This window comes from Rhinoderma darwinii, chromosome 1 (genome assembly GCF_050947455.1).
Source record: "Rhinoderma darwinii isolate aRhiDar2 chromosome 1, aRhiDar2.hap1, whole genome shotgun sequence".
Lineage (NCBI taxonomy): Eukaryota > Metazoa > Chordata > Amphibia > Anura > Rhinodermatidae > Rhinoderma > Rhinoderma darwinii.
The window spans coordinates 310,361,037-310,433,125 of NC_134687.1; the positions used below are offsets into that span (position 1 = coordinate 310,361,037).

At 41.6% G+C, this 72,089-nt stretch overlaps 1 protein-coding gene across 1 annotated transcript; it reads left to right on the forward strand.

The window, feature by feature from the left end:
* Positions 1–21,055: 21,055 nt before the first annotated feature.
* Positions 21,056–47,565, forward strand: LOC142741927 (trypsin inhibitor ClTI-1-like). The gene is made up of 4 exons (XM_075851251.1): positions 21,056–21,164; positions 25,892–25,929; positions 42,072–42,184; positions 44,333–47,565. Exons 1-4 carry the CDS (start codon positions 21,116–21,118, stop codon positions 44,376–44,378), a joined length of 246 nt encoding a protein of 81 aa, XP_075707366.1. The 5' UTR covers positions 21,056–21,115; the 3' UTR covers positions 44,379–47,565.
* The last annotated feature ends 24,524 nt before the right edge of the window (positions 47,566–72,089 follow it).

Consider the following 72,089-nt stretch of genomic DNA (forward strand, 5'->3'; position numbering starts at 1 on the left):
GGGCCTAATACGCTACCTGTCAGTGTGAAATTGATAGGTATAATACCCTGCAATACATAAGTATTGCAGGGTAATATACCAACGATCGGACGGTTGAACCTTAAAGTCCCTAGTAAGACTAAAAATTTTTTTTACAAAAATAAAAAAAGTTAAAGCTTGAAGTAAAAAAATAAAAAATCGCCCTTTTTACCTTATCAAGTCCTTTTTATTATTAGAAAAAATAAATAAACTATACATAATTTGGTATCGCCGCGTCTGTAACGGCCTGAACTATAAAAATATTATGTAATTTTATCCTGCGCCGTGAGCCCCGTTAAAAAAAAAAAAATAGAAAAGAATACCAGAATAGCTATTTTAGTCACTTCACCTCCCAAAAAAATTGAATAAAAAGGGATCAAAAAGTCGTATGTACCCATAAAAACTACAGTTCCTTCTGCAAAAAATAAGCACTCACACAGCTTTCTTCATGGAAAAATAAAAAAGGTATGGCTCTTAGAATATTGCAACACAAAAATGAAATTATTTTTTAATATAAGTGATTTTATTGTGCAAACACCGTAAAACAAAAAAAAAAATATATACATACCCCAAACTGGTACCTGTAAAAAAAAAAAAACAGATTGTCCCGCAAAAAACAAGCCCTTACACCGCTCCGTTGCTAAAAAAAAAAAAAAAGTTATGGCTCTCAGAATATGGTGACACAAAATGTGCAGTGTGGTCCAAAAGGGGGATAAAATTGTTGAACCATTTATCAGTGCGACACTGGCCACACATCTATGAATTAGTTATCCCATTATTATACCCTCTTATTATACCCTGATGTACCCCTCACAGCTTGCCTATGCCCCCACATAATAAAGTGAAATACCAGCAAAATCCCAAACAGTACAACAACCAAGTAAAATCTGCTCTCCAAAATGCGCTCCCTCCCGTCTGAGCGCTACAGCGTGCCCAAACAGCAGTTTACGTCCACGTATATGGCATTCCCATACCTGGGGAAACCCACTTAACCATTTATGGGGTATTTGTCTTCAGTGGCATAAGCTGGGTATAACATATTGTGCACTAAAATGTCATATGGGTGGAAAATCCACTGCGTGTTACTTTCTAGTAAAATAGTATTGGCTCAAAATACTCACTGCACCCTTTTAATAAGTGCATTTTAGGTGTATACTTTCCAAAATAGGGGTCACTTCTTAGGGCTTTGTTTTACTATTTGACCTCAGAGCCCTGCAATTGTGGGTCAATGCTGTAAAAAGTCACCAATTAGATGTCAAATGCGCATGGTGCTCCTCAATTCTGAGCCCTGTCATATGTCCAGGCAAGTGATAAATGCCTTGAGGGTTGTAGTTTCCAAAATGGGGTCAGTTTTCTGGGTATTCCACTGGACTCTGGTACCTCAGGGGCTTTGCAAATGCGACATGGCGCCCAAACCAGCAAAATCTGCACTCCAAAAGCCAAATGGCTCTCCTTCCCTTATGAGCTCTGCTGTGTGCCCAAACAGCAGGTTAGGGCCCCACATGGGGTATTGCCGTACTTGAGGGAAATTGAGTAACAAATTGTGTGGTGTATTTTCTCCTACCACCCCTTGTAAAAATCAAAAATTGGGAGCTAAAACAACGTAGTTTTGGAAAAAAAAAATTTTTTCATTTTCACTACTTCATAGATTTTATTAGAAGTAGGGGTCAAAATGCTCACTTCCTCCCTAAATGAATGCTCTGAGGGGGTCACTTTTATAGAGTCCCTTTTCAGGGGTTTCTACTGTACTGGTACCTCAGGGGCACTGCAAATGCGAATTGGCACCCAAAAACCAATCCAGCAAAATCTGCATGCCAAACAGCGCTCCTGCCGTTCTGAGCCCTGCCGTGTTTCCAAACAGCTGGTTATGAGCACATATGGGGTATTGCCGTACTCTGAAGAAATTGCTTTAGGAATTCCAATACATTTTGCTAAAAAACTGTGGGGTCTAAATGCTCTCTATACTCCTAGTTCGATTTCTTAAGGCGTGTAGTTTGCCCAATGGAGTCACTTTTGGGGAGTTTCCGCTGTTTTGGTCCCTCAGGGCTTTGCAAATGCAAAACAGCACCTAAATTCCATTCTAGCAAAATTTGAGCACCAAAAGCGAAACGACCATCCTTCCCTTCTGAGCCCTGGCGAGTGACCAAACAGCAGTTTATGACCACATATGGGGTATTATTGTACTCGGGAGAAATTGCTTTACAAATATTGAGGTACTTTTTCTCCTTTTATTCTTTGTAAAAAATCAGCTAAAACGACTTTCTGTGGGGTTAAAATGCTCACTGCACCCTAAGGGAGGATTTACACGAGCGTGTGCGTTTTGCGCGCACAAAAAATGCGGCGTTGTGCACGCGCATAAGGCACTTAACAGCTCCGTGTGTCATCATATGATGCGCGGCTGCGTGATTTTTGCGCAGCCACCATCATTATGACACTCTGTATGTTTGTAAATCACTTTTGACTGCTGTTGCGTGAATCACGCGCGTCCCACGGAAGTGCTTCCGTGTGGTGCGCGTGATTTTCACGCACCTATTGACTTCAATGGGTGCGTGATGCGCGAGAAACGCAGAAATATAGGACATGTCGTGAGTTTTACGCAGCGGACACCCACTGCGTAAACATCACGGACTGTCTGCACGGCCCCATAGACTAATATAGGTCCATGCAAGGCGCGTGAAAATTTATGGCCACAAGTAAGGCATTACCATACCCGGGAGAACCCGTTTAACAATTTATGGGGTAAGATTCTCTAGGGGCACAACATCTTGTGCGGTGAATGGGCAGATCAGTGGCGAAATTGCAATTTTCACTTTGCACAATCCACTGCGTATTCATTTCTGAAAAACACCTGTGGAGTCTAAATTCTCACTACACCCCTTGATGCCTTTAGGGGTGTAGTTTCTAAAACGGGGTCACTTTTGTTTGGTACATCAGGGTTTTGCAAATGCAACATGGCGTCCGCAAACCATTCCAGAAAAATCTACTCTCAAAGATAAATACCACTCCTTTTCTTCTGAATGCTCCCATATACGTAAACAGCTGATTATAACCACATATGGGGTGTTACCGTACTCGGGAGAAATTACTTTACAAATGTTGGGGTGCTTTTTCTTCTCTTTTCCTTGTAAAAATGAAAAATGTGTATCTAAAACTACATCTTGTTGGAAAAAAAAATTATTTTTCATTAATTCTAATTCAGCAAAAAACCTTTGGGATAAATTTTCACTATACCCCTAGATGATTCCTCAGAGGGTGCAGTTTCCCAAATGGAGTCAATTTTGGGGTGTTTCCACTGTACTAGTACTACAGGGGCTCAGCAAATGTGACATGGCGCCCAGAAACCATTCCAAAATCCAAATGGTGCTAGTTCCATTCTGAGCCGTACCGTGTGTCCAAACAGATGTTTGTGACCACATGTGGGGTATTGTTTTACTCGGGAGAAGTTGCTTTACAAATTTTGCGTTTTTTTTTTTTTATCCTTCAGTCCTTGTGGAAATGAAAAAAAAATACCTAAACCTACATTTTCTTTGAAAAAATGTAGATTTTCATTTTTACGGCCTACTTCCAATAAGATCTGTAAGACACCTGTGGGGTCAAACTGCTCACTGTACCCCTAGATAATTTCCTCATGGGGTGTAGTTTCCAAAATGGGGTCACTTGTTGGGGGTTTCCACTGTTTTGGTCCCTCAGGGGCTTTGCAAATGTGACATGGCCTCCGCAAACCATTCCTGCTAAATTTGAGCTCCAAGAGCCAAATGGCGCTCTTTCCCTTCTAAGCCCTGCCGTGTGTCCAAACAACCGTTTATTACCACATGTGGGGTATTGTTTTACTCGGGAGAAATTGCTCTACAAATGTTGTGGTGCTTTTTCTACTTCTAGTTCTTTTGGAAATGAAAAAAAATTTGCTAAACCTACATTTTATTTGAAAAAAATGTAGATTTTCATTTTCATGGCCTAGTTCCAAAAATTTTTGCAAAAAAACTGCCCGGTCAAAATGCTTGCTACACCCCTAGATAAATTCCTCGAGGGGTGTAGTTTCCCAAATGGGGTCACTTTTGGGGGGCGGGGGGGGGGGGGGGGTTTCCACTGTTTTAGTTCCACAAGACCTGTTCAAAGCTGACATGGTGCCTAAAATATATTCTAATAAAAAGGAGGCCCAAAATCCACCAGGTGCTCCTTTGCTTCTGAGGCCGGTGCTTCAGTCCAGTAGCACACTAAAGCCACATGTGGGATATTTCCTAAAACTGCAGAACCTGGGCAATAAATATTGAGTTGCATTTCTTGGGTAAAACATTCTGTGGTACAAAAAAAATGGATTCAAAATTAATTTCTGGAAAAAAAAGAATGAACTTTGTAAATTTCACCTCTACATTCCTGCGCAATGTCTAAAGGGTTAAGAAACTTTCTAAATGCTGTTTTTGAATACTTTGAGGGGTGCAGTTTTTAAAATGGGGTGACTTATTGGGGGTTTCTAATGTCTAAGGACCTCAAAGCCACTTCACAACTGAACTGGCCCCTGTAAAAATAGCATTTTGAAATTTTCTTGAAAATGTGAGAAATTGCTGCTAAAGTTCTAAGCCTTGTAACGTCCTAGAAAAATAAAATGATGTTCAAAAAACGATGCCACTCTAAAGTAGACAAATGGGGGATGTTAGTTAGCAACATTTTTGTGTGGTATAACTGCCTGTCTTACAAGCAGATACAGTTAAATTGAGAAAAATGCAAATTTTTCGCTAAATTTTGGTGTTTTTCACAATTAAATACTGAATGTATCGGGCAAATTTTGCCAGTAACATAAAGTCCAATGTGTCACGAGAAAACAATCTCAGAATCACTTGGATAGGTATTAGCATTCCGGAGTTATTACCACATAAAGTGAAACATGTCAGATTTGAAAAATGAGGCTCTGTCAGGAAGGTCAAAAGCGGCCAAAGTGGGAAGGGGTTAAGAAGGACGTTCCACATTATTAAGCAGGCCACAGGTTTCAAGCAATATGGGAAAGAAAAAGGATCTCTCTGCTGCCGAAAAGCGTGAAATAGTGCAATACCTTGGACAAAGTATGAAAACATTGGATATTTCAAGAAAACTTAAGCGTGATCATCATACTGTGAAAAGATTTGTGGCTGATTCAGAGCACAGACGGGGTCGTTCAGATAAAGGCATAATGGGGAAGGTTTCTGCCAGACAAATTAATAGGATTAGGAGAGCAGCTTCTAAAATGCCATTGCAAAGCAGCAAACAGTTATTTGAAGCCGCTGGTGCCTCTGGATTCCCGCGAACCTCAAGGTGTAGGATCCTCCAGAGGTTTGCAAGTGTGCATAAAGCTATTATTCGGCCACCCCTAAACAATGCTCACAAGCAGAAACGGTTGCAGTGGGCTCAGAAATACATGAAGACTAATTTTCAAACCGTGTTGTTTACTGATGAGTGCCGTGCAACCCTGGATGGTCCAGATGGATGGAGTAGTGGATGGTTGGTGAATGGCCACTATGTCCCAACAAGGCTGCGACGTCAGCAAGGAGGTGGCGGAGTCATGTTTTAGGCTGGAATTATGGTGAGAGAGCTGGTAGACCCCTTTAGGGTCCCTGATGGTGTGAAAATGACCTCTGCAAAGTACGTAGAGTTTGACTGACCACTTTCTTCCGTGGTACAAAAAGAACCGTGCCACCCGTAGCAAAATAATTTTCATGCATGACAATGCACCATCTCATGCTGCAAAGAATACCTCTGTGTCATTGGCTGCTATGGGCATAAAAGGAGAGAAACTCATGGTGTGGCCCCCATGTTCCCCTGACCTCAACCCTATTGAGAATCTTTGTAGCATCCTCAAGCAAAATATCTATGCGAGTGGGAGGCAGTTCACATCAAAACAGAAGCTCTGGGAGGCTATTCTGACATCCTGCAAAGATATTCAAGCAGAAACTGTCCAAATACTCACAAATTCGATGGATGCAAGAATTGTGAAGGTGATATCAAAGAAGGGGGTCCTATGTTAACATGTAACTTGGCCTGTTAAGTTTTTTTTGATTGAAAGAGCTTTTGATTTCTGTAAATATGACCTCCTGATTCTGCAAATTCAACAAATTACCATTTTAGTTCTCTTTACAACCTTTAAAATGTTTTGATCTCTGTTGTGCATAATAATTTGAAACAGTGCATTTTGAGTTTTTTTACTTCTAAAAAAAAATCTGTTATCATTAGGAGATTTGTTCAATAAAATTTGCATTATACTCCAACGGTTGATGGCTTGAAGATTATACTAACTATTTAGGAAAATCAGCGAAAAATAACATTTGCATAATAATTTGGAATGCGGTGTATAAAGGGCTATCCTAGTGTAGCAAAATTTATTTGGTTTGCGTCAGTTTATGTTTTGTTGTTCTGTGGTAAGTACTTGTCAGCTCTCCTGATGGATTTAAAAAAAAATAATTTGGTACTTAATATTTGTATTCTGCACGAAATAACAATTCTGGTGCATCTTCTCATAGAATTCTGCATTGTGCCATTCCACTGTTATTCCTCCTCCTAAATAAATTAACAACTAAGCGTTTACCTTTCCATTTCCCTTTGTCAACAAGGTGTGTGCCCAGTGGCGGATTACCAAAGGGGCCGATGGGGAAACCAACCTGGGCCCAGGGCTCCGCCGTTATTGAAATGCATCAAACAACCGCGGAGCAGGGAGACATTGGCTCCCTGCCCCAAAGTTTTCTCTCGCAGACCACAACCTGGTTTAGGCCTGCAGCCTATGGGAAACCGCTGATGATCACGCCCGGTCGCTGAACTCACAGAAGGCATGAAGTCATTAGGTGAGTATAATGGTTTTTCAGTGGCGCAAAGGGGGCTCTATTAATGGCGGGAAGATCAAAGGACTGAATGGGGGCATAAAGGGGCATTATTATTGAGCGCGGCATAAAAGAGGTTTTAGTAGAGTGGGGGCATAAAAGTGCGCATTACTAAGTGGGGACATAATAGGGCATAATTACTGATTGGGGCATTAAATGCGGTATTAGTACTGTGCGGGGGCAGTAAAAGTGGCTCAATCACTGGTTGTTTATAAAGGGGATACTATTACATTTTGGGGGGAACTAAAAGTAGCACTTTGTGGGGCCTTAACGGGGCACAAAGGTGAGGTGGTCACTATTGCTATGTGGGGTTCCAAAGGTGGCATTATTAGTGTGGCGCACTATGGATGGATAGAGGTTGGAAATAGGTAGCGAGTGTTCTACAAAAGCGAGGAGCCAAAGGTGTCTGTGTCATTCTGCATAGACGAGTCGTGGTCGGGAGAAGTAGTCATAGCGGTCTTGGCCAGATGAAAAAAAATGTGAACGATTCCAATCTGAGAAGACGTCATCTGAGAGTCATTGGTTTGCAGACCGCCTGTGTATAACTGGTATCTACCACTATATGGTCATATTATGGTGGTAATATTGGTCTATGTATAGTGTATTTTGTTCAGTAACAGTATGGTGGAATTAGTCAGTCACGATGTAGTGGTAATATGCGGTCATGGTGTGGCTGTATTATTTGGCCCTTGTATAGTATTATTATTGGTAATGTTGGTCTTGGTATAGTGGGTTTTGTTAAGTAACAATATGATGGTAATATGTATAATGATAATATTTGGCCCTTGTGTAGTGGTATCATTGCTAATATTGGCCTTGGTATACTGGGTTTTATTCAGTAACAGTATAGTGATATTTTCTCCTTGTATAGTAATATATTTTGCTAATCGGAAGACTGCATTATTTAGAGGTATGCTATCATAGATAGATTAGTGCTTTCAAAGAGGCAAATTATGTATAGGCCCAATGGCACTGATTTTCATTATAAAGTATATCCAGGGACCGTGTACTGCTGAGGCTCTGTATCGAAGCCTGTCATGTGTAATAAATGTTGTTGTTGTTGTTGTTTTTCTGGGGGGGAGGGGGTAAAATAAATATTCTATAAGAACAAAAGGATCTGCCATATTAAAATTCAACATACCCGACCCTTTTTTCTATAAATATCTGGCTCCGGGGATGAGCCATGCATTGACTACCGTAACTTGAATAAGGTCACTGTAAGGAACCAGTATCCCCTTCCTTTGATTCCTGATCTCTTTAATCAGGTTCAGGGGGCCCAATGGTTCTCTAAGTTTGATCTACGGGGGGCTTATAACCTTATCCGCATCAAAGAGGGGGATGAGTGGAAGACTGCGTTTAACACGCCCGAAGGTCATTTCGAATACCTCGTCATGCCCTTTGGGTTGTGTAATGCTCCCGCGGTCTTCCAGAATTTCATAAATGAGATTTTAAGAGACTACCTGGGGGTATTTCTTGTAGTGTACCTTGATGACATACTTGTGTTTTCCAAGGACTGGTCCTCTCACATTGAGCATGTCAGGAAGGTGCTCCAGGTCCTTCGAGAAAACAAACTGTTTGCGAAGACCGAAAAATGTGTGTTTGGGGTGCAGGAGATACCATTTTTGGGCCAAATCCTCACTCCTCATGAATTCCGCATGGACCCTGCCAAGGTCCAGGCTGTGGCGGAATGGGTCCAACCTGCCTCCCTGAAGGCGTTACAGTGCTTCCTGGGGTTCGCTAATTATTACAGGAGGTTTATTGCTAACTTCTCGGTCATCGCTAAGCCTCTTACGGATCTCACTCGCAAAGGTGCTGATCTCCTCCACTGGCCTCCTGAGGCTGTCCAGGCTTTTGAGGTCCTTAAGAAGTGCTTTATCTCGGCCCCGGTGCTGGTTCAGCCCAACCAAATGGAGCCATTTATCGTGGAGGTTGACGCGTCCAAGGTGGGAGTGGGGGCTGTCTTGTCCCAGGGTACCAGGTCCCTCACCCATCTCCGTCCCTGTGCCTACTTCTCCAGGAAGTTTTCACCCACTGAGAGTAACTATGATATTGGCAACCGCAAACTCTTAGCCATTAAATGGGCATTTGAAGAGTGGCGCCACTTCCTGGAGGGGGCTAGGCACCAGGTAACGGTCCTTACCGACCACAAGAATCTGGTTTTCCTAGAATCTGCCCGGAGGCTAAACCCGAGACAAGCTCGTTGGGCGTTATTTTTTACCAGATTCAACTTTGTGGTTACCTATAGGGCTGGGTCTAAAAATGTTAAGAAAGAAAAAAAATATATATATATTTTCCAAAACATACCAGGCACTCTTTGGGATAAGAATAATTTTGTATTTATTTTTCTATTAAATTCCATATAAAAATATATTTTAAAGGTTTTTCATATATATATATATATATATATATATATATATATATATATATATATATATATATATATATATATATATATATATATATATATATATATATATATATATATATATATCTTTCCTCTTTTTTCCATAATAGAAATTTTTTTTAAAGGAAAGGGTTTGAGCAAACACATTTGTTTCAAACTAGATGTACATAATTTAAAAATGTCTCCTGGCCAGGATACCAACACAGACTTTTATAACCTTCCATTAATTTATCCCCCTCTAAACATAATGACATGTCATGGTGAAGTATCTAAGTAATATAAATTCTATACACGAGCCTTTCATCAGACCCATATAGGTCGCTAGCTATAAGAAACGGTTCTTAAGATTTTTTGTTCAGACACCGCTGGTCTCAGTTCACACTTGCATTTTTTTCTTCTTTTAGAAATTTGATACGAAACTAACAAGAACAGTTCCTCTTATATGATAGCAATGCAAATATAGGTAAAGAGTTGAATACTCATCTTCATGTTGATCTCGCAACTCAGGATGGACTGGAAATTCCCTCCTTTCCACTGTGTTCCTCCTCCTGGAACAATTGTAGGGTTAAGGCAGATTTTAGAAATACACCAATCGGGTTTTTCACCCCTTCGATCTCATCAATGGCAGGTCACAGTTCCCACATGGGAGATTCTCCTTATATCCACTCCATCCACGGTCAATGCTTATGTTGAGTAGCTTAGATCTTCCTATACTCTGGGGCAGCCGAGATTTCACACAAAGGTGAACAAATTTTAGCGATGGAGCACACTCCTACATTGAAGAGTCGGTATCGTGCTATGCTGGTATCCACGTTGATTTTTTCTGGCAACGCTGGAGACTGCAAGACGAGGCAAGGTTGACGTCACTACCTGCCAGGTGTAGACTAATTGATCAGCTGACGCGTTTCATCCCGGACCGGGATTTCCTCAGAGGTATTTCGTGAGTTCAGTAAAGTCTGGCACCTTTTATAGTGACGAATTTAAAGGGAACTGGACCCATATGTAAGGATATCTCATTAAGTACTCATTCTAATCCAATGATTCAAATCCAAAACATCCAGTTATACACATTTTTTCTATATTTATAGATTCCCCTCTGTATTTCATCAGACATTTCTATCGGGAGATATGCATATATATATATAAGTACTAAGATATATACACACAGTACATTACATATAAATTCCTATTTTTTTTAAATAAGAAAAATTCATTTATCCCTAACAAACCCATTAGTGATCAGCAGTGTCTAGAAGAAAGAAGAAAAAAGAAAATTAAAAAAAAATATAAATAAAAATAATAATAAAAATAAATAAAATATAAAAAAATAATAAATAAAATAAAAATAAATAAGTCAAAAATCCAAAGTGTTAAATAAATTCATGTTAATTATAAGAGATCCATGATGCATTTCAGATGGTATAACACTAGTCTCACGCTAATCCTATCAAAGGACTATCCATAAGTCTTGAGGACATAATGCACCTGTTCATTATAGGAGTGTGACAGTGTCGCACAGATTTTTATCTACCAAGACACCAAGTAATATATCCTCTGTCCCTGGGTGACAGGTAGCAGGTCCAACCCGGAAGATATTTCCGGAGGGACCGAGTCCCCATCCCCCAGGGACAGAGAACACCCATCGGGCCTATCAATTTATCCCGAGGGAAAAGGTATTTATAAAGGGAAATCAGTTCGGTGGTTGGTGCGTGGAAAAATCATGGGACGCTGGTATACAGCCGGCCCATAAAGATCCACGCAGCCCCCACCGAAGTGATAAATATGTTAAGGCTGATGCACTGTCACGTAGCTTCATGGCCAGCCCTCCTTCGGAGGAAGATCCTGCTTGTATTTTGCCTCCAGGTATAATCATTTCCGCTATTGATTCTGATTTAGTCTCTGAAATTGCGGCTGATCAAGGTTCAGCTCCCAGGAGCCTTCCTGAGAACAAGCTGTTTGTTCCCCTGCAATTCCGGCTAAGGGTACTTAGGGAAAATCATGACTCATTGCCAGAAACTACTGGTGGCCTGGGTTGCTTAAAGACGTTAAGGCCTACGTCGCCGCTTGTGAGGTTTGTGCTAAGTCCAAGACTCCTAGGTCCCGACCAGCGGGCTTACTATGTTCTTTGCCCATTCCCCAGAGACCTTGGACCCATATCTCCATGGATTTTATCACCGATTTGCCTCCATCTCAAGGCAAGTCGGTGGTGTGGGTTGTAGTAGACCGCTTCAGTAAGATGTGCCACTTTGTGCCCCTCAAGAAACTACCCAATGCTAAGACGTTAGCTACCTTGTTTGTCAAACACATCCTGCGTCTCCATGGGGTTCCTGTCAATATTGTTTCTGACAGAGGGGTACAATTTGTTTCATTGTTTTGGAGAGCCTTCTGTAAAAAGTTGGAGATTGAGCTGTCCTTCTCCTCGGCTTTCCATCCTGAAACTAATGGCCAAACGGAGAGGACTAATCAGTCTCTAGAACAATATTTAAGGTGTTTTATCTCTGACTGTCAACATGATTGGGTCTCATTCATTCCCCTCGCCGAATTTTCCCTTAATAACCGGGTCAGTAACTCGTCAGGGGTCTCCCCCCTTTTTCTGTAATTTTGGGTTTAATACACGGTTCTCCTCCGTTTCACCTGGTAGTTCCAACAATCCCGAGGTAGATGTCGTTCATCAGGAACTATGCACAGTCTGGGCCCAGGTTCAGAAGAACCTAGAGGCGTCCCAGAGCATACAAAAGACTCAGGCAGATAGAAGACGTTCTGCTAACCCCTTGTTTGTGGTCGGGGATCTGGTGTGGCTATCTTCTAAAAATTTGCGCCTTAAAGTCCCGTCTAAGAAGTTTGCCCCCGGTTTATAGGGCCGTACAAGGTCATTGAAGTCCTTAACCCTGTCTCCTTCCGACTGGAGTTGCCCCCGTCTTTTCGAGTGCACGACGTCTTTCATGCCTCCCTCCTTAAACGCTGCTCCCCGTCATTGGCTCCCTCGAGGAAACCTCTGGTCCCTGTTCTCACCCCTGAGGTGGTAGAATTCGAGATGGCCAAGATTGTGGACAGCAGGATGGTCCAAGGCTCCTTCCAGTACCTGGTCCATTGGAGAGGATACGGGCCTGAGGAGAGAACTTGGGTACCCGACCGGGATGTTCACGCTGGGCTATTGCTCAGGAGGTTCCACCTTTTGTTTCCCCAATAAACCAGGTCCACCTAGAAAGGGTCCGGTGGCCCCTCATTAAAGGGGGGGTACTGTAAAGGATTTGCCAGACACAGCTTCTGTGTCAATGCCCATGGGCAATCAGTCTGCACCTGCTCCTATGTCTGTGAGACTGACTCCATCTTCCACCACTCAGGAGGGCAGGCTTAGGAGTGGGAGAGCCTATCACAGCCTGGCCAGATGGAGCTAGTTCCCGCCCACTGTCTATTTATACCTGCCTTTCCTGTTCCTCCTTTGCCTGTGATTCTTCTATGCTTGTTTCCTGGCTTGCTGCAGCTGCTTGTACTACTCATCCTCTGCTTGTTATTGACCTTGGCTTTCTGACCACTCTCCTGCTCAGCGTTTTGTACCTCGCTCTCTCCTGGTTTGACTCGGCTCATTCACTACTCTTGTTGCTCACGGTGTCTCCGTGGGCAGCTGCCCCATTTCCCTAGCTTCTGTGTACCCTTGTCTGTTTTGTCTGTCTTCCACTTACTGAGCGTAGGGACCGTCGCCCAGTTGTACCCCGTCGCTTAGGACGGGTCGTTGCAAGTAGGCAGGGACTGAGTGGCGGGTAAATTAGGGCTCACGTGTCTGTCTCCCTACCCTGTCATTACAACTACCTCTTTTGGCAAAATCTACGATACATGCCTTTTACTTCTGCGGGTGACACACTGTGTAGGGGCCCACTAAGACTCTATTGCCCAAGAGCCTACATAAACCTGGAACGGGTCCTGCCTGGGATGTAGATATAGACTTATATTCTTAAATCATTATAATGTATGTACTACCAAGGAAATTTATAGCAAACCCAGAGGTACTCATTTTTCACCTAATATGTCTTTTTTTGCTTGCTTTCACACAACAGGAAGAGCTACTGGGCGGTTAACCGTGCATTTCAGATCATGGTAAGCTTTGTGAAGCAGATGAAAAAAAAAAAAGCCAGCAGTGCACAAGGCCTTGTAATACGATAGATGCATTTGTTAGCGGTTTTGTGAATTTTCGTTTTCTGTTACGCAACTAAAATTAATATTGTCACCTCATCCTTGTAATGCTGGACACAGCATTAAAGTGTACCTAACTTTTCAGATGACTTTTCAGATTAAAGTGTAATATGTGTGTACATGAGGAATAACACTATTTCTGGCCATTACATGACTGGTATTCTGCATTATTTAGCAGTTTTCCCCTTTGCATGCTTCATCTCAAATTCTCAGTTATCTTCTATAAACAGCACATATACAAGAGGATAATCCTGCTCCCTTATCTCCATCTATTACACATATATAAAATAAAATCCCTCTGCCCCTGCTCCCCCTCCATAGATTTATATGGGCAGCGTGTCTGTGTCTCATCGCTGCTCCTTATCCCTCCTCCTATCCCCTCCCCTCTCCATAGACTTCTATGGGCAACCAGTAAAGTCACCCCCCCACTTCCTGCAGTCAGTCTCCTCTGCTCTTTGCTATCAACTCCCCCTGTCATCCATTACCAGCCGTTGATGGGTTGCCACGGCAGCTGGGGGCCTAACTTGACTAATAGACTACCTGCAAGTTTTATATTGACAGGCAGTAATGCTTTGTTACGCTGAGTATACTAAAGCATTATATCAGCGATTTAGAAGATCGCATTGTGAAGTTCCTAGTGGGACTGAAAGAAAAATATTACATACCAGTTAAATAATGTTCATTAAAAAAATAAAAACAAAATTGCAGAGTAAAAATGAAGTAAAACCATTTCTTCCATAAAAAAATACTTTTAATTTGTAAAAGTGTAATAAAAATAAAAATACACATATATATGTTATCGCCCTGATCGTACCAACCTGAACAATAAAGAGAACACGTTATTTAAACTGTATGGTGAACGCCGTACAAAAAAAGGGCAGAATTGCTTTTTGTTTTTCCATTCCCTCCCCCCAAAAAATGTAATAATTAATCAATAAGTCTCATGTATCCCAAAACATTACCAATAAAAACTACACCTCGTCCCACAAAAAAATCCCAAATATGGCTACATCGACAGAAAAATACAAAGATGATGGCTCTTTGGGGCGATGCAATAACAAATCATTTTTGTTTAACCCCTTCCCGACATTTGACGTATCCATACGCCAAAGTTGGGTAGGGGAAGTATGGAACGGGCTCACGGAGTGAACCCGCTCCATACGATGCCGCTGTCGGCTGTTTGTTACAGCCGACACTTTAGAGTAACGAGCGACCACAGCATTTAAAGCGTTAGAAAGAGAAGGGGCGACCCCCTCTAACAGCTCATCGCGCCCCCTGCAACGTAATCGCGCGGGGAGGGGGAGGCGATGTTTGCTATGGCTGCATGGGGGCCTAATGAAGGCCCCCAGGTCCGCCATCTTTGTGCACCTATTAAGCCCTGCCTTGGGCAGGGCTTAATAGATGCCTGTCAGAATCACGATATACTGCAATGCATTAGTATTGCAGTATATCGTGCAAGCGATCTAACGATCGCTGGTTGAAGTCCCCTAGAGGGTCTAATAAAAAAAGTAAAAATTAGTTAGAGGCTCTGTCACCACATTATAAGTGCCCTATCTCCTACATATGGAGATTGGCGCTATAATGTAGATGACAGCAGTGCTTTTTATTTAAAAAAACGATCTGTTTTCACCACTTTATTAGCGATTTTAGATTTATGCTAATGAGTTGCTTAATGCCCGAGTGGGCGTGTTTTTACTTTAGATCAAGTGGGCGTTGTACAGAGTGTATGACGCTGACCAATCAGCGTCATGCACTTCTCTCCATTAATTTCGTCAGCGCATAGGGATCCTTTTAGATCACTATGTGCTGTCTTATACTAACACATTAACAATACTGAAGTGTTTAGACAGTGAATAGACATTCCACGGGATGTCTATTCACAATCTCTGCACTTTGTTACTGTTTCTGTGGTAGTTACAGCAGAGCAAGCGTAATCTCGCGAGATTACGCTGTAGATGACCGGTTACAACGAGATTACGCTTGCTCTGCTGTAACTACCAGCCCGCTGCCCCTCTTGTAAATAGTGCCACAACCCCCTTGTCAATAGCGCCACACTTCCCCCCCCCCCCCCCACCTTGTCAACAGCGCCACACTCCCCCCTTGTAGATAGTGCCACACACAGCCCACTGCCCCTCTTGTAAATAGCACCACACTCCCCTCCTTGTCAATAGCGCCACACTCCCCCTTGTAAATAGTGCCACCCCCCCAATTGTAAATAGCGCCACACTCCACCCCCCAACTGTAAATAGCGCCACATTCCACCCCCCCTTGTAGATAGTGCCACACACAACCCGCTGCCCCTCTTGTAAATAGTGTCACACCCCCCCTTGTCAATAGCGCCACACTCCCTCCCCCCCTTGTAAATAGCGCCACACTCCCCCCCCCCCCCTTGTAAATAGCGCCACACTCTCCCCCCTTGTAAATAGCGCCACACCGCCCCTTGTAAATAGCGCCACACTCCCACCCCCTTGTAAATAGCACCACCCCCCTCTTGTACTTAGCGCCACACTGTAAACAGAGTGAAGAGCGGTAGCCTACCGCTACTACTCTCCGCTCTGCCTGACGTGACTCACCGGAGGAGCCGAGGAGGACATTCAGTGCAGGCAGCGGCGGAGTTCCTTCTGACTAGAGTCGATGACAGCCCGGGAGTGGACCAGTCCAGTCACTTGACCTCATGTCACTGGCGTGAGGTCAGGTGACTGGACTGGTCCACTCCAGGGTCGTCACAGACCCCAGTCGGAACGCTGCCGCATGCACTCCTGGCTCTTTCTAACGCTGATTGCTGCTGCAGGTGTCTGACATACCGGAAGCCTATCAGCAGCGATCAGCTGCTCTGCGGCGCCCCCCTACTCTACCACCTAGTTGCGTCAAAAATTCTGTCAATGCCCCTGAACTTCAAAAGTTTAGCATTGCAGTAATGATGAATTTTAAAATGTTTGGGAAGGGTTGTAAGTTTTGTCAGGTCTTGAATCTCTTTGGCATTTTCAATGTTATGTATGTGTTCGCTTAATCTGGCCCTAAGTTCTCTCTTAGTGAGTCCAACATAGATCTTTTTACATGGAAAATGCGCATAATAGATTATTGCTGTGGAACGACTTTAAATATACAGAATTATTTTAAACACTTTATTACCCTCAGCATCTGGAAAGCCCCTTAATGATCGGCCTATTTTAAACCTTAACCCCTTCCCGCACCTTGACGTTAATGCACGTCAATGTGTGCAGTAACTTCGCGCACCTTGACGTGCAGTAACGCCAGTGCTTTGACAGTTAACCACCGGGCGGCGATACACCGCAACGGCGGTTAATTGTGCAGGGTGTCAGCCCTGCTCTCCCCGTTGCCGATCAGCGGCCTGTCGCCGCTGAAATCGACAATTAACCCCTTCGATACGGTGGTCGATTGCGATCACCACATTGAAGAGGTTTACAGCGGATCGGCAGCCCCCCACATGTATTTGCGGGGGCTGGCGATCCTTCTCACGGCAACCAGAGGACAGACAATGACCTCCGGGTTGCCATGTACGGAAGCCTCGGAGGATCAGCCTCCGGCCGGTCCTCCGATGCTTCCTGTCAGTGTGACTGTCACGTCACAATGACAGTTAGAACACATTACACTACGTGTGTAGTGTAATGTGTTCCAGCAGCGATCAGAGCTGCAAGTCTAAGTGTCCCCTAGTGGGACAAGTAAAAAAAGTTAAAAAAAGACATAAACAAAGAATGCTTTTTTCCTATAATAAGTTTTTTATTATAGGAAAAAAATTAACACGTTAAAAAAAGTACACATATTTAGTATCACCGCGTTCGTAACGACCCCATCTATAAAACTGTAGTATTATTTTTCCCGCACGGTGAACACCGCGAAAAAAATAAACGAAGAACAGTGCCCGAATCAAAATTTTTTGGTTACCAGCCCTCCCAAAATATACAATAAAAAGTGATCAAAAAGTCGCATGTACGCCAAAATGGTACCAATACAAACTACAACCCGTCCCTTACACCGCGTTTTTGACTGAAAAATAAAAACGTTATCGCTCTCAGAATATGGTGACACAAAAAATAATTTATTTTAGAAATAAGTGATTCTATTGCACAAACGCTGCAAAACATAAAAAAAGTATATACATATGGTATCGCCATAATCATACCGACCCGCAGTATAAAATATAATGGTAATTTATAGCCCAGGGTGAACGCCATAAAAAAAAAAGAATAAAAAACATTGTCAGAATTGATGGTTTTTGGTCACCTTGCTTGCCAAAAAATTGAATAAAACGTGATCAAAAACCCCAAATGTTGCCAAATGTTACCAATGAAAACTACAGATTGTCCCGCAAAGAATAAACCCTCACACAGCTCCGGTGGAGAAAAAATAAAACCGTTCTGGCTCTCAGGATATAGCGATGCAAAATGTGCAGAGTGTTCCAAAAGCGGATAAGATTGGGCGCCATTTATCAGTGCGACACCGGCCACATATCTGCGGATTATTATTTATTTACTGCATTATTATACCCTCTTATTATACCCTGATGTACCCCGCACAGATTACATATGCCCCCACATTATAAACTGAAACACCAGTAAAACCCCAAACAGAACTACTACCAAGCTACATCTGCGCCCCAAAAGCCAAATGGCGCTCCCTCCCTTCTGAGCCCTGCAGCATGCCTAAACACCAGTTTACGTCCATAGATATGGCATCGCCATACCCAGGAGAACCCGGTTAATATTTTATGAGGTATTTGTCTGTTTTATGAGGTACTGTTTTTTGGTCACCTTGGCTCTACCTAAAAATGTAATAAGTGCTAAAAAAGTTGTATGTACCAAAAAATGGTACCAATAAAAACGACCGCTCATCCCTCAATAAATAAGCCCTCATACCGCTCTATTGACTGAAAAATAAAAATGTTGTGGCTCTTGGAACGCGGGGAGGAAAAAACTAAAAAGGAAAAGAAAAAAATGGATCAGTCCAGAAAGGGTTAATTACTTTCTAATGAAAAACCATTTATGACCACACGTGGGGTATTGCCGTACTCGGGACAAATTGCTTTTACAAATGTTGGGCAGCTTTTACCCCCTTTATCCTTTGTGAAATTGAAAAAATGCAACATTTTAGTGGAAGAAATGTTGATATTCATTTTCACGGCCTAATTCTAATAAATCCTGCAAAAGACTTGTGGGGTCTAAATGCCCACTATATCCCTAGATAGATTCTTTAAGTGGTGTAATTTCCACTTTTGGGGGGTTTCCACTGTTTTGGCCTCTCAGGGGCTTTGCAAATGCGACATGGCACCCAAAAACCATTTCAGCTAAATTTGAGCTCCAAAAGACAAATAGCGCTCCTTCCCTTCTAAGCCCTGCTGTGGGTCCAAACAGCAGTTTATTACCACATATGGCATATTTCCGTAATCGGGAGAAATTGTTTTACAAATGTTGGGGTGCTTTTTCTCCTTTATTCCTTGTAAAAATTTAAAATGGCTACCTTTTTTCAGAAAAAAAAGTAGATTTTTACCTTTACAGAATAATTCCAATGAATTCAGCAAAACAACTGTCGGGTCAAAATGCTAACTTTACCCCTAGAAAAATTGAGTGTAGTTTGGGGTCACTTTCCAGGGGTTTCCACTATTTTGTTCCCTCCAGTGCATTTCAAACGTGACACGGCACTGAAAACGATTCCAGCAAAATCAGAATTTCAAAATCCAAATGGTGCTCCTTCCCTTCTGAGTCCTACTGTGGGTCCAAACAGCAGTTTATTACCACATATGGGGTATTGCTATAATCGGGAGAAATTGCTTTACATATGTTGGGGTGTTTTTTCTCTTTTATTCCTTGAAAAAATTTAACATTTCTACGTTTTTTCAGAAAAAAAGTAGATTTTAATCTTCACATACTAATTCAAATAAATTTACCCAAAAAACTGTGGGTTAAAAATGCTAACTATACCCCTAGATAAATTCCCTGAGGGGTGTAGTTTCCAAAATGAGGTCAGTTTTAGGGGGTCTTTATTGTTTTGGCCCCACAAGACCTCTTCCAACCTGACATGATACCTAAAATATATGCTAAAAAAAAAAAGGAGGCCCCAAAATCCGCTAGGTGCTCCTTTGCTTCTGAGGCCTGTATTTCAGTAAATTAGCGCACTAGGGCCACATGTGGGATATTTCTAAAAACTGCAGAATCTGGGCAATAAATAATAAGTTACATTTCTCGGGTAAAACCTTCTGTGGTATAGAAGAAAATATATTACAAATGAATTTTGTAAAAAAAAAAATTACATTTGTAACTTTCACCTCTACTTTGCTTTAATTCCTGTGAAACGCCTAAAGGGTTAAAACACTTTCTGAATGCTGTTTTGAATACTTTGAGGGGTGCAGTTTTCAAAATGGGGTGATTTATAGGGACTTTCTAATATATAAGGCCCTCAAAGCCACTTCAGTACTGAACTGGTCCTTATAAAAATCGCCTTTTGAAATTTTCTTGAAAATATGAGAAATCGCTGCTAAAGTTCTAAGTCTTGTAACGTCCTAGAAAAATAAAAGAATGTTCAAAAAACGATGCCAAACTAAAGTAGACATATGGGAAATGTTAACTAGTGACTATTTTGTGTGGTATTACTATCTGTTTTACAAGCAGATACATTTAAATTTAGAAAAATGCTAATTTTTGCAAATTTTCTTCAAATCTTGGTGTTTTTTACAAATAAGTATTGAATTTATCGACCAAATTTTTTCTCTAACATAAAGTACAATATGTCACGAGTAAACAATCTCAGAATCACTTGGATAGGCAAAATCATTCCGGAGTTATTACCACATAAAGGGACACATGTCAGATTTTAAAAATCGGCTTCGTCCTGAAGGCCAAAACCGGCTCAGTCCTGAAGGGGTTAATGACCAAGCAATTTTTTACGTTTTTCCATCGTCTCATTCCAAGAGCTATAACTTTTTAATTTTTGCGTCGACATAGCTGTATAAGGACTTGTTTTTTGCGGAAGAAGTTGTATTTTTTAATAGCACCATTTGGAGGTACATATTACTTATTGATTAACTTTTATTAACTTTTTTTTGGGGGGGATATAAAAGTCATATCTTCGTTTGAAAAGAGTCATATCTTCATTCCTCAAGCATTTCCAAGTTAACCCCACCTCCTTACTTTTGATTGACCGCTCCTCACCTCCCGCCAGCACACACAACATCCCGCACTTGCGCATCGATGTTCTGGTGTGTGCGCACAATGAGACACCGGATTATTACCATAAAAGGCGCAAAATGTTTGCAGACCATTATTTACGGTTGGAGGAGGAGTTTAGGAGAGGGGATAACGGCAATGAACTTTTGACAGCATCGGCCAGTGAGTGGTGAGTAGAGTTCAATAGGTGAAATGCTGGTGACAGGTTCCCTTTAAGGTAGCCTACCTAATACAGACATTTGAATTGCTATATTACATTTATCCTAATGACCTATTAAGGAAAGAACACTATTGCTTAGTGAACTGTTGGACGTTTTACAATGGCAGTGCATACTGTTGGAAAATGTTCTTATTTTGTGACATCACTGGTTTGGTCCAATGAAGCTGACAAAGGCAGGCACTGGGGAGTTCTATTCTGGAACACAGGGCTGTGCCCAGCTAACAGGTTGTAAACAGCTAGAAAGACAAGAGAAGAAACCATGAACATTGTGATCTCCTCCGTCTTGCTTCTTTGCGTACTAACAGCAGGTATTGTTCTCACCAATACAGATTAGAGAGACTATTTATTTGAATGATCGGGATCTTACATTATTTTAGGACTTTATTGCATGAAACTTATATGGCTCCCGATTATCTAGTTTACAGTCCTTAGAATTTTTTTGATAACCCAGTATAAATTTGGGAACCAGCCAGCATATGTATACTTTCACCAATGTATTGTATATGATTTACAGTAATTGACTTGTCTGCATGATGCATATAGTGATCTCACGTTTTATATATGTGTATATATATATATATATATATATATATATTTGTTTACACAGCATGGAGAAATATCATGTAATTGTCTTATGTAAATAATCACCAAGCAGAAATTACAGTCAAAGATTTCCCAACAATGTTATACTGTTTTATAAACTGTCCATGCCTTTATCCATTACTGGATGATAAAAAGAAATGTACCATATATTGTCTAGAGCACAACGGTTGATATCAAATATAATACATCTATGTTTTTTCTCCATCAAAGCTGCAAGTGTAAATTTTAAGATTATTTCCAGGATACAAAAACAGGGGTCTTCGTTTCTCCCAGAAATAGCACCAACTCTTGTCCATTGGCTGTTTTAGTATTGCATCTCATTCAAGACTGGACCCTTTTTTCCATTACCAGATATTCCCTTCACTTTGTCTTAAAGCAACGGTATAACGTCTGTAAATCTTTGCTTCTATATTACTGTATAGCATTTTCACAAATTCCCTACCATAGATGTATTACTTGAATTATGTCATTTCACAGCGGATATGATTGTGGTATAGGCTGTTTTACACACAGCATTTTTTGAAAAAACACAGCAGTTTATGTGGCAGTTTTCTGAGCCAAAGCCACAAGTGGCTTCAAATATATAGGAAGGACTTAGACCTTATGCACATGGCTGTACTTTTGCGGCCGCAATTTATCCACATTTTTGCGGATGAATTGCGGACCTATTCTTTTCTATGGCCCCATGCACACGACCGTGATTTACACGGATCAGTGCAGGGGGTGCAAATCCGGACCGCAACAACTCAGGGCATGTCATTTTGTTGTTGATCTGTGAGTCCTGATGACACACAGATGCACAAGGGTTCTTTGGGGACCGCAAAACCAATGCGGTCGTGTGCATGAGCCCTTACACTTATTTTTCCTGCTGCATCCACTTCTGGCTATGCTCAAAAAACGGAATCTAAAACTGCAATCGGTCAATAGCAACTGTGGCATATAAGCCATCAGAAACAGGGGGTGGCCCCCATCTGACAGCCTGCCGCCCCCCCCTGCGGCGTGATTGTGGGGTGCCGATGGTTGTCATGGCAGGCCAGGGGCCTAGTGAAGGCCCCCAGGTCTGCCTTCTTTCTACTCCTGTTAACGGGAGCCGGTAAGAATGACAATACATTGTGATACATTAGTATTTCAGTGTGTTGTACCAGATCAATGGTTCAAATCCCCTAGGAGGACTAAACAAAATTTTTTAAAAATACTTAAATAAAGTTTTCAGTAGTGTACAAAAAATATTAAAAGTTAAAAGAAAACCCCTTTTCCCATTTTTCCTCTAATGTAAAACAAATAAAAGAAACAAAATTGTTATCGCAGCATCCGTAAAAGTCAGAACTATTACGCTATAACATTATTTAACTCGCACGGTGAACGCTGTAAAATGGTAGAATTGCTGTTTTTTGGTTATTTTAGAGCTCAAATTTTTTTTCATAAAAAGTGATGAAGAAGTCTTGTGCACCAAAAAATTGTACAAATAAAAACAAAAGCCCGTCCCACAAAAATAAACCCTCACACCGCTCAATGGATGAAAAAATAAAAAAGTTATGGCTCTCAGAATGTGGTAACACAAAAACAAATATTTTTTGTAACAAATGGTTTGTTCTTTATAAAAGTGGTAAAACATAATAAAAACAACATAAATTTGGTATCACCGTAATCGTTTTCATCAGCAGAATAAAGTTGTTGTTTTTACCGCACGTTTTAAAAGACGTAAAAACTAAACACAAAAAAAACAATGGAGGAATCGCAGTTTTTTCCAATTCCACCCCACAAAGAAATTTTTTGTCAGTTTACCAGGACATTATATGGTACTTTAAATAGTGCAAATAGAAACTACAACTCCCCCCGCAAAAAATAAGCCCTCACACCGCTCTATTGATGGAAAAATAAAAAAGTTATGGCTCTTGGAAGGCGGGGAGTGAAAGACTAAAATTAAAAAAACGAACAATGGCTGTGGAGCAAAAAACAATATCAATTTGGTATTGCCGTAATAGTTTTGATCCGCAGAATAAAGTTGTTGTTTTTACCGCACGTTTCTAAGTTTTAAAAATTAAAACCCAAAAAAGCAATGGAGTAATCGCTGTTTTTTTTCCAATGCCACCCCACAAAGGTTTTTTTTTTTTCCGTTTCCCAGTACATTATATATTTACAAAAAGCTGTTAACAGCAGAGAAATTCCTTTAGATCCAACTGCCAATGAACAAATAAACAAATTTTATTGTGCTTCTAAGAGAAAAAAGACTGACTACACTGAATGGTTAAAATAAGTAACATCACCTCCGTTTAAGGTATGTAAGAGCTGTGCACATTTGACCATGTATATATGTATTGCATTCAATGGTGCTCGCGGCTGCAGACCAGCGAGTCAAACAACTGACACACATGAAGAGCAACGGAGGTATATATTAGATTAAAATGTGGAAGTATCAGATCCCCCCCTGACATGTTTCGCTGTGCTAGACAGCGTCTTCAGGGGCTTAATGGCGTCGCGCCGGGAAAACTGTGTCGTATTAAGCCGTGCCGAAAATCAGCTCAGCCAATCAGATGTCACTACTTGGCCAAGCCACTCATCATGCCTGATTGACACAGTGGCGGACAAATCAGTGAGCCCCGCCAGCGGCCAATCAAAGTGCACAACGGCTCTATCCAATGAGGCGTGAGGGAAGGAGACAACTCCCTCCCTTCCTTCCCTGATGGACGTAGAGAGCGTCCAATCAGAGAGGAGGCACAACAGGGCCGCGATAAGTGCCCGCCCCCCGCATACAATCGCACACATCCATGCCCCCTCACCGATAGCAACGATCAGATGCACAGAACAGTGCATCATGGAAGAGACACTGAATGAATTCAATCTGACAGTGTAGGGTTCAAAAAACCCCACCCCGTCCAGTAACATGTAAGTTGAAGAAGCCACTCCCATCCTCCCTGACGGACGCAGAAAGCGTCCAATCAGAGAGGGGGCACGACATGGTCATGACAGATGTCCGTTCCTCTCGCATGATCATATAATGCCCTGTCCCCTCATCGGTAATATCCGTCATGCATACACAGCAGTGCACCAAAGGATAAACCGCTGGGTGATTGTAACACAACAGCACAGGGTTCAGGGGGCCTGGTCGGCTCCACTCAGTGTTATGCAAAAAATAATAAAGGTAACTCCCATTTACCCGAATAGGCATAGGAGGCATCCAATCGGAGAAAAAGCACAACGGGGCTATGACATGAGTACGTCCCCCGTGTCAGATCACACATGACTATGTCCCTTTATTGACAGTGGCCCAAAGATGCACATAAATGTTACAGTACACACAATGGTGCATTAGGGGGTGAACTGCCATGCTACTATAGCCTGACTGTACAAAGTTCACTGAGTCACTATGTGAACCGAGCATTAATAGACAGAGCAATACAGTGCTAAATGATTTTCTTTTACTGGGATTTTTTTCTTTATTATTTAAAGGGAACCTTGTCAGCAAGCACATGCTCCCCCCATCTGTGGCAGGTCCCACAATCATGATGAGCTATTTTAACTCTAAACAGCAGCCGTGTTGTAGAAAAAAGGTAGCTGACAAGTCTCTTCCTATTTGTGTATATAGAGAGACATGTCACTCATAGTGAACATTTGTCCTCGCCACATATAAAAAAAATAATAATAGAAAGGAGCTCAGATGCTAGTGTTACTGGAGCCTTATGTTATGTTCACACAGGGTGTAAAAGCACACATCGTATCCGCCCTGTGCGCCGCAGGGAATTCCGGCCAAACAACCGCACCAAATTGTGGTGCAATGTCCACTACGGAAAACTGCATAGAAAAAAAAATGGATGCTTACCTCCTGACGCTCTGCAGCCCTGGGATTACGTTTCTTCCCATGTGACCGCTGAAGCCTGTGATTGGCTGCAGCGGTCATATGGGATGCAACGTCATCCTAGGAGGCAGGCCTGGATGAAGAAACACAGAATTCTGGGTAAGTATAAGATTTTTTTTAAAAATTCTGAGTTGCGTTTTTTGCGGCGGAATCGCTGCTTTTCCGCCACAAAAAGGCAACATCTGCTATTTGTTGTGGGTTTTACCTCCCCGTTGAATTCAATGGGGAAAACCCGCAACATATAAGCAGCGTTAACGCAAATACAATTGACATACTGACTAAAAAACCGCACCGCAGGTCAATTTGAGCGTTTTTTTCCGCTTAGCATTTATGCAGCGTCTGGATGAGATTTGTTCAAATCTCATTCACTTTGCTGCTGCTGTATTATGCTGCGGATCCACAGTATTTATGCTACGTGTGAACTGACCCTTAAAATATAGTTATGAAAGGATGTAGAAATCTTATTTTGCCCATAAAACTAAAATTTTAGGACATAAAACAATTGTTTCAAATATCTAACTCTTGACATATATTCTACATATGTTTGATAATGAAATATTACTAATTCTTTTACAGCACTGTGGCCAGTGCCAGAAGCAGAAGGTGCAAGTGTGGTAAGCATGATTTTACTGCTATCTTAAACATAGGCAAAAGAACCCCAATTTTTTTTTTAATCAGTTACAGATATTTTACAGCATCCCAATGCCTGTGGTCCATGAGACAGGCACATGGAGAAAAGTCTAAATATTAGGAAATTGCTTTTATATTCTTAATAGTATTGAAGCTACAAGACACAACAATGTCAGTTTCTGCAAGCTGCCCTTCTGGTCCGAGTACAAGAACAGCATTCTGCAGTTAGAGGACCATTAGGGCACTAAGGGTGGCCAGAAATCTGTAGTTGGCATGGGATATAGTTTGAATGGCAGTTCTTTTCCTATACCGCTGCTCACTTTTATTTACTATAATTTAAAAACAGAAAATTTAAAATATAAAATCTATCTAAAAGTTGGTGTACATTGAGGCAAGGGGTTTCCATGTAATACAGAATGTGCCAGGTCTGCCAGAGTGAGAGATGCTCAATATAGCAGCTCCTTGTTCTGGCTAATAGGGCACCCTCTACTAACTCTTGTGCCGTCTTCCCCCAACAATGAGATGATTTCAGTGAGTCCGTTATCGTAATATCCGAGTATACAGTTATCACCAGGGAAAGCCTTCTCTTACTTTGGAAAAGTGACCGTCAATTATTCATTTCCCTGGCAGTGTTGCCTATTGATCTCGCTACTTTGTCTTCTACTTTATTAACTCTATATGCCCTATTAGGACATATAGATGTGGGTTGTCCAAAGTAGACAGTCCATTTTAAGTGTAACCATGATGTTATGGAAATATCGAGAGCAGAGCATGGTATTCCACTCTGTGGATGGGATGGATCTTATGGCGTCATAGGATCTGTGCCTACAAGTTGAAGCAATCTAAATTCAGCCATGTTTGTTATGGGTTGGTGGCCAAGATGGCTTTCAACTGAATAGAATTTATTTTCCACAATTACCAAAAAAAAATCCCATATTTAAGGCTGAACTTACATTTCTTCTAACTGGAAGGAGTGAAATATTTAGACTTTAAAGGCTATGCCATGGTGATTATTGCCATATCTCTAGGTTTACAGATGAATATATAAACTGTGTGAGTTTGACTGCTGGGACAAATGTGTCACTAAGGTCTGATGAGAGCTGTACGGACTATTGCACTCCAGAGCACAGTGGCCCCTTTGTTTTCATGATCGCTGAGGATGCCAGTGCTTTGGTTCACATCAAGCACATATTGATGCAAGATGCAATCAATCCTGAATTTTATTTCATTCTTTGTAGTTATTTGTCAGTACTGTTTGTTATTTTTTGTATACTTATTGTTTGCCTTTATTGGAAAGTGTTACAGAATGTGTCTATTATGATCATTATTAATTATTATTATTAATATTATTATTATTATTAATTATTATTGTGTTTTAATTACACAGGATATTTAAAAGTTAAAAGTGATTTGTGTTTTTAAAAATAGTAACCAGCCCAATGTAGTTTAACCTGATGGTCTGGATCAAGTAGTTTTTTACATTAAAGCAAAGGTCATAAGTTTAATTAAACACAGAAAAACTGTGAAATGAGAATCTAAGAAAAATCCCTTTCACTCCTGTAGTACTGTACTCAATTGTGGATTCTGGTTTCCTTTGTTTAGGTAAGGTGCACCTCATTCCCACACTGTGCTCCCCTATTCTCTGACCCCTGCCGTTATTATGCTGCCGCTATCTGAGAGCACCATCTGCTTTCACATCTATTAGGTTGCAAGTGTACCGTCCTTCCAATTTGTAATCCCAGCTGAGGTGGCATTCTTCAGCCTTCTACCTTCAAACAAGAGTTTAGCAGCACGCATGGTTTGTTCTTGGCCGCCATTTAATACAGTGATCACAAATATAATGCCCTTTTATACCAAACTGTTACTAAAAGTTCTTACATAAATATATAAAGGAGAAAATCTAAAGCTTTTTTTTTTCACTGCAAAATTAAAATAAAAATGTATTGATATATATTTTAGACTATTTAACTGTCCTTCCCACAAGCAAATGTCCTTCCGCCTTATCCACTTTATTAACTGTTCATTTCCAGCATATCTACCACACACTAGGTTTGCAAATACTTTTCGAAAATTGCTTTGGCAGATTTTGAGATTTGTGGCGAACGCTGCATTCACCAAATCACATACAAAATCACATTCCCTGCTGGAGAATCAAAATACACAGCTGTATTTTTTTATCTGTATTTTTGATGCTATTGATATCTATGGGAGAAATATGGATTGAGTCAATGCAATTTAAAAAAGTCACCTGGATATTGGCTGCCTTAAAGGGGACCTGCAACAATTTATTAGACAACCGACAATTGCTATTGCCAATCACGAGTCCATACATTAAAGTACATAGAGTAGACCAGAAAGATACATTACTCTCCCGCCTCTATCAACAGTAGCGGTCTTGAGGTACCCACTCTGGCCACTGGGAAAGGAAAGCAAGGGAAAAGCTGGACTAACGAAATGTATAAAGAGGGGTGAGAGGAAAGATTATAAAACAAAAAACATAGGCACTTAGGTCAGGAAAGGTAAAAAAGTGTTAAGAAATCTTTAGACTATGTTCACACAGGGCCGGAGTTAGGGGGGGCAAACTGGGCATTTACCCAGGGCCCCTATTCTCTCAGGGAGCCCTGCCAACTATAGCAGCCATAGCGGTTGCTACGAAGCCCGCGGCATGAGGCGGCCTGTGCCGCCCGGTATATAAGATTTATGGGCTGGGCGGCACAGGCCCCCTCATGCCCGGTGGCAACACTTTCTAATGCAAACTCCTCTGTCAGAGAAAAGATTAAACTTTAGTAAGAATGGTAAATATAGCAGCATATACAGCACTTTTGCTCATTCAGAATGATGACCACTATAATTAGAACACGCCTCTTCATTTATAAATATTCGTTGGGGGGGCCACTGGGTGGGGGCCCACCCAGATATCTTTCACCCCCCCATGTGCTACACCCCTAGCTACGCCTCTGAGCAGGCACCTTGGTTTGTTTATGCAGTGCTGCTGGCGCCATATTGGATCCAACATTGGGACCGGAGGCTGTGAGGGCTGAAAGTAGCGGGATAGCGGTGGTTGAGGTGGAGGGACAGGAGTGTCCAGCTTCTTCCCCCTACGACCCATGTCAGAGCAGTGGGCAGGAGAGCAAATACCTGCTCCCGTTGGTCCGGGAGCAGAGAGACAAGCTACTTCACTGCGCCATGTGCAAGCCACGCCCCCAACTTTTATTTTATTAAGGCTAGGGCTACACGGCGATAAAGCATGTGTAATTATCCTATTAATATTATAACATTGTACCAAACTACGATATCGCATGAAGTGTAATTCTGTGATTTTTGCTGCCGTTATAATGAAGTTGCAATTAAATAATTTTCCCCATAGCAGTATATTAAAATTGTATGAACATTATGCGAGTGCTCACAAACAAGACAGACAGTTGAGTATCCCATATAAGCAGGGCCGATTCAAGCTTTTTTGCTGCCTGAGGCGAAAATTTAAATGGCGCTTCCTCCTTCCGGCCTGTTCTGCATCCCTAGCAGCATCACAAAAAAAATTAATAATCATACCACCCATCACCTCGCTGCAGAACATACCGTGACCACATTACTGATTAGAGGCAGAATAAATATTTACATTAAGTGACACACCAGTAACGTCTCAGATTCTAGTTGTTCTTTTTCTCTTTTCTTCTCCATCCAGTCCAGACCTCTATGATGACTTCTCCCGGCCACAGCCCATTTGAGCAGTTTTCCGCTTCGCTGTCTTGCTGTCTTCTCCCTTTAAACGAAGATAAAATTCTTATGATGCCGCACACTACGCCCCTAAATATAATAGCGCCATACACTGCACCTCTAATTATAATAGTATCATACACTGTGTCCTATACACACACACACACACACACACACACACACACACACACACAGTGCCCCCAGTAGATAGTGCTCCACATACAGCCCCCACCCCTTTAGATAGTGCTGTACAAATAGCCCCCTGTAGATAGTGCTCCTCATATAGAGCCCACATACATCCCTACCCCCTGTAGATAGTGCTGCAGATATAGTCCCCACATACAGCCCTACCCCCTGTAGATAGTGCTGCACATATAGCCCCCACATACAGCCCTACCCCCTATAGATATTGCTGCACATATAGCCTCCACATACAGCCCTACCCCCTTGTAGATAGTGCTGTATATATAGCCACCCACATACAGCCCTACCCCCCTGTAGATTGGGCTGCACATATAGCCCCCACATACAGCCCTACCCCCCTGTAGATAGTTTTGCACATATAGCCCCCCACACACAGCCCTACCCCCTGTTGATAGTGCTGCACATATAGCCCCCACATACAGCCCTACCCCCCTGTAGATAGTTTTGCACATATAGCCCCCCACACACAGCCCTACCCCCTGTAGATAGTGCTGCACATATAGCCCCTCACACTTTTAGAAAAAAAACAAAAACTTTACATACTCACCTAACCCGTTCCCATGACGTCTTTTTGCAATGCAGGTCTGCTGGGGCTGAATGATGTGGTGCTGAGTGGCAGGGCAAGTCATTCTGCCCGGCTAATCAGCGCCTTTCAAAGTTGCGCCGTTGAAAGGCGCTGCTTGGCAGGCTGCCTTGCCCTGTCATTCAACTACGTAAGCGGCGCGATGACGACATCGCGACGCTTACATCAGTGAAAGGTGCTGAATAGCAGGACACGGAATGTTCAGCGCTAATGCATGTAATTGTATCTGAGTCCTATAGACGCAGGTACAATTATAGTGCAGGAGGGGGTGGCGGCGACTGGTTTCAGTGGTGTCATTATAAATGCACATGTACTAAAATTCATATAGATTTATAAAAATAAAATCATACCACCCATAACCACCTATCACCTCGAAGCTCAAACGGGATTTGAGAATTATATTCATATGCATTGTGCTATCTTCGGTGCAGATTATCGGTGCGAAATCTAAATTTATAGTCCTTTATTGCTCTTGTTTTGAAATAAGCCATTCAGATAATAGTATGCTTAGAATAAAATACTAAATACTATACATATATTTTATGTTTTTCAACTAGTATGACCAATTAGAGTCAGATCATCTTTAGGCTTTATTCAGACGAACGTAAAATACGCGCGTGCAACGCGCGTGATTTTCACGTGCGTTGCCCGTAGCTATATTTGTCAATGGGGCCGTGCAGACATGGCAGCGTTTTTTGCGCAGCGTTGCTCCGTTGCCAAAAACTCACGACATGTCCGTTGATTCAGCGTTTTCAACGCATCACGCACCCATTGAAGTCAATGGGTGCGTGAAAACCACGCATGTCGCACGGAAGCACTTCCGTGCGAACTGCGTGTTTGCGCAACAGCTGTCAAAAGGATGAATGTAAACAGAAAAGCACCACGTGCTTTTCTGTTTCCGAACATCCAAACGGAGTGTCTTTGCGATTAGCGAACCCCGACAACCGAAGCTAACTTCACCGGGTTCGGCCAAACTCGTTTTGGCCGAACCCGGCAAAAAAAATTCCGATCCGCGACGTCGGGAGACATTCACTGTGCATGGTGCTGAAAGAGTTAAACTGTTTCAGCACCATGGACAGTGACTTGCGATCCCAAAATACATGAACCTGTAAAAAAAACCGAAGTTCTAACTTACCGATTACTCCTGTCTCCTTCCTGCAGTCCGACCTCCCGGGATGACACTTCAGTTCAAGTGACAGCTCCAGCCAATCACAGGCCAAGCACAGGCTGCAGCCAATCACAGGCTGCAGCGGTCACTTGGACTGCCGCGTCATCCAGGGAGGTGGGGCCCGATGTCAAGAGAGGCGCGTCACCAAGGACGCGTCACCAAGGCAACGGCCGGGAAGTTCTCGGTAAGTAGGAACTTTATCTTTTTTTTTACAGGTTTTTCGCTGTTGTGTTCGGCATTCACTGTCGAGGGTGCTGAAAGATTTAGCTCTTTCAGCACCTTGGACAGTGACGGGCGTCGACAAGCCTCATCTCTATGATGCCGGCTGCGCGAAAATCACGCAGCCGCGCATCAGACACGGATGACACACGCAGCTGTCAAATGGTTTTTGCGCGCGCAAAACGCCGCGTTGTTTGCGCGCGCAAAAACGCAACGCTCGTGTGAATCCAGCCTTATACAGTTTAAATTTGGGCACAAAATCGCAGTATAGCAGTTTCCCCAGCAGGTAGTACTAAAGAGCTTTCAATAAATGCTAGTTTCCGTTTAAACCACATTTTGCCCACACAGTTGAGGTATACAGTAGTTGTAATGAAAAACAAACGTACTTAAAAACAAAAGAAAAAAAAGATGCAAATATATTCCCTGTTCATAAGCTTAAAGCTCACTTTTTTCAAACCTAGCAAAATTTGTCATAGGTGTCTGAAAAAGTTCTGGAGGCTTTCAATTACGCTAGAAAACTGCAGTAATTGCATTGATAAATCTTTTTTTTTGGAAGAGTATAAAGGAAAAAAAATGCACTTAAAAATTGTACCAAATTTTTGACAAGACTAAAGGTTGAATACCCATGACTGTATGTGTGGACATATCACACATCCCAAAAAGGGACAAAATCAAACACCAAGTACACAAGTATGACTTGTAATAATGGCAATACTTTATTAAATATACATAAAAACATGTTGGCCATCAGGACCTAAAATAAGACATACAATTAAAATGCATGGATGTGGAGAACACAAGAGCTGTAACAAATAAATAATACTCAAGAGGCAAAGAAAAGCATAATAAACAATTCAAAGAACGACTTGCAAATAAAGAAGTTCAAAAACCACAATGTGGTACATGCACAGTGCCTGCATAATAGAGAAAGTAATGAGCCAAACAGAGTATATAGCGAGCAGAGCCCACCCACACTGGTATATGTGTGAGTGTTAAGATATGGTGACCAGGGGGTAACCGCAAATCAAATCCGGTCCCAGGACCTATACCAACCGGTATACTGCTTAATCAGCCTAAAAGTGGACACCACACCACGAGCCCCAACGCACGTTTCGCGGTAGCTTTCTCAAGGAGTACTTGTGTACTTGGTGTTTGATTTTGTCCCTTTTTGGGATGTGTGATATGTCCACACATTCAGTCATGGGTATTCATTCTTTGTTTTTCTTTTGATATGTGTGGACGTTTATCGTGAACGTTTGGTCTGTTACTATATAGGTATTCATCAAGACTAAAGGTTGGTTTGTTTTTCTGCTGTTCTGCGGTCACATATGCCCCTTTTATTTTAATTGAAGGGGGGTCAGAGCATGTTGTGGTTGTTTCACAGTATGATGTATATATGTATTTGTGTAGCCATACCACCCAACTTTCAAGCAGTGTCTAGAGGGACAACCAATGTGGCGCGCGTTTCGCACTGCGTAAAATGTTTCCCCTGTTAAGCACGATTCTAACACCGCCCAATCCCCGCCCATACACACCCAGTACAGCCCACACAGTATCATGCTCCCATAGTCCCTCCCCACAGTATAATGTCCCCATAGAACCCCCCACACAGTATAATGACCATATAGCTGCCCCCACACAGTATAATGCCTCATAGTGCCCCCACACAGTATCATGCTCCCATAGTGCCTCCCCACAGTATAATGCCCCATAGAACACCCCACACAGTATAATGACCATATAGCTGCCCCGACACAGTATAATGCCTCATAGTGCCCCCACACAGTATCATTCTCCCATAGTGCCTCCCCACAGTATAATGCCCCCATAGAATCCCCCATACAGTATAATGCACCTAAAAATGCCACCCCCCACAGTACAATACCCCCTAGGGCCTCCCACAGAGTATAATGCCAAATAGCTGCCTCCACACAGTATAATGCCCCCATAGCTGTCCCCATACAGTATAATGCCCGCAAAGATGCACCCATACAGTTTAATGCCCACACAGATGCCCCCATATGGTATAATACCCACACAGATTCCCCCATACAGTATAATGCCCCCAAAGCTGCCCCATACAGTATGTTACCTTAGATGCCAACATACAGTATAATGCCTTCTTAGCAGGTGCCCCCATACAGTATAATGTCCCCTTAGCAGGTACCCCCATCCAGTATAATGTCCCCTTAGCAGGTACCCCCATACAGTATAATACCCCCTTAGCAGGCGCCCCATTACAATATAATGCCCCCTTAGCGGGTGCCCCCCTGCAGTATAATGCCCCATAGTGCCTAATAAAAAATAGGAAAATAAATACTCCTCTGCTCTGTGCAATGAGTGTTTTGGCGCAGACAAGCACGATGACGTCCCTGCATTGCGCCTGTCTGTGCCAAGGGGCACACGGCAGCTTCACACAGTGAATGCTGAAACAAGGAGCAGACGGTTCCCTGCTTCAGCATTGGATTCAACGGTGTCTGCGTCCTGAGGACACAGATACAGTTGAGACTGGGACATACCACCGGCCGCCCAGGATCCGGGACTGTTCCACTGAATCCAGGACGGTTGGGAGGTATGGTGTAGCGTTTATTTTCCTCAATAGAGAAATTTGCAGCATAAGGCCTTATTCACACATTGAAGATTTGTTCTGTATTTTGCATCCGTATTTGTCAGCCAAAACCAGAAGTGGATCGTAAACACAGTGGAAATGTAATTTAAAGATTTATACTTTTTATGCATTACCTCCTTATTTTGGCTTCAAAATACAGATGCAAAAGACTGACCAAATCTGCAATATGTGAATGAGGCCAAAAAATGCAGCATAATAAACTGCATGCTAAAACCTTAACAGGGTTCTCCATAGAAGCCGTTCTAGGAAGATTTCCTAGTATTACCTCTTTGAATGGGGTTTCCACTTTGAACAAACCTTTTTTATCTGAAGGGTCCCTGACGATAAGCTGATCACAGGTTGTCCTTTTGCTGGTTGTCAATTTTCTTTAGGCCCCATGCACACGACCGTAAAAACGCCCGTAATTACGGGCCATAAATACATGTCCTATTTCAGCCTGTAATTACGGCACGGGCAGGCCCATAGAAGTCTGTGGGGCTCCAGTAATCACAGGTGGCTGCGCGTGTACACCCGTAATTACGGGAGCGTTGCTAGGCGACGTCAGGGGATTTAAATTTTTGAATAAAGAGAAGCAGAGAAAATGGCATCTGAGCGATCATGTGACACCATTTCCAGCCCCCTTTTTTTACGCGTCCGTAAATACGGGTGGAATACGGGTTAAAAATGTGTAACAACGGACCCGTATTTACGGCCAGTATTCACGGGAGGGAAAAAATACAGTCGTGTGCATGTTAAACGACACAAAAGGCAAAATGAAGCACTATACAGATCTGATTTAAATCAATGATCTGTTCATACACTGCACGGATATTCCATAGTGAGCGGCGCTGGTTTTCTAAACCAGACAACCTCTTCTCTAAATGAGGACCCAACTTCAAGCACTGATTGATGTGGGTCCAGTAGCTGAAAACCCTGACAATCTGCTGTTTTTGCAGGGAAAACCTCCAACAGGCCACAGCAGCCCAAAATGAGAGCCATTCCGCCAGACTGGGAGCAACTCTCTGCTCTTCCTAATAGAGGAGAATATAGTCTTATTTTGTGATCAGATTTACGCGCTGTAGATTTTTGTCTAGATTTATGTCACAGACCTTGCATCAAAAGTTCTAGCCAAAAATCCTACAAATGCAAGTAGATGTAGTTAATCTAAATGGGTAAACGCATGTGGATTTACACTGCAGATTTTATGTGTAGAGTGTGAACACGCCATAAAACAACAAATCAGTTTTTTTTTGTTAAAGTGGTTTTACAAGGGAAGATATTTTCCAATATTTAACCAGCTTTGCGAGCACCAATCGACACTACAGCTTGTCGATCAGCGCTCGTTTGCTCCATTCAGACAGAACAATGATTGGGAGCATGTGGACAAATGATCGTAGTAAGTGTAAGTTCACACGCAGCATAAATACTGCAGATTTTCCGCAACAGATTTCGTTGCGGAAAATCCACAGCATAACACAGTACCAGCAAAGTGAATGAGATTTAAACAAACCTGATTTGAACAAATCTCATTCATACGCTACGTAAATGATAAGTGGAAAAAAATCCGCAGCATGTCAATTATATTTGCTTAACCCCTTCAGGACCGAGCCTGTTTTGGCCTTGAGGACGAAGCCGATTTTCTCAAATCTGACGTGTTACCTTATGTAGTAATAACTTGGGAATGCTTTTACCTATCCAAGTGATTCTGAGATTGTTTTCTCGTGACATATTGTACTTTATGTTAGTAAAAAAATTTGGTCGATAAATGTAATATTTATGCGTGAAAAACACCAAAATTTTGAGAAAATTTGCAAAAATGTGCATTTTTCTAAAATTAAATGTATCTGCTTGTAAGACAGACAGTAATACCAAACAAAATAGTTACTATTTCATATATTCCATATGTTTACTTTATATTTGCATTGTTTTTTGAACCTTCTTTTATTTTTCTAGGACGTTGCAAGGCTTAGAACTTTAGTAGCAATTTTTAATATTTTCAAGAAAATTTCAAAAGCTTTGAGGGTCTTTTATATTAGAAAGACCCCATAACTCACCCCATTTTTAAAACTGCACCCCTCAAAGTATCTAAAACCGCATTCAGAAAGTGTTTTAACCCCATAGGTGTTTCTCAGGAATTAAGCAAAGTAGAGGTGAAATTTACAAATTTCATTTCTTCTTGCCAAAATTCATTTGTTATACAGTTTTTTCTGTAACACAGAAGGTTTTACACGAGAAATGCAACTCAATATATATTGCCCAGATTGTGCAGAAATATCCCACATGTGGCCCTAGTGTGCTTATGGACTGAAGAACCGGCCTCAGAAGCAAAGGAGCATTTTGGGGCCTCCTTTTTTTAAATATATTTTAGACACCATGTCAGGTTTGAAGAGGTCCTGTGGTGCCAAAACAGTAAAAAATAAATAAAAGTGACCCCATTTTGGAAACTACACCCCTCAATGAATTTATTTAGGGGTATAGTTAGCATTTTGACCCCACAGTTTTTATGCTAAATGTATTTGAATTAGTCTGTGAAGATCAAAATCTACTTTTTTTCTGAAAAAATATAGCCATTTTAAATTTTCACAAGGCATAAAGGAGAAATACCACCCCAACATTTGTAAATCAATTTCTCCCGATTACGGCAATACCCCAAAATGTGGTAATAAACTGCTGTTTGGACCCACAGCAGGGCTCAGAAGAGGATCGTCATTTGGATTTTGGAGCGCTGATTTTGCTGGATTCGTTTTCAGTGCCGTGTCACATTTGCAAAGAACTGGAGGGACCAAAACCGTGGAAACCATCCAAAAGTGACCCCATTTTGAAAACTACACCCCTTACTGAACTTATCTAGGGGTATAGTTAGCATTTTGACCCCACAGTTTTTATGCTAAATGTATTTGAATTAGTCTGTGAAGATGAGAATCTACTTTTTTTCTGAAAAAACGTAGAAATTTTTAATTTTTACAAGGAATAAAGAAGAAAAAACACCCCAGAATTTGTAAAGCAATTTCTCCCGATTAAGGAAATACCCCATATGTGGTAATAAACTGCTGTTTGAACCCACAGCGGGGCTTAGAAGTGAAGGAGCGCTAATTGGCATTTGCAAAGATCCATAGAGACCAAAACAGTGAAAATACCCATAAGTGACCCCATTTGGGAAACTACACCACTTAAGTAACCTATCTAGGGGTATAGTTACCATTTAGACCCCACAGGTCTTTTTCAGAATTTATTACAATTAGGACGAGAAAATGAATATCAACATTATTCCCACTAAAATGTTGAATTTTTTAATTTTCATAAAGGAGGAAAAAGCACCCCAACATTTGTAAAGCAATTTCTCCCAAGTACGGCAATACCCCACATGTGGTCATAAATGTATTTTTATTCGAAATTAATTAACCCTTCCTGGGCTGATCCATTTTTTGCTTTTTTATTTTCGTTTTTCACTCCCCGCATTACAAGAGCCATAACGTTTTTATTTTTCCGTCAATAAAGTGGTGTGAGGATTCATTTCTTGCGGAACCTACTGTAGTTTTTATTGGTACCATTTTTTGTTACGTACAACTTTTTGAGCACTTTTTATTAACATTTTTTTAGAGCTAAGGTGACCAAAAAAACAGCAATTTTGGCGTTTTAAATTCTTTATTATTTACAGCGTTCACTGTGTGAGTTAAATAATGGTATATTGTAATAGTTCGGACTATTACGGACGCAGCTATACAAGTTGTGTATTTTTTTTATTTTTTACATTGCTTTATTGAAAATATTGGGAAAAGGGTTTTCCTTTTGGATTTTTTTTTTTTTTTTTTTACACATTTTATTAGTCCCCCTAGAGGATTTGAACCAGCGATCCTTAGATCGTTGGTACAATACACTGCAATACTAATGTATTGCAGTATAATGTCATTTTTACAGGCTCCTGTAACAGCGCGATTGCTGTTACTGTCCGTTAGGGCGGATTTACACGAGCGTGTGCGTTTTTGCGCACGCAAAAACCGCTGCATTTTGCGTGCGCAAAAGGCACTTAACAGCTCCATGGGTCATCAGATAGGATGTGCGGCTGCGTGATTTTCGCGCAGCCGCCATCATTACGACACTCCGTTTGGATGTTTGTAAACAGAAAAGCACGTGGTGCTTTTCTGTTTGCAAACATACGTTTGACTGCTGTTGCGCGAATAACGCGCTTCCCACGGAAGTGCTTCCGTGTGGTGCGCGTGATTTTCACGCACCCATTGACTTCAATGGGTGCGTGATGCACGAAAAACGCAGAAATATAGGACCTGTCGTGAGTTTTACGCAGCGGACTCACGCTGCGCAAAAATCACGGACAGTCTGCACTGGCCCATAGACTTGCATAGGTCCGTGCAACACGCGTGAAAAACACGCGTGTGGCACGGACGTATATCTCGTTCGTGTAAATCCGCCCTTAGAACTGGGTGTCAGCTGTAATACACAGCTGACACCCACAACGTATGGCATGGGCTCAGCGCGTAAGCCCGCTCCATACATCCCCCCCCCCCCGCACACCATGACATTCTATTAAGTCGTGGAGCACGAAGGGGTTAATGCGCAACGGGTGGTGCGGAGTGAAAATTACAATTTTCCACTGATATGCCATTTGAGTGCACGATATGTTGTGCCCAGTTTGTGCCACTGATGTCAAAAATACCTCATAAAATATTAATCGGGATCTCCCGGGTATGGCGATGCCATATCTGTGGACCTAAACTGCTGTTTGGGCACGCTGCAGGGCTCAGAAGCGAGGGGGCGGCATTTTGCTTTTGGAGCGCAGATTTAGCTTGGTAGTAGTTCTGTTTGGCGTTTTGCTGGTATTTCAGTTTATAATGTGGGGGCATATGTAATCTGTGCAGAGTACATCAGTGCATAATAAGAGGGTATAATAATGGGGTAAATAAATAATAATTCATAGATATGTGGCCGGTGTCGCACTGATAAATGGTGTCGGTTGTTACCCGCTTTTGGAACACATTGCACATTTTGCATCGCCATATTCTGAGAGCCAGAACTTCTTTATTTCTTCTCCACCGGAGATTTGTGAGGGCTTATTTGTTGCGGGACAATCTGTAGTTTTCATTGGTACCATTTTCAGGTACATGCGATTTTTCTTTTTTATCACATTTTATTCCATTTTTGAGGTGACCAAAAACCAGGAATTCTGACAATAATTTTTATTCTTTTTTTTATGGCGTTCACCCTGTGCTATAAATGCCAATTTTACTTTATGCTGCAGGTCGATACAATTACGGCGATACCAAATAGTTTTTTTACGTTTTGCAGCATTTGCGCGATAAAATCACTTTTTTATAAAATCATTTATTTTTTATGTCACCGTATTCTGAGTGCCATAACTTTTTTATTTTTCAGTCAAAGTTGTGTAAGGGCTTATTTTTTGCAGGACGGGTTGTACTTTGTGTTGGTACTATTTTGGCGTACATGCGACTTTTTCATCACTTATTATTGTATATTTCGGGAGGGGTGATGACCAAAAAATAGTGATTCTGGGATTGTTTTTTACTTATTTTTTTTGCGGTGTTCACCGTGCGGGAAAAATAACATTAGAGTTTTATAGTTTGGGTCATTACGAACGCGGTGATACCAAATATGTGTACTTTTAACGTGTTAATTTTTTCCTATAATAAAAGACTTATTATAGGGAAAAAAAGCATTTTTTTGTTGATGTAACTTCTAACTTTTATTTTTAAACTTTTATAAAACATTTTTATTATCTTTTTTTTTTTTTACTTGTCCCACTAGGGGACACTTAGATTTGCAGCTCTGATCGCTGCTGGAACACATTACACTACGCAAAGTTACTGCTCATCTTGACGTGCAGTTACGTCAAGGTGCGGGAAGGGGTTAATCGCAGCTTCTTTTGTTGCCGGGTTTCCCCATTGAATTCAATGGGCTTGTAAAACCCGCAACAAATAGCAGATGTTGCGATTTTTCTGTGCTTCTTTGTCCAGGCTGGCCTTCTGGGATGACAGTTCATCCCATGTGACTGCTGCAGCCAATCATAGGCTGCAGCAGTCACATGGGATGGAACATAATCCCTGCAGGACGGCCGAGGGATGCGTCGCTATGTCTACGTAAGTATGAAACTTTTTTTTTTTTACGTGCAGTTTTCGGCAGCGGACATTCCGGCCAAAAAACCGCAGCACAATTTAGCGTGGTTTTTCGGCCGGAATTCCCTGTGGCCGGCAAGGCCAATACTCTGTGTACTTTTAAGCAGCATATCCACCCTGTATGAACATACCCTAATAGTAATCACTACGATTGTTCATCCCCATATAAGCATCTTGTCGGCGGCACATGTCCCTGTTTACAAGGGGAGATGTGCTACCAACTATGACAATTTTTTTTGGGCCGCATAAAGGATCCAATCCAATCTGCAGACGAACAAGCGTTTGTTCATTCCCTGGCTGATCGCTGTGCCCTGTTTGGCCCATTTAAAAGGGCCTTTAAACTTAAACGATACCTGTTAGGGCATGACCAGACGTGGCGGAATTGCTCTGGAATTCCGCTGCGGACACATTTCTCCATTGCTTTGCACAGCTTTTTAGTGAAGTTCGTTTACACGTTGCGGAAAACTCTGCTGCGGACTAGAGGCTGCTGTGCGGAATTTGGTGTCCGCAGCATACACTGACTGTTGCGCTCGTGTATTGGACTTGTTGCGGACTCATCGAGGAATTTCTCCATTGACTTCAATGGAGAGTCAAAATTCCGCAATGAAGTCCGCAGATGTTATGTGTGCTGCGTAGCGTATTTGTTTTTTACGAACATGACATTTCTTCATTCTGGCTGGACCTATGTATTTCTAGGTCTACAGCCAGACTGAAGCCCCATGCACACTAACGTAAAAACGCCCGTAATCACGGGCCGTTATTACGGCACGAGCAGGCCCATAGAAGTCAATGGGGCTCCCGTAATTACGGGTGACTACGTGTGTGCACCCGTAATTACGGGAGCGTTGCTCGGCGACGTCAGTAAATAGTCACTGTCCAGGCTGCTGAAAGAGTTAAACGATCGGCAGTAACTGTTTCAGCACCCTGGACAGTGACTGCCGATCACAGTATACATCAACCTGTAAAAAAAATAGAAGTTCCTACTTACCGAGAACTCCCTTCTTCTTCCTCCAGTCCGGCCTCCCGGGATGACGTTTCAGTCCAAGTGACGGCTGCAGCCAATCACAGGCTGCAGCGGTCACATGGACTGCCACGTCATCCAGGGAGGTCGGGCTGGATGTCGAAAGAGGGACGCGTCACCAAGGCAATGGCCGGGTAAGTATGAATTTCTTTTACGTTTACTAGTGAAAGGGCTGACCCTTCTCTCTATCCTGCACTGATAGAGAGAAGGGAAGTACTTTCACCTCAATACGCAACGGCTAGTCCGCATCAATTTAATGCCGATTTTAGGCAGAGCCGCAACAGAATCTGCAACGCAGATTATGTGCGGCATTGATGCGGACAGTGGCGGAAGAAATACGCCACGTCTGGTCATGCCCTTACTATTTCTGTTCAAATAATTGAAGGTAGTTGCTGAAAAAACTTTCAATGAAAGTATGCCATGATTGGACTTTATAATTTGTTCTGTAATCTCATTCCAGCCAAAATGCTACCTATATAATCAGATACCAGGGTGCACGAGAGATTTTAATCCCGTTTGTGGAACAGATGGAAAAACCTACTCCAATGAGTGCATGCTGTGCTCCTCAAACAGGTATTTGTTCACGAATTATTGTTATGTATTAAAATGAACCTGTCAGCTGGTTTATGCTACCCGATCTGCCAGAGACGGCAAGCAGATTCATATATAGTACAATAGAAAACATGCAATAAAAATAGGATTTAAAATCAATAATTATATTCTCATGGTGCTAGTGAGTCTGCTACGGGTTTGACGATACCAAATATGTATGGTTTCTTTATTTTTTTCAATAATAAAGGACTTGATAAGGGAAAAAGGGCGATTGTGCTTTATTTTATTATTTGAAACTTTTATTATATTTTTGACAACTTTTTTTTCTTACACTTTTCTTTAGTCCCACTAGGGGACTTGAAGGTCCAACTGTCAGATTTTTTCTAATACATTGCACTACCTATGTAGTGCAATGTATTAGATCTGTCAGTCATTCACTGACCGCAAGCCGATTAGGCTTCGCCTCCGGGCGTGGCCTAATCGGCTTCCGTAATGACAGTCAGAAGGCCATTGTTAGGTCTCCTGTTGCCATAGTAGCAGTCGGCAGCTGTGCGATTGCAGGGCACAGCTGCCGATCTGCGAACAACCACAAAGATGCAGCGATCGAATCCGATCGCTGCATCTAAGGGGTTAATGGCAGGGATCGGAGCTAGCTCAGATTTCTGCCATTACAGGTGGATGTCAGCTGTAACATAAAGCTGACATCCACCGCTGATGACGCCGGCTCATCTCCTGAGCCGGCACCATCTTGCCGGCGGCTACGAAAGCCATTCAGGCCCCGCCTCCGGGCGTGGGCTGAAAGTTTTCGGTGCTAGGCAGACCGGGAGGCCACTATTAGGCCTCCGGTTGCCATTGCAGCCACTGACACCCCGGCGAATTTATTTCTGGGGTGTCGATGAGCTGCAAACACCTTAAATGCAGTGATCGCTACTGACCGCTGCATTTAAGGGGTTAATGGCGGGGATCAAAGCTAACTTCGTTCCCCACCATTACAGCAGGAAGATACAGCTGACATCCGGGGATGATGGCACCGACTCAGCTTCTGAGCCGGTGCCAAGCATTTGTCGTAAGTATACAACATTTTGCGGGAAGCATTGGCTTTCCATGACGTATACTCCCGACAAATGTCGGGAAGGGGTTAAAATAGCATCTTAAATTCACCCTCTCACTGTTAGGGCAGGTTCAGGCGTTGTGGACAATTTCCACAAATTTGAGGCAATAATACAAGGAATCCGCTTATGTGAGGGTGCATCCACATGTGGCAGGTTTTGTAGCGGATTTGCCGCAAAGGCAGAAATTCGCAATGAAAATCCGCAGACTGAGCATGCTGCGAAATCTAAATTCCGCACCACATGCTATTATCTGAACCGTAAGCTATTCTCTGAACTAAGTAAACTAAAGAGCTGTAGAAATGAAAGACAGCAAACTCTGCCGCATATCCTCTTCGTCTGAACAATACCCTAAGTGTTCGGTCACATGCGTCAGCTGTTGCAGAAATTTCTGTGGCTAAAAATCAGTTCCATTCATCTGATTGGAACTTACAGAAATCCATGTGCTTGCTGCAGAAACAACCCCATTCAGATAAATAGAACTAATTTTCAGTTGCAGAAATTTCAGAGCTGCTGCAAAAATTAAGAAAAATTAGAATGTAATGGTAACTTTACATGTACCCAAACACTTAGGCCTCATGCACACGGCCGTAGCTGTGTGCAGGGTCCGTGATTTCGTCACGGACGGGCAGTGAAGTGTTATCCACGGGCCGTCCGCAATCTCGGACCGTGCACACACAAAAAGTGCATTGATTTCAATCAGCCCGGACCACAATTGCGGGCCGTATAATGACATGTCCTATTTTTCGTTTTTTTTTTGGCTCCGGGCAACGCATGGACCATGGAAACCACAGTCGTGTGCATTGGCCCATAGGTTAGCATGTGTTTTATACTATTCGCAATTTCGGATAGTATATGGCCGCAAATGCACGGTCGTATTCATGAGGCCTTAGTAGTATGCAGGTAGTGATGCATTACATTCAAGTGGTTAGCGTTTCTGGTCTTGGCAGTGCTTGGTAACACTGTCAATATTTCTGAGATGCCAAGTACTTAATGACAAGTCAATATGATACTGGCACTAAATAGATAACATTATGAAACCTATTTGTTTTCTCCACAGAGACAATGGACTGAAAGTTCAAGTTAAATGGAAAGGCGAATGCTGATGTGCACATATTAATCTTGGAGAGAAGCTGACTTTTTTATTTTGCAGCAATAACCACTATGCAGAACATTTCAATCATGTTAAAAATAAATAGAGTACAAAGCTAGTGTACAAACACGTTGAAAGTGTATAAAATTGTTTAGTGACTATATAGTTGTATCTAAACTATACTGAGCTGCGAATCCACATACTGCAATTTTGCTTAATTATTATAATTCTGGGTCTGCGTACCATACATTTATTTAAACCAGTTACTCACAAAACCAAAACTCTCTAATGAGATTTCTTTGATCAATGAAGTTTATACTGACCAAATACAGCATATTATGTGTTATCTGCCGTATTATCAGCTTGGCCTGATATTGCTGTGTGTCCATTCCACCTTCCCTGTTGAAACTAATTACATGTTATTAGATAATTATTGAAATGTCTGCAGATGACCCATATTGGCCTATCTGTACCATCTCATCTTTCACCTTTTATCCATAGTAATAGTCCTCCATAATGCGTACCTTTCTTTTCAGGTGACTTTTCAGAATAAGTTGTCATGTGTGTACATGAGAAATAACACTATTTCTGGCCATTATATGACTTGTATTCTGCATTTTTTTAAATCAATTATCCCCTCTGCAGGCTCTAGCTCTAATTTCCAGTTGTCTCTGAGCTAGTGGGCGAAGCCTAGCGGCTATCATGTCTTCTATACACAGCACGCATAAAAGAGGAGAATCCTGCTCTCCTATCTCTATCTATAACAAATATATAGAAGCTGCAAGTAGCATGGAGGAGATTATACAGCAGTAATGAGCAGTGTAGCTGAGAATCCAGCGCTGGGGTAACATAGAAATCTAACCAGAAGCTGCAGCACATCTGTCTGTGTCTTTTTCAATCTATTCCTATTCCCCCTCTCCTCTCCATAGACTTGAATGGGCAGCATGTCTGTCTTTTTCTCTTTTTGCTGCCTCCTCCTACTCCCCCGCCCCTCTCGTAGACTTGTATAGGCAGCATGTCTGTCTCTTTCTCTTCTCCCACTCCCTCCTCCTACTCCCCGCTCCCCTATCAATACACTTGCATAGTAGGCAGTAAAGAGACACACCTGCACTTTCTGCAGTCCGTCAATTCTGCTCTGTAACTAGGGATGGATTTTGCTTGACAGCAGGGGGTGGACAGCAGATTACAGGAAGGGAGACACCTATTGGCAGTAACTGCACACAGAATTTGCATGGTTAAAACAACTAACCTTTAACTGCAAGTAAATTACAAAGTTGATCTATGTCAGGTAAACTATGAGATTAGCATAAGTTGTTTGAAAAGTTAGTGTTCATTTAACTTTAGAGTTGAGTTTAGAAAAAATAGGTCTTTGTTTTACATGGGCTATGTCTGGTGTTGCTGTTGTACATGAAGGTTGCTGACCTGCAGTACCAAACACAGCCCATATAAAGAGTGGCACTGTTCTGGATAAGACAATTTTTTTCTAATTTCAGACAATCCCTTTTAATTATGATAAATGCGAGCCTGAAGCATCATAACTTATTTCAAGACATTCATCAAAATAATTAATGTTGAACTCATCTGTATTATGTTGGACTAATACATTAGCCTCATATGTTGCCATTACAGTCTTTACAAACCCATATTTCTCTACCCTTACAGTTTGAAAGTCTTCTATTCTTTATGGAAATGCTCCATATTCGACTATTGATATACACCCAAAGAAGATTATAAATGCCAGGCCTAATTTAAAGGATGTTTGTAAATTGTATGATCATTATTTTTAAAATAAAAATATGTTAAAGCAGAAGTATAACTGTGTTTTCACAGCACGAACTACGGGTAAATATAGGTTCTGTTCACAAGATGTGTAAAATGCTGTCCTATTCTCTAATACATTAGAAAAAAAGTTCCCAAGTGGATATGAGTATTTCTTACTATGGTAATGTATTAGACAATAGGAGAACATTTTACACAACTTGCGAACAGCACCTATATTCACCCGCAGTCCGCGCTCCAAACTCAGAGAGTTGATACTGTGTAATGATTCTATACAAATAAAAACGATTTAGCATCTGCTGTGGTCAAAGAACAACTGTAGATCACCCTTTATTGTTCTTCACACCATAAAAATAGCTACATGGCAACCTGTAGTGATAAGAGTGTAGCCAAGCAATCCTATCTCGTCACATAAGACATCATTTTAGATCAATGCTCTTGCTTTAAAGTGACCTTTAGAATCCGCATGTACAGTTGCAAGAAAAAGACTGTGAACCCTTTGGAATTACCTGGATTTCTGCATTCATTACTAATAAAATGTGGTCTATATGTTATCTAAGTCACAATTCTAGACAAACACAATCTAACTAAACTAATAACACACAAACAGTTGTACTGTTCATGTCTTCTATTGAGGACATTAGGTGAACATCCACAGTGCAGTGAGAAAAGGTAAATTAACCTAATAACCTGTAAATCGTCTTATAGCAGCAATCATCTTCACCAAACGTTTCCTATAACATTATGCAAATAAGATTTGTACAATGTTGAGGATGAATTTTTGGCCATTCCTCTCTGCAAATTTACTTTAGTTCATCAATATTTCTGGGATTCTTGTGTGCACAGCCCCCTTCAGGTCACGCCACACCATCTCGATAGGGTTAGCGTCAGGACTCTGACTTGGCCATTCCTAAGCACAATTTTTTTTCAACCAGTCTAAAGTTGATTTACTTGTGTACTTTGGGTCATTGTCTTGCTGCATCACCCAACATCTCTTTAGCTTGAGGTCTTCGACTGCTGTCCTGACATTCTTCTGTAAAATGTTTTGATACACCTTTGAATTCGTTGTTCCCTCAATGACCGCAGGGCGTTCAGGCCCTGAGGCAGCCCCAAACCATGATGCTCCCTCTAAAATGCTTCACATTTGGGATGAGTTTTTGGTGTGCAGTTTTCTTTTTCCTCCAAATATATCATTGTGCATTTGTGTTAAAAGTTCCACTTTTTTTGTCTCATCCGTTCATGGAACATTTTCCCAGAAGCATTGTGAAACATTCACGTGGTATCGGGCAAACTTTAGAAAATCTGGTGTTTGTTAACATTTTGGAAAATAACTTTGTAATGGTTTTTTGTATACATGTGATTCTGTGTATACATGTGATTGTTTTTTTTGCAACATATTGCACTTTATTTGTGTGGTAAAAATAGGGCACTAGGAATTAAGACAATTTTTCTAACTCTAATATCCCTTTACATGCTGTACTAATGTGTTATAAAATGTGGATTTCCATATGTCTACTTTATTTTGACAGCAATATATTTACATTTTTCATGTAATTTTTTTTTAGGATTTTGATGTACAGTTTGCTTTCATACACCAAGCAAAGTTTGCAGGGGCTCAGAGGTGCCAGGACATAACAAACCCCCAAAAATTACCCCATTTGAAAATATCCTTTAAAGGGATATTCCGGTTCAAACAAGTTACCCCTATCCGTAGGGGTCCTTGTTCTCTTGATCGATGGGGGTCCCAGCTATCGGACACCCACCGATCAGCAAGTTACCCCCTATCCTACGGATAAGGGTGTAACTTGTTCTAACCGGAATACCCCTTTAAAATATTTAATGGGTGGTGTATTAAGTATTTTAAGCTTATTGATTATTAACAACAATTAATATATAGTAGGTGTGAAAAATGTTTTTTTTTTTCATAAATGCGTCATTTATAGGAACACATTTTTTAAACAAAGTACATGTAAGGCCCCATGCACACAACCGTGCCCGCAAGCACGGCCCGCGATTGCGGGCATGGCCGGCCGCCGACTGCCACCCACATTTTCGGGCCGTGCTCCCATACAAAGTATAGGAGCACGGCCCGCAAAATGCAAAAGAACGGACATGTTCCATAATTTTCGGAACATTTCTACGGCACGGACACCCATCCGTAGCGCTACGAATTGGTGTCCACGTTCAATGAAAGTGAATGGGTCCAAACTGAGGTTTATTACGGTCGTGTGCATGGGTCCTAACTGAGGAAAAACACTGAAACATTTATTGTTTCTCCTGTGTTCAGAAATCCCCCCCATTTAGGCCCCATGCAGACGACCGTAGATTTTGCCCGTAATTCATTTTTATGGCCAACGGACACCTTCCTGTATATTTACGGGAAGATGTCAATGGCGTAGAAACCTTCCGTAAAAAATAGGACATGTCCTATATTTTTATTTTACGGACCGTGCTCCCATACCTTATAAAGGGAGAACGGTACGCAAATGCGGATGACTGTCCGCGGCCGGCCGTGCCTGTAATCACGGACCGTGATTACGGGCACGGTCGTGTGCATCAGGCCTTAGACCATAATCTGCTGCTTGGCCACACGGTAAGGCCCAAAAGCATAGCAGAGCAACCTGTGGCTTTTTAGGACATAATTTTAGCTTCAATGACTTATAGACCCCACTTCAGGCCTGCAAAGGATTTGGTTGATAAACCTATATTATACCTCCATAAGTCAAGAGTGTGGAATTCACAGAACCTATACAATACCCACCAAGAATAGAGCTGGAATAACCACAGAACAATATGCATATGAAAATTCAAAAAATGCTTTTTATTAATACATAAATATATGACAATATAAAATTGGCGAAAAACTACTGATGGGGCCACATAGATGAAAAAAGAGCACAAATATATAGAAAGCAAACAGGGAGCCAAACAGAAATATATATATATATATATATACACACATATAAAAAACAAACAAGTCCAGCAGCACCGGTAAAGTGTGGGTGCAAGCCCTGGGGAACAGACCAAGATCCCAGCTATACACTGTTCAAAAAAATAGGCAGCACTCCGTAGTATGTGTGAAAAAAGTGGGTACTTTATTGCCCCATGTGCAACGTTTCAGCTCTGTCCTCTAGAGCCTTTCTCAGTGGATATAAAAAGTATACACACCCCTGTTAAAATGTCAGGTTTTTGTCATGTAAAAAAATCAGTACAAGATGGATCATTTCAGAACTTTTTCCACCTTTAATGTGACCCATAATCTGTACATTTCCATTGAAAAACAAACTGAAATCATTTAGAGGGGAAAAATAAAAATAACAAAACTACAATAATGTGGTTGCATAAGTGTGAGAACACCCTCTTATAATTGGGGATGTAGTTGTTTTCAGAATTAGCCAATCACATTTAAACCTATGTTAAATAGTAGTCAGTACACAGCTGCCATTATTTAAAGTGATTCTGAGTAACCCCATATAAAGTTCAGCTCTTCTATTAGGATTTTCCTGACATTTTCTTTGTTGCATGTGACCGCAAAAGCCATGGTCTGTAAAGAGCTTACAACACATCAAAGGGATAGTTGTTGATAGGCATCAGTCAGGAGAAGGGTACCAAAGAATTTCCAAGGAATTAGATATACCGTGGAACACAGTGAAGACGGTCATCAAGAAGTGGATTACATTTGGCACGGCAGTGACATTGCCAAGAACTGGACGTCCCACAAAACCTGATGAAAAGACAAGACGAAAATTGGTCCGGGAGGCCACCAAGAGGCCTACAGCAACATTAAAGGAGCTGCAGGACTTTCTGGCAGGTACTGGTTGTGTAATGCATGTGACCACAATCTCCCGTATTCCTCATATGTCTGGGCTGTGGGGTATGGTGGCAAGACGGAAGCCTTTTCTAACAAAGAAAAACATCCAAGCCCGGCTATGTTTTGCAAATACCTACATCAAGTCTGCCAAAAGCATGTGGGAAAATGTGTTATGGTCTGATGAGACCAAAGTTGAACTTTTTGGCCATAATTCCAAAAGGTATGTGTGGCTCAAAGCCAACACTGCATATCACCAAAAGAACACCATACCCACAGTGAAGCATGGTGGAGGCAGCATTATGTTTTGGGGCTTTAGTCAAGTTGGAGGGAATTATGAACAGTTCCAAATATCAGGCATTATTGGCACAAAACCTGCAAGTCTCTGCTAAAAAGCTGAAGAAGAAGAGGAATTTCACCTTTCAGCACGACAATGACCCAAAGCATACCTCCAAATCAACAAAAGAATGGCTTCCCAGAAGAAGATCAAAGTTTTGAAATGGCCCAGCCAGAGCCCAGACCTGAATCCCATTGAAGATCTGTGGGGTGACCTGAAGAGGGCTATACACAGGAGATGCCCTCGGAGTCTGACAGATTTGGAGCGCTTTTGCAAAGAAGAGTGGCAACAATTTCCAAGTCAAGATGTGCCATGCTGATAGACTTCTAGCCAAAAAGACTGAATGCTGTCATAAAGTCAAATTCAACAAAGTATTAGTTTAAGGGTGTGCATATTTATGCAACCACATTATTTTTGTTCCTTATTTTTATTTTTCCACCCTTAACCCCTTCCCGCTATTGGGCGTGACTGTACGTCCAGATTCAAAGTGCTTTCCCGCACAAGGGCGTACAGTTACGCCCATTAGATAAATCGGGCACAGGAGCTGTGCGCGCTTCATCTTCAGCGGCTGTCAGCTGTAATACACAGCTGACATCCCGCTGCAACGGCGGCGACGGCAGTTACCGCCGATCGCAGCCATTTAACCCCTTCAATGCGGCTGTCAATGGCGTCCGCCGCATTGAAGTGGTTGACAGAGGGAGAGGGCTCCCTCTGTACCCCCCCCGGTTCCCGCCCCGAGGCAGGACCTAATACGCTAACTGTCAGATGAAGAATGACAGTTACAATACACTCCACTACATAAGTAGTGCAGTGTATTGTACCGGGGATCAGAAGACCAGATCTTCAAGTCCCCAGGTAAGTGGAAAAAAAAAGTGAAATAGGTAATAAAAAATGTTAAAGAAAAATAAATAAATAAAAGTTTTAACTAATAAAAAAAACAATCGCCCTGTTACCCTGATCAACTCCTTTATTATTAGAAAAAAAATGAAAACATGAAAAAAAACCTATACATAATATGTATCGCCGCGTTCGGAACGGCCTGATCTATAAAAATATCACATTATTTTTACCGCACGGTGAACACCGTAAAAAAAAATTTTTTTTAAAAACAATGACAGCATTTTATTTTTTGGTCATCTTGTCTCAAATTTTTTTTAATAAAAAGTGATCAAAAAGTTGCAAGTAACGCATGGTACGAATGGTACCAATAGAAACTACAGTTCGTCATGCATAAAACAAGCCCTCCCGCAGCGATATCAACTAAAAAATAAAAAAGTTATGGCTGTTAGAAAATGGCGACACTAAAACATGATTTTTTTTAGAAAAGAGTATTTTTATTGTGGGAACGTAGTGAAACGTAAAAAAAACTATATAAATTTGGTGTAGCTGTAATCGTATCGACCCGCAGAATAAAGTTAACATGTTGTTTATACTGCACGGTGAACACTGTAAAAAAAAAAACGTGCTAGCATTGGTGTTTTTTGGTTTCCTCATCTCCCAAAAAATTTAATAAATGGTGAAAAAAAAAAAAAAACTAAAAAAAACCACAAATCGCATGTACCCCAAAATGGAACCAATAAAAATTACAGCTCGTTCCACAAAAAAACAAGCCCTCACACAGCTCCGTCAACGGAAAAATAACACGTTATGACTCTCAAAACGCAATGATGCAAAATGATGCTAAATGACGGCCCAGACTAATTTTTTAGGTCCAGTAGAATTTCACTAAATACCCCACATCATCATTTGCTGGACCCCACAGGTGGACCCTGTGGATGCATTGGAGATGAGGAAAATGTAGGGCCTTGTGCTGCTTATTGGGCTAAGTAAAGAAGTAAAAGATTAGGCAACACTGGAGTGCAGATATTTTGTATAATACCCAATAAACCCGGCCTGTGCATAAAGGATTGGTTCAAAGCGTACCACACCAATCCATGGATTATTCATTCACCCCATTATTACATCATCCTATTATGCCCCGATGCACTCCGCCCAGCTTACATATACCCTGATGTACTCTGCCCAGTTTACATATACCCTCATGTACTCCGCCCAGTTTACATATACCCTGATGTACTCTGCCCAGTTTACATATACCCTGATGTACTCTGCCCAGTTTACATATACCCTGATGTACTCCGCCCAGCTTAAATATGCCCTGATGTACTCCTCCCAGTTTACATATACCCTGATGTACTCTGCACAGATTACATATACCCTGATGTACTCCTCACAGCTTACATATACGCTGATGTACTCCACCCATCTTGTATATACCCTGATGCACTCTGCCCAGTTTACATATACCCTGATGTACTCTGCCCAGCTTACATATAACCTGATGTACTCTGCCCAGTTTACATATGCCCCCACATTATAAGCTGAAATACCAGTAAAACACCAAGCAAAATCTGCGCTTCAGAAGCCAAATGGTGGTCCAACTGAGCCTGGCAGTGTGCCCAAACGGCAATTTATGACCACATATGGGGTATTACTGTATTCTGGAGAACTCGCTTAACAATTTATGGGGTGTGTGTCTACGGTGGTACAAGCTGGACACAACACGTTGGGCACTGAAATAGTATATCTGTGGAAAACGGCAATTTTCAATCTGCAACATCTATTGTGTACTCATTTTTGCAAAACACTCGTGGGGTAAAAATGCTCACTACACCCCTAGATAAATTCTTTGAGGGATCTAGTTTCCAAAATGGGGTAATTTTTCGGGGGGTACCACTGTACTGGTACTATAGCTCAATGCAACATAGATTCAAAAAACGAATCTTGTAAAATCTCCACTCCAAATACTAAATGGCGCTCCTTCCCTTTAGAGTCTTGCTGTGTGTTCAAATAGCAGTTTATGACCACATGTGGGGTATTGCCTTACTCTGGAGAGAATGCTTTACGAACATTGAGGTTCTTTTCTCCTACAGTCCTTGTGAAAATGCTAAATTTTGGGCTAGAACTACATCTTTTCGCAAAAAAATGCAAACTTTTTTTATTTTCACATCCCAATTCTAATAAATTCAGCAAAAACATGTGTGGTCAAAATGCTCACTACACCCCTAGATTAATTCCTCAAGGGGTGTCGTTTACCAAATGGAGTCACATTTCAGGGGTTTCTTACTGTACTGCTACCTCAGGGGCTTTGTAAATGCAACATGGCGCCCAGGAATCAATCCTGCAAAATCTGCGCTCCAACTGCCAAATGGCGCTTCTTCCCTTGTATCCTGCCGTGTATCCAAACAGCAGTTTATGACCACATATGGGGTATTTCCATACTCTGGAGAAGTTGCTTTACAAATGTTATGGTGCTTTTTCTCCTTTATTTGTTGAGAAAATGAAAAATTTTGAACTAATGCTACGTCTTATTGGAAAATAATGTAGTTTTTCATTTTCACTGCCCATTTCTAATAAAATCTATGAGACACCTGTGGGGTCAAAATGCTCACTACACCCCTAGATGAATTCCTCAATGGGTGTAGTTTGCCAAATGAAGTCACTTTTGGGGAGTTTCCACTGTATTGGTACCTTAGGGGCTTTGGAAAAAGCGACATGGTGCAGAAAAACCAATCCAGCAAAATCTGCTCTCCAAAAGCCAAATGGCGCTCCTTCCCTTCTGAGCCCTGATGTGTATTCATACAGTGGTTTATTATCACATATGGGGTATTTCCATACTCTGGAAAAGTTGCTTTACAAATGTTGGGGTGCTTTTTCTCCTTTATTTGAGGAGAAAATGAAACATTTTGACCTAAATCTACGTCTCAGTGGAACAAAATTAAATTTTTTATTTATACTGCCCAATTCTAATGAAATCTATGAAACACCTGGGGGGTCATAATGCTCACTACACCCCTAGTTGAATTCCTCTAGGGGTGTAGTTTTCTAAATGGAGTCACTTTTGGGGGGTTTCCGCTGTACTGGTACCTTAGGAGCTTTACAAATGCGACATGGTGCAGAGAAATCAATCCAGCAAAATCTGTACTCCAAAAGCGAAATGGCGTGCCTTCCTTTCTGAGTCCTGTCGCTTGCCCAAACAGCAGTTTATGACCACATGTTGGGTATTTCCGTACTCTGGAGAAGTTGCTTTACAAATGTTGGGGTGCTTTTCCTCATTTATTTGTGGAAAAAATTAAAAATTCTGAGGTAAAGCTACATCTTATCGAAAATAATGTCATTTTTCATTTTCACTGCCCAATTCTAATGAAATCTATGAAATACCTGTGTTGTCAAAATGCTCACTCCACCCCTAGATGAATTCCTCTAGGGGTGTAGTTTCCCAAATGGAGTCACTTTTGTGGGTTTTCCTTTGTTTTTGCACCACAAGACCTCTTCTAACCTGACACGGTGCCTGAAATATAATTTAAGAAAAGGAAGGCCCAAAAATCCACTAGGTGCTCCTTTGCTTTTGGGACTTTTGTTTCAGTCCATTACCGCACTAGGGCCACATGTGGGATATTTCTAAAAAGGGCAATAAATATTCAGCTGTTTTTCTCTGGTAAAAACCTTCAGTATTACAGGAAAAATTTACTAAAATGGAATTTCTGCAAAAAAAAAATAATTTAATTTGCAAATTTCCCTTCCACTTTGCTTTAATTCCTGTGAAACGCGTAAAGGGTTAAGAAACTTTCTAAATGCTGTTTTGAATACTTTAAGGGGTGCAGTTTTTAAAATGGGGGGATTTGTGGGGGCTCCTAATATATAAGGCCCTCAAAGCCACTTCAGATCTGAACTGTTTCCAAAAAAAAAATAATTTAATTTGCAAATTTCCCTTCCACTTTGCTTTAATTCCTGTGAAACGCGTAAAGGGTTAAGAAACTTTCTAAATGCTGTTTTGAATACTTTAAGGGGTGCAGTTTTTAAAATGGGGGGATTTGTGGGGGCTCCTAATATATAAGGCCCTCAAAGCCACTTCAGATCTGAACTGTTTCCTAAAAAAATAGGCTTTTGAAATTTTCTTGAAAATGTGAGAAATTGCTGCTAAACTTATAATCCTTGTAACGTCCTAGAAAAATAAAAGGATGTTCAAAAAATTATGCAAACATAAAGTAGACATATGGGAAATGTTAACTAGTCACTATTTTGTGGGGTATAACTATCTGTCTTCCAAGCAGATACATTTGAATTTAGAAAAATGCTAAGTTTTGCAAATTTTCTCTAAATTTTGGTGTTTTTCACAAAAAAAATTGAATTTATCGACCAAATTTTTTCACTAACATAAAGTACAATATGTCAAGAGAAAACAATCTCAGAATCGCTAGGATAGGTAAAAGCAATCTGAAGTTATTATCACATATAGTAGTAACACATGTCAGATTTAAAAAATGAGGCTGTGCCGTTTGGTCCAAAAATGGCTGCGTCCTTAAGGGGATAAAGATTTCAGTTAGTTTTTCTATACAATTGTACAGATTATAGGTGGGAAAAGTTCTGAAATATTTAATCTTGGACTGATTTTGTTACATGACAAATTTTAACAGGGGTGTGTAGACTTTTTATATATATTGTGTGTATGTATATATATATATATATATATATATATAATCTCAAAACCGGGTAATGACCCAGACAATACCAGTTATAACAAGTCTGTGACTTAAACCTGATAAGATGTGATCAGCAGGTATTCCCGAATATAAATATGAACAGTATTAATGCCCAAAAGGCCACTTAGACAAAAAAAACTGCCGTAATGACTAAAACCCAGACAAAAATGTAAATAAGTAATATGTAGCAAACTATACTGATATCCCCATATGTTGAATAGATAAATGAGCAAAATAGCAGAAGAGTTTAACCCCTAAGAAAAATATAACATATCATAGGTGATCAAAAAGTAAGGAAGCGTAACCGCTTATACTGAAAGACTATACAAAATATGGAGGACAGTAAAAAAAGAGTCTGGAGAGCAAAATCCACAAGCTGAATTTAGAACAAGGAATTACCTTTGGACATGGTGAGAGGCTCTGTCACAAAATACTCTTCTTGGTGGGCACTGCAAAGGATTTGAGCTGACAGAACTATGCAACAATTCCAAAAGTGACATCATTTAGTAAACTACACCCCATAAGGTATTCATCTACAAGTATAGTGAGTAGTTTTAGCCCACATGTTGTTGTTGGAATGAATGAAAAGCCGATGTAAATTTTTTTTTTTTATGTCCACACGTGCCTCCCCACAGAGTATCATAACCCCATAGTGCCCCACACACAGTATCATGCCCTCATAGCGTCCCCGTACAGGATCCTGCCTTTTTCGTACATAAAAACCTACAGAGTATGGGGTACAATTAACACACAATAATTAATTTTAGAAAAATACAACCTTTATTCAAAATACATGTAGATTAAAAGATGAGTTATGAAAGCATGAACAAGACGTCTCTCAGTGCAGAGAGCATACATAAACAGTGTGAAAAACCATGGGATATGAGATATGCAACATAGAAGTAAAAGCAAACTGCAAAATGCATGTATCTTATAATCCAACTAGTCCCTCGGTGTAAAGGTAGCACAGTTACCACAGTGTAAAAATACACCTGATCACTTGGTAGGGTGAACAATGTGGTATGACAAGATGTATAGGTGGACTAACTTGAACAGGAAGCGTATAAATAAGTGACATACCCATGTGGCTCACTGAGCATGGAGAGAGACGTCAGACCAGACGCACGTTTCGGTGGAATGCCTTCGTCCGGGGGTGGTGTCTCTCCAGTGGGAACCTCCATTTACATCCAATTCATCCAATCAGGCAGAATAAGGGTGGACCTGTTCAGGCCATGTATTTTGCCTCTGTTGGCGTCATGCGCCAGGTGTAGAGATGGCTGACGGCACACTTCCGGTCGCGTGTCATCAAGGTGGGCGGGGGTCGACGACGTCTGACGTCGCGAAACCACGCCCACCGAGATACAGGCACACGAACCACAAGATAGCCCAGCCACTCCCCCCCGGCGTAAGCGCACGTCTCAGCCTGCCTGGATATACCAGTATGTATAAATAAAGATATGCCTGATTGAATGATGACTCGCAAGGAAGAAAATTAACAATTTTTTGCATGGGTGCAATGGAAGAATAGCAACTTAGTGCCAACATTATGAATGTAATTATGGAGATATGCAAAACATATAATTAAAAAAGTAATCAATATATCATGTCAGTGTGATAATAAAATAAACCAGTTATATGGGGAAAGGGGAAGGGGAAACATATGAAGAGTGCATTTATATACATATAAGAGGTGAAAAAAATTAAAAATATAAATACTAAAAAATTTTTTGGGTGAATTCATAGAATAAATCAAGCATGAATATATATATATATATATATATATATATATATATATATATGTACATATACATGTGCAAGGGGTGATTAAATAAACATACATGCATATATAGTGCAGGTGTGTCCGAGAAAATATGTATTTATATGTGCAGGACTGAATGTGAAAAGCTGGTATATAAAAATAATAAATAATGTGTTAAAAAAGACATATAAATAGTGCAAATGCATGTACTATTAAATCGTGATAGCATGTAAGATAACCACAATATGTGGAAAGAGGGGGGGGGGGTAAAATGAGAAAAATTAAAAAATGTGTGTGCACTGTAAAATGATATATAAAAAATTATTATATATAGGTACATATAGCGAATACATAGAAATATACACATATGGACATATAGCGATTATACATATATATAACAATAAACAAACGTATATCAAAATGAATATATTAATATACAAGCATGTAACAGAATATGAATAAATGTGCATATTACTCCACAGAACATAATTCATTGTGTTCATCGGTTGACTTCATTAAGATATTTGTACTTCCATTATTACCCAATATAGTGACGACATAACTATCTGAGAACTGAGAAATGGAGGACAAATTAGTAACTTTACAATTTAAAAATGATATATACAAAGTACATTTAAAAAAGATGACCCACTGGACTTCAATGGTTAGAGAAATGGAGCAAAGTTTAAGTTTTCATTTAGTCCAAAGGGACGTAGGGTACCCAGAGTACAGATCCACTTGGATTCGCATTGTGCCAGTATTTTAGACGTTTCACCTCTTCGGATGTTGGGTTCGATACAATCGATACCCCTAACTTTCAATTTTGTCGGGTCACATGAATGACATGTCTTGAAATGTCTGGCTACAAGTTTTAAAGTTTCTAATGTTTCTATCTCAGCTGCTCCCAAGATGTCTCTTACATGTTCTCTAACTCGAACCTTGAACTCTCTTGAGGTGAGACCAATATATACAGTATTTTGGGGCAAGGACATGTAGCGTAGTACACTACTGCTTTTGTTGAGCAAGAAATAGAATGGGTAATAGTGAACGTTCTCTTACCTGCTGAATCAGTAAAAGAGATTGACCTCTCCATATTAGGGCATGCGACACAGCGTCCACATACCTTACAGCCCCACTTCGGGCCTTTGGTACCGAATGGGAACTTCGAGTTAATACGTTGGTAGTAGCTTTTTACAAGGTAGTCTTTAAGATTTTGTGACCGTCTGGCAGATATACTTGGGTACTTAGTGATGGATTTTTCGATTGTGGGATCTGTGAGTAAAATTGGCCAAAATTGTTTCATTATTTCTTTCATTTGAAACTAACGTGAATGGTAATTTGTTGTGAACCTTACCTGCACTTCAGACTTGTTTTTTGGTTTAGGAAATAAAAGATTTTCTCTCGGGGTACTTTTAACACGATGGTACACTTTTTTAATAGACCTTTTACTGTGTCCACGGGCCAAAAAGCGGCATATCTTTATTTATACATACTGGTATATCCAGGCAGGCTGAGCCGTGCGCTTACACCCGGGGGAGTGGCTGGGCTATCTTGTGGTTCTTGTGCCTGTATCTCGGTGGGCGTGGTTTCGTGACGTCGTCGACCCCAGCCCACCTTGATGACGCGCGACCGGAAGTGTGCCGTCAGCCATCTCTACACCTGACGCATGACGCCAACAGAGGCAAAATACATGGCCTGAACAGGTCCGCCCTTATTCTGCCTGATTGGATGAATGGGATGTAAATGGAGGTTCCCACTGGAGAGACGCCACCCCCGGACGAAGGCATTCCGCCGAAACGCGCGACGGGTCTGACGTCTCTCTCCGTGCTCAGTGAGCCACATGGGTATGTCATTTATTTATACGCTTCCTGTTCAAGTTAGTCCACCTATACATCTTGTCACACCACATTGTTCACCCTACCAAGTGATTAGGTGTATTTTTACACTGTGGTAACTGTGCTACCTTTACACCGAGGGACTAGTTGGATTATAAGATACATGCATTTTGCAGTTTGCTTTTACTTCTATATTGCATATCTCATGGTTTTTCACACTGTTTATATGTGCTCTCTGCACTGAGAGACAAGTCTTGTTCATGCTTTGCATGACCTATCTTTTAATCTACATGTATTTTGAATAAAGGTTGTATTTTTCTAAAATTAATTATTGTGTGTTAATTTTACCCCATACTCTGTAGGTTTTCATGCTCAATGTTAGGGTCAATGCACCAAGATATACTTGGTTTAAATATGTTTTTGTCTTTACACGGTTTATGATTAGAAACTTTACATGTATGTTGACAAAACTTTCCTGAATGTACCAATAGGTTTTTGCTTTTTCGTACATAGTACATGGAACTGAGGAAATGCACTCCAACATTCATTGCCAAGTTTCTCCTGTGTTCAGAGATACCCCCACAGGCCTTAATCTCCTGCCTGACCACACGGTGAGACCCAAAAACATAGGAGCACCCTGTGGTTTATTAGGACATAATTTCAGCTTGAATAACTTATAGGCCCCACTTCATGCCTATACCCAGAGGCGTAGCAGAGGTTCTCCAGCACCCAGGGCAAAGATTCAGTTTGGCGCCCCCCCCAACCTCTTTCCCGACATCTCCTTCCCCCTCACCGTGTTTGTTTTCTCTACCAATCAATGACGTGTCATTTCTTTTCCACATTTCTTTTTATGTAACGCGAGCATAAAAACATTTGTACATTTTAGAAGCAATATGGTTCCATACACAACACCAGAACCAAGCTCAGTACATATATACAGCACCAGAACAAAGCTCATTACATATATACAGCACCAGAACAAAGCTCATTACATATATACAACACCAGCACAAATACAGCTCAATTTAGTGCAACCCCTGCTGTACAGGTTTGTACGGCGTAAAACTACAGCTCCCAGCATGGCCCGAACAATGATAAGGATATCCTGGGAGTTGCTGTTTCACAAAAAATAAATCCTATCATAATCATACCACCCATCATCTCGCTGCAGATCATAAAGTGACTACAGTGCTGATTAGAGGCAGAATAAACATTTACATTAAGTGACTCACCGGTGACGTCTCAGATTCTAGTTCTTTTTCTCCATCCGGTCCAGACCTCTATCATAACTTCTCCCGGTCACAGCCCATTTCTGCAGTTTGCCGCTCACATGTCTTCAGCTTCTCACTTTTCCAACATTTCTGCACCTATAAATAAAGATAAAATTCTCATTATACCACACACTACGCCCCTAAATATAATAGCGCCATACACCATGTCCCACACACACACACTGTGCCCCCTGTAGATAGTGTCTGCCATAGAGCCCCCTGTAGATAGTGCCCCCATATAGCCCACCCCTGTATATAGTGTCCCACAAATAACTCCCCCTATAGTGCTCTACAGATAGCCCACCCCTGTATAAAGCCCCCTGTAGATATAGCCCACTCCTGTATATAGTGCTCCACAGATAGCCCACCCCTGTATATAGCCCCCTGTAGATATAGCCCACCCCTGTATATAGTGCTCCACAGATAGCCCACCCCTGTATATAGCCCCCTTTAGATAAAGCCCACCCCTGTATATAGTGCTCCACAGATAGCCCACCCCTGTATGTAGCCCCCCTGTAGATATAGCCCACCCCTGTATATAGTGCTCCACATATAGTCCACCCCTGTATATAGTGCTCCACATATAGTCCACCCCTGTATATAGTGTTTCACAGATAGCCCACCCCTGTATATAGCCCCCCCTGTACATATAGTCCACCCCTGTATATAGTGCTCCACTAGATAGTCCACCCCTGTATATAGTGCTCCACAGATAGCCCACCCCTGTATATACTATATACAAGGGTGGGCTATCTGTGGAGCACTATATACAGGGGTGGACTATCTAGTGGAGCACTATATACAGGGGTGAACTATATGTACAGGGGGGCTATATACAGGGGTGGGCTTTCTGTGGAGCACTATAGGTCGAGCTATTTGTGGGATACTATATACAGGAGTGGGCTATATCTACAGGGGGACTATATACAGGGGTGAGCTATATCTACAGGGGGACTATATCTACAGGGGGACTATATCTACAGGGGGACTATACAGGGGTGGGCTATATCTACAGGGGGGCTATATACAGGGGTGGGCGATCTATGGAGCACTATATACAGGGGTGGGCTATAGCTACAGGGGGGCTATATACTATATAGCCCCCCTGTAGCTATAGCCCACCCCTGTATATGGTGCTCCATAGATAGCCCACCCCAGTATATAGCCCCCCCTGTAGATAGACATCCCCACGTAGATAAAGCCCCCCACGTGTAGATAAAGTCCCCCCCCGTAGATAAATTCCCCCTTGTAGATAAAGCCCCCCCCCGTGTAGACAAAGTCCCCCCTCCGTAGATAAAGTCCACCCCCCCGCAGATAAAGGCCCCCCCGTGTAGACAAAGTCCCCCCTCCGTATATAAAGTCCCCTCCCCCCGTAGAGAAAGTCCCCCTTGTAGATAATGCCACACACTTTTATTACAATTAAAAAAACAAAAAAAACAAAAAAACGATTCAAACTCACCTTAATGCCGGTCCCACGCCGGCCGGCAGCAATGGAGACCTGCTCTCTTCTGCGCAGGTCTCCTGGGGGTTGAACGCAGCGTCTATGAAAGGCGCTGATTGGCTGGGCAGGATAACTTTCCCTGTCAGTCAGTCAGCGCCTTTCGACGGAAGCTTCACTGGTACAAAAGGTACCAGTCGCTTCACTGGTGCAAAAGCGCTGAATAGCCGGGCACGTAACGTGCCCAGTCATTCATTGCTTCTAACTTCTAATTGTACCTGTGTCCTATAGACACAGGTACAATTATAGTGCAGGAGGAGGTGGCGCTGGCGCCCCCCTCTAAGTTGCGCCCGGGGCACATGCCCCGCCTGCCCCCCCCCTAGCTACGCCCCTGCCTATACCTCCCAAATTTCAAGTATTGTAAAGAGGGACAACTCACGCAGCCCACAGAAAACGCTGCAATTTTAAAAAGCTATTTCTTTTAAACATTTAGTCACGACTCTTAACTCCGCCCAATCCAATACAACAAGATGAATAGTAGGGTAGTTCAGAATAAAAATTCCTATAGGTGGCCCTAATGTGCTGTCTGGGCACACAGCAGGGCTCAGAAATGAAGGATAAGGCTTTTTGTGGCTTAATTTTTACGCTGATTATTTTGAGGAGCTGCTTTGTGTTTGCAGAGACTGTCGAATCAGAGTATAAAAAGTTCTAGAGGAATCTCTCTTTTTATGAAACTACACCTGTCAAGGTATTTATCAGGGAGTGTTATGAGAATTTTTAGTTTTGTTTAAGTGCTTTACTAGATTGCAACTATAATGTGGGAAATATGGTAATAGGTAAAAATGTGAATTAAATTATTGAATATACTAGCATACTTGCGTGCAATAAAAATAATACAAAGTTTCAGGGGGGTATTTAAGAAAATGACAGAAGTGGGCAGGTTAGTTAAGATTGACACTGAGGTTTGTTAAAATTTAAAACAGTTTTTTATGCAAAGACCGGGCTTTGAGGGGCAGGTGTAGTGTCCATCCTAATTTCATTCTTGGAGCATGCCCACTCACATTTTCAGTGGCCTCCTTTTCGTCTCTGTTGGCGGAACTTCTCCAGGAAAATGCTACCCTGGAATTATTCTGCCCTCATTTCCTGAGGCCGTGCTCCCTTCTCCTTCCTGTTCCGCAAAGATAAAGACCGTTATTATTTTTTACTGAAATTGCAGGACTTTCCTCGTTTCCTGCACTTTTGTAGATTACAAAAGAATTATATACACCGTGTTCCAAATTATTATGCACATTGGATTTAAGTGTCATAAACATTTAATTATTCCTTTTTCAATTAAACTCATGGATTGTATTGTGTCTTAGGGTATGTGCACACGATGAGAGGCTTTTACGGCTGAAATGACAGACTGTTTTCAGGAGAAAACAGCTGCCTCGTTTCAGACGTAATTGCTCCTCCTCGCATTTTGCGAGGCTTGTCTGACAGCCGTAAATTTTGAGCTGTGCTTCATTGAGTTCAATGAAGTACGGCTCAAATTACGTCTGAAAGAAGTGTCCTGCACTTCTTTTGACGAGGCTGTATTTTTACGCGTCGTCGTTTGACAGCTGTCAAACGACGACGCGTATATGACAGGTTGTCTGCACAGTACGTCGGCAAACCCATTCAAATGAATGGGCAGATGTTTGCCGACGTATTGTAGCCCTATTTTCAGACGTAAAACGAGGCATAATACGCCTCGTTTACGTCTGAAAATAGGTTGTGTGAACCCAGCCTCAGGGCTCTTTGGATCATTGTAATCAATCTCAGACACCTGTGATAATTAGTTTGCCAGGTGTGCCCAATCAAAGGAAAACAACTTAAGAAGGACGTTCCACATTATTAAGCAGGCCACAGGTTTCAAGCAATATGGGAAAGAAAAAGGATCTCTCTGCTGCCGAAAAGCGTGAAATAGTGCAATACCTTGGACAAGGTATGAAAACATTGGATATTTCAAGAAAACTTAAGCGTGATAATCGTACTGTGAAAAGATTTGTGGCTGATTCAGAGCACAGACGGGTTCGTTCAGATAAAGGCATAATGAGGAAGGTTTCTGCCAGACAAATTAATAGGATTAGGAGAGCAGCTGCTAAAATCCCATTGCAAAGCAGCAAACAGGTATTTGAAGCCGCTGGTGCCTCTGGAGTCCCGCAAACCTCAAGGTGTAGGATCCTCCAGAAGTTTGCAAGTGTGCATAAAGCTATTATTCGGCCACCCCTAAACAATGCTCACAAGCAGAAATGGTTGCAGTGGGCTCAGAAATACATGAAGACTAATTTTCAAACTGTGTTGTTTACTGATGAGTACTGTGCAACCCTGGATGGTCCAGATGGATGGAGTAGCGGATGGTTGGTGAATGGCCATCATGTCCCAAAAAGGCTGCGACGTCAGCAAGGAGGTGGCGGAGTCATGTTTTGGGTTGGAATCATGGGGAGAAAGCTGGTAGGCCCCTTTAGGGTCCCTGACGGTGTGAAAATGACCTCTGCAAAGTACGTAGAGTTTATGACTGACCACTTTCTTCCGTGGTACAAAAAGATGAACCGTGCCTTCCGTAGCCAAATTATCTTCATGCATGACAATGCACCATCTCATGCTGCAAAGAATACCTCTGTGTCATTTGCTGCTATGGGCATAAAAGGAGAGAAACTCATGTTGTGGCCCCCATGTTCCCCTGACCTCAACCCTATTGAGAACCTTTGGAGCATCCTCAAGCAAAATATCTATGAGGGTGGGAGGCAGTTCACATCAAAACAGAAGCTCTGGGAGGTTATTCTGATATCCTGCAAAGATATTCAAGCAGAAACTGTGCAAATACTCACAAATTCAATGGATGCAAGAATTGTGAAGGTGATATCAAAGAATGGGTCCTATGTTAACATGTAACTTGGCCTGTTAAGTTTTTTTTTTATTGAAAGAGCTTTTGATTTCTGTAAATATGACCTCCTGATGCTGCAAATTCAACAAATGACCATTTTAGTTCTCTTTACAACCTTTAAAATGTTTTGATCTCTGTTGTGCATAATAATTTGAAACAGTGGATTTTGAGTTTTTTACTTCTAAAAAAAATCTGTTATCATTAGGAGATTTGTTCAATAAAATTTGCATTATACTCCAACGGTTGATGGCTTGAAGATTACACTGACTGTCATTTGCATGGACTATTTTGGAAAATCAGCGAAAAATAACATTTGCATAATAGTTTGGAATGCGGTGTAGAGCCATTTGGGTCAGGTGCAGTGCCAGTTTCTCATGCCACTCCCGAGTCTTGCGAAGGGCACTGTATGGCTGCAGCACCTGTTAGGACAGATCCACCCCTCCCATAATTGTATTATAGTCCTGGACACACACAGGTTTGGGGATTGGCTGTGTGGTTCCATGGAGTGGGGCAGGGCTGGATCTGTCAAAATGTATGGTGGTCAGTACAAGGACCTCACACTTGTCCTTTTACTTGACAAGCATCAAGTTGTCGTTGCACACCGCCCTACTTTCCCTATATCTCATCCTTTGCCCTATCCAATTTTTTTTAGGATAAATCTTTTTGGTTTTGTCTGATAGTTCCGCAGGCAACAGTACCTCTGGAAAACAGGCATTTCAGTAGCGGGATGCTTGTATAGAAGTTGTCTAGATACAGGTTGTACCCTTGATTTAGCAGGGGGTGAAGCAGATCCCTTACTATTTTACCAGTAATTTTAAGGAAAGGGGGGGCAGTCTTGGGGCTCTATTTTGGTGTCCTTCCCCAAATAGACTCCGAACTTATGTGTGCAGACAGATGTGCTCTCACATAATTTGTACAATTTTATGCCATACCTGGCCCGTTTGTTGGACAGGTATTGGCAAAAATTTAATCTGCCCTTGAAGTGCACTAGGGATTCATGTATGGCTACATCTTTTAAGAGATGTAGATCTTGGAAAATGTAAGTTTATAGTGGTCTATAATGGCCCGAATATTAAATAAGCGATCATATGCAGGGTCATTAGGGAGTGGGCAATGTGCTTTGCTGTGAGGGTATGTGCACACGATGAGAGGCTTTTACGTCTGAAAAGACAGACTGTTTTCAGGAGAAAACAGCTGCCTCGTTTCAGACGTAAATGCTCCTCCTCGCATTTTGCGAGGCTTCTCTGACAGCCGTAAATTTTGAGCTGTGCTTCATTGAGTTCAATGAAGAACGGCTCAAATTACGTCTGAAAGAAGTGTCCTGCACTTCTTTTGACGAGGCTGTATTTTTACGCGTCGTCGTTTGACAGCTGTCAAACGACGACGCGTAAATGACAGGTCGTCTGCACAGTACGTCGGCAAACCCATTCAGATGAATGGGAAGATGTTTGCCGACGTATTGTAGCCCTATTTTCAGACGTAAAACGAGGCATAATACGCCTCATTTACGTCTGAAAATAGGTTGTGTGAACCCAGCCTTATAATGTAGAAAGTTTTGCACACTTCAAATCGAGCCCTGGGCATGACGTGTGATATAAAAGGTTATTACTCCAATTTGACCTTATTGTGGCCTTTTTTATTATTTCCATATTAACTATTAGATTCCGATTTTATTTTTTTTAATCTCCACTCAGTTGGTGGGAGTCTGCTGTTGGAGCCTTGCATAATATGAGTTGGGGTTGGGGGCTAAAAAACTGCAATAAAATATTAGTTTTTTCCACTGTCATCTGTAATAATTCTGTAAAATAAAGGTGGAAGGAATCCCCTTCCTTGAATGCTGCAGTGTTCACACGAATGCCTGCAGTGGCCATAAAGCCTGGCACCCGGAGAATAAAATTACTATCGGAGATCCAGCTGGAGTCACTTGTGGGAACTGATTGACCGCTAACCCTGACCCCAGTAGAAGAGGAATACTGCAGACAATTCCCTTTTTCTCGACAGTCGGAATATAAAGTTAGGGTAGCAAAAGCCTCCTCGGCGCTATACAGCAAATCAGCGATTTTATATCTTAACAATAACAACTGTAGTTGAAACATAATTTATAACATACATTTTTAAATCTTTTTTTTATCTAACCTACCCTAGGCTGACTAACCTACCCTACAACCAAAGCGCTAACCCTGATCAATCTCTAGTACTCAGCTAAGGACCTAAACGGTACACCCTACCCAGTATAAATGAGTAAAATGTATAATTTTTATTTCATAGCTATCTAAAAACAGCCGCTGACATCTATGCGTGCATGCTTCCGTGTTGTGCAGTAGAATATCTGCTGCTGAAGATATATCGCTGGCATCCTGGCCAGACTGACAGACCCCTGATGATAAGTATAGAAACGCGTAGGGTCGGGTAAAGTGAGGGAATCTTGCGTAGGGGGCAGTGGCATTGTTGTGCATCTGTACATTGGGAGAATCTGGTGCGGTTAATGCAGGCTCCTGTGTGAACGAGGGTCCAAACCACTGCTTTACCAATGTTATACGCTGATTCCATATTTTGATATCTCTGTTTACATACCCAGTCATTAAGGGTTCGCAAACGAACTAGGACTGGGAGTATTCTGTTTAATACGTTTTTAAATACACGGTTGGGCTTTTCACAGTGGTGATTGTACCCCTGTTTTTAGATAGCTCTGAAATAAAAATTATACATTTTACTCATTTATCACTTCATTGAATTTTCAAATGTTAATATTTGTGGGAGCACAATATATATCGTTAAAATACAGTGAACCCTACCCAGTATACTAGGTGATTGCTATCTCTAATAATTTTTTTCTTGGTGTTTTTTTTTTTTTTATAATTAGAATATGGAATTCAGTTTTAGGCTCCACATTGTAAAAAGGACATAGGAGAACTGGAGAAGGTTCAAAGGCAGGCAATGAGATTATTAAATGGGCTGGGAGGTGTCGCTCACAATGAAAGGCTAGAAAAATTGTGTTTGTTCAGCTTGAAAAAAAGACGTCTTAGAGATGAACTTATTAACATGTATATGTGTGGTCAAGACAGAGAACTAGCATATGATCTGTTCCCTCCAAGGACTCTACAAAGGATCAGGGACATCCATTGCGTGTGGGAGAAAGACGTTTCAGACATCTATATATAAAAGGGTTCTTTACAGTTAGAGTAGTCAAGCTATGGAATGCCCTTCCCTAAGAGATAGTGATGGCAGATATTATGCCAGCATTTAAAAAAAGGCTAGATGCTTATTTAATTACGAATGGCATTGAGGGTTATAGTAAATTAAGCAAAGAATGACGGGTAATTTATTGAGAAAGGTTGAACCTGATGGACGTGTGTCTTTTTTCAACCTATGTAACTATGTAAATAACAAGAAAAAAGGAGAAAATCAATACTTATAAAACAGTGGAGCCTGATATCTGTCACTGCTGACACAAATCAGTGACAGGGACTGAGCACTTGTACTTGACTGTCAATAGTAACACAGATAAGTGACTTGGACTGGTCACAGATGGAGGATGGTGGTATGGTGGGTAAGTAGGGGGGTGATGGGGCACTTAGGGGTACTTGTGGGAGATTGGTACTGACACTGTGGACAAATCGGACTTGACTGAGCTTAAATGTTACAGCTGACAAAGATCAGGGGCACTTTTGGGCTTTGACTTATTTATTTTTAACACTTCTTTTTTTTCTGGCGCTGCACAACCGGTTGGTGCCGGGAAGACAACCTCCTCTGACAATTCTCATAGTAATTGGTCAGCTCGTAGAACCAATCACAATGATCGCTGACCGGGACAACTACAGATTCGTCCCTGGCCGGCGAGAAGACCTTGTTGCCACTCTCTTTCAGCTGTTTTTGTTAAACTGCACCTGCATGGTTTTGTGCGGAGACAGTTTAACTGAATCACACGCATGTACGGCGGAATGTGGCAAGGCACAGCATATCCGGCTGTGCATGTATGTGATTTTGCGTTAAGGGGTTAAATACTTCTAGAAGATTATGGAGCAGTGCCCAAGTCTCTATCTCTAACTAAATGCCAACAGATAAAACATGTTGTGGAAAACTGGTATCACATCCTTTGACTTCTATAATCTATGCCAAGGAGCACTGAAGCTGTTCTCGTTACTCATGGTTACATAGTACCATTTTAGGATCATGTACGTCAGATATCTGACGGATGGTTGGCCTTTGTATGACCTTCGTATTATTATTATTTCGTGCTTTTCTTTTTTGGTCAGTGTTTTGTATCTTTAGTCTTCACTATTTTAAGCTGTAAGAATGAGGAAGTTTTTCTAAAAAAAAACCTTTTTATTTTGATGTCGTCCTCTTAACTAAGATAGCTTCAAACAAATGACAATAAATAGAATTATGCCTTTAACCCCTTAATGACATGCCACGTACATGTACATGGCAGTCGTCAAGGGGAAGTATGGAGTAGGCTCATGGGATGTATTATACATCTGACATCTCACTGCAACAGGCTGAATCAAAGATCACTTTGAGTCCACCCATTTAACCATTTAAATGCCATGGTCAATAGTGACGGGAGGCATCTAAACAGTTAGAAAGAGGGGGTGGCCCCCTCCGACAGCCCATCGGCCCCACTGCGACGCGATCGCAGGGTGCTGATGGTTGTCATGGTAGCTTGGGGGCCTAATGAAGGGCCTCAGGTCTGCCTTCTTTGTTTTTCTATTAAGCTCGGCTTCTATGTAAAAGAAAAGCCTATCAAAATCACGATCTACTGCAATAATGTATGTACTGCAGTATTGCAGTATATAGAACAAGTGATCGCTGGTTCAAGTCACATAGAAGGACCTATAAAAAAAATATATATATCTTTTTTTTAATGTACAATTTAAAAAAAAAAAAAAATTCAAAATACCCCACTTTTCCTATCTTTTACCCTTAAGTAATGTTAAAAAAAAAAATTGGTACTGGTATTGCCGTGTCCATAAAAGTCCAAACTATAACAATATAAGCTGCCAGAATTGCTGTTTTTTGGTCACCTTAGATCACAAAATAAATGGAATAAAAAGGGATAGTCGCATGTACCCCAAAAAAATAGTACCAATCAAAACTACTTATCTTCCCGCAAAAAAAATAAGCCCTCATACCGCTCAATCGATGAAAATATTAAAAACGTATGACTCTCAGAATGTGGCAGACAAAGAAATGGCGACAGCGCACTGCAGACACTAATGTCACCTAAGCCACTAAATATAAATAAATATGCAGTAATGCTAAATTTACTTACAAATAGGGAGGTTTGCCCACCTGCCACGACAAGGCGACAAGGCGACATTCTCAGAATGTGGCGACACAAAACAATTTATTAACAAAATAGTTTTTTCTTTGTAAAAGCGGTAACACATAAAAAAAATAAAAAATTTGGTATCACAGTAATTGTATCAACCTATAGAATAAAGTTAAAATTACGTTTTTAATGCACGATACATGCCGTAAAAACTTCACCCCAAAAAACAATGGCGGAATCGCTGTTTTTTGCCCATTTCACCTATTTTTTTTTTTAACGAAAGTTGTAGCTTTTAGAAGGCAAGGAGGAGGAAAAACAATACAAAAATGAAAACCTGAAAATTGGCCTGGTTATTAAGGGGTTAAAGAATCCAGTATCAAATCAGACTTCATGCAATGTTACTGTCACGTAGGGTTCGTGGACCCACTGGGCCGTACTGCCTTGGCGGTATGGCAGCTGGCCAACAGGGCGCAGGTCAGAGTCTATAGTTTATATAGGGTACCTGTGGCAGCTCGGACAGTAGCAAGGCAGGCTTGGCAGGAACTAGGCAGCAGGTAGACGTCAGGCATGGAGAAGCAGGACAGGCGTGGTATACAGCACAGAATGGCTACAGCTAAGCACGGCACTAGATCAGGATACAGGTTACAGGAACAGCAACCACTGGGAGCAGGAAACACTAGGGGACCATTTGCAAGACAGACTAGGAATACAACAACAAAGCTCAGGCATGGGAGGATGGGGCTGGGACCTTCTTATAGTTCAGGGTACTCTGGACCAATTAGCTCAATCACAAACATGCTTGCGCTCTGGCTTCTCAAGTCTGGACTGAGCTCGTGAGCGCACCCTGGTGGTCACTGTGGAGCAGGACGGCTGTATGTGCAAACATCTCTTGAGAGAAGGGCGTCGACTGGATGGAAGGAGTTTGTGGTCAGCGACCACGGACGTTACAGTATCTCCCCTCTTACGCCCCCTCCTCTTGGGACCAGAACAAGAGAGAAACCTCTTAATGAGGGTAGGAGCATTGAGATTCTCCTCTGGCTCCCAGGACCTCTCTTCTGGACCAAACCCCTTCCAATCTACTAAATAAAAGGTTCCTCTTACTTTTTTAATGTCCATGATCTCCTTAACCTCGAAGGTGTCTGAAGGGTCGCTGGAGGCAACCGCAGGGCTTGGAGTCTTGGTAAAGCGGTTCAGAACCACTGGCTTCAGGAGAGAAACATGGAAGGAGTTGGGGATCTTGAGGGTAGGAGGCAGCCGAAGCGTGTAGGCAACAGGGTTGATCTGCTGCAGGATCTCGAAGGGACCAAGGAACCTGGGAGCAAATTTGTACGACGGCACCCTCAGTTGAATATTCCTGGAGAACAGCTAGACCTTAGTGCCAGGAAGAAACTGAGGGGGTTCTCTTCTCCTTGTGTCCGCCTTCCGCTTCATGCGGTCAACCGCCAGCAGGATGGAGGATCGAGTCTGCTGCCAGATCTGCAGAAAGTCCCCAAAGGCCGTGTCAGCAGCTGGCACCTCGGATGTAACAGGGATCGGGAGAGGAATTTGTGGGAGCTGGCCATAGACAATAAGGAACGGTGTCTTCTGTGTGGACTCGCTGGTATGATTGTTGTAAGAGAACTCAGCCCATGGAAGCAACTGCACCCAGTCATCATGCTGTTTGGAGATGAAGTGGCGTAGGTAGTTCTCCAAGATCCGATTGATCCTCTCGACCTGACCATTGCACTGAGGATGGTAGGCCGAGGAAAAGTCCAACTTTATACCTAGGAGTCCG

What these genes read in the sequence shown, in the direction of transcription:
- LOC142741927 (XM_075851251.1), top strand. Translation starts at nt 21,116, where the DNA reads ATGAACATTGTGATCTCCTCCGTCTTGCTTCTTTGCGTACTAACAGCA. An exon ending in TCTTTGCGTACTAACAGCAG is followed by an intron (nt 21,165 to 25,891) that starts GTATTGTTCTCA and finishes ATTCTTTTACAG; the next exon opens with CACTGTGGCCAGTGCCAGAA. An exon ending in AAGCAGAAGGTGCAAGTGTG is followed by an intron (nt 25,930 to 42,071) that starts GTAAGCATGATT and finishes ATCTCATTCCAG; the next exon opens with CCAAAATGCTACCTATATAA.